Source organism: Chiloscyllium punctatum, chromosome 36 (genome assembly GCF_047496795.1).
Source record: "Chiloscyllium punctatum isolate Juve2018m chromosome 36, sChiPun1.3, whole genome shotgun sequence".
Taxonomy (NCBI): domain Eukaryota; kingdom Metazoa; phylum Chordata; class Chondrichthyes; order Orectolobiformes; family Hemiscylliidae; genus Chiloscyllium; species Chiloscyllium punctatum.
This window is the reverse complement of record NC_092774.1, coordinates 47,185,390-47,257,478: the sequence shown is the minus strand read 5'-3', so window position 1 is coordinate 47,257,478 and position 72,089 is coordinate 47,185,390. Positions and strand designations below refer to the sequence as shown.

Sequence of the window (72,089 nt, the reverse complement as noted above, 5' to 3'; positions counted from 1 at the left end):
ACTATACATTTGATGAGGACTTCGTGAAGTTTCACAGTGATAATTAACTGTCTTTGAACCAATTCATTTATTGTGCAGAGGAGGGTCAGAATACTCTGCTCTTACTTCATATACTCTGATTTTAACAACTGTACTAACCAATGCATTGGATATTAGCCTATTCCTTACAGTCCACGGCAATGTTTCTTCCTTCCCCAGCAAGATTTGCAACAGTTAATTTAACGATATTTAGTATAACTTTTGATTGTCGAATTTTGAAAGGAATCCAAGCTTTCACGTTCAAAGCAGATCCGAAGCGATACGATGAAAAATCGGAATGCAAGTGAAAGAGGACCGCGTCCGAAGAACACATTGAATATGTGAAGCACACCAACAGAACTATTGAGAGGTGCACTCACATTTGGAGACAAACAGGCAACAGCTATTCACATAAATAGGGTAGTGATTAACGGCTCCATTTCGAAATGGCAGGCAGTGACCAGTGGGGTACCGCAGGGATCCGTGCTGGGACCGCAGCTTTTTACAATATATGTAAATGATATAGAAGATGGTATCAGCAATAACATTAGCAAATTTGCTGATGACACAAAGCTAGGTGGTAGGGTGAAATGTGATGAGGATGTTAGGGGATTACAGGGTGACCTGGACAAGTTAGGTGAGTGGGCAGATGCATGGCAGATGCAGTTTAATGTGGATAAATGTCTGGTTATCCACTTTGGTGGCAAGAACAGGAAGGCAGATTACTACCTCAATGGTATCAAATTAGGTAAAGGGGCTGTTCAGAGAGATCTGGGTGTTCTTGTCCACCAGTCAATGAAGGCAAGCATGCAGGTACAGCAGGTCGTGAAGAAGGCTAATAGCATGCTGGCCTTCATAACAAGAGGGATTGAGTATAGAAGCAAAGAGGTGCTTCTGCAGCTGTACAGGGCCCTGGTGAGACCACACCTGGAGTACTGTGTACAGTTCTGGTCTCCAAATTTGAGGAAAGACATTCTGGCTATTGAGGGAGTGCAGCGTAGGTTCACGAGGTCAATTCCTGGAATGGCAGGATTGCCTTACACGGAAAGACTGAAGCGACTGGGCTTGTATACCCTTGAGTTTAGAAGACTGAGAGGGGATCTGATTGAAACGTATAGGCTTATGAAAGGACTGGACACTCTGGCAGGAGGGAACATATTTCCGTTGATGGGGGAGTGCCGAACCAGAGGACACAACTTAAAAATACGGGGTAGACCATTTAGGACAGAGATGAGGAGAAACTACTTCACCCAGAGAGTGGTGGCTGTGTGGAATGCTCTGCCCCAGAGGGCAGTGGAGGCCCAGTCTCTGGATTCTTTTAAGAAAGAATTGGATAGAGCTCTTAAAGATAGTGGAGTCAAGGGGTATGGAGATAAGGCTGGAACAGGATACTAATTAGGAATGATCAGCCATGATCATATTGAATGGCGGTGCAGGCTCGAAGGGCAGAATGGCCTACTCCTGCATCTATTGTCTATTGTCTATTGTCTATAAAAGCAACAAAGTGGATACAGAAAATGATTAAATGCTCATGAAGATTTTGAGCAATTTTGAAAGTAAAGCATCGAGCTTGGGGAGAAACTATTATTCATCTATCTGATTTGGTAAATTTAGATTTATTAACAAGGGAGCCTGACAGCATTGCCACACGGCTAGCATTTAACATGGGTTATCCAGGGAAATGCTTTCGAGTTGAGAAGGTCAACTGGGCGATCTGATGGAAGTTTTCAAGACATTAACAAAAAGAAAAGACAGGGTAGAATAAGGTTAATTGTGTCCATTTGTTGAAGAATTCAGCACTGACGGAATAAGGCCATGAGACTTAATGATACAGGAGCAGAAATTAGGCCATTCGAGTCTACTCCTGCTTTCAAACTTGGCTGCTGAGTTTCGCACATGGATTCTTTTCCTTTCTCACCTTAACCTTGATCCCATTGAAACTAAAGAAACTATTTATCTCAGTCTTTAATACATGAGGTGGCACGGTGGTTCACTGGTTAGAACTGCTACCTTATAGAGTCAGTGAAACAGGCTCAATTCCAGCCTCGGGCAACTGCCTGTGTGGGTTTCCTCCGGATACGCCGGTATCCACCCACAGTCCAGAAATGTGCAGGTTAGGTGAATGGGCCATGTTAAACTGCCGCAGTGTTCAGGGATATGTAATTAAGGAGTATTAGTCAGGGGTAAATCTCTGTCAGGGAAATAGATTTGGGTGGGTTATGCTTCGGAGGTTCGATGTAGACTTGCTAGGCTGAAGGGCCTGTTTCCACACTGTAGGGATTCTATGAAAATACTCAGTTTTCTAGAGCAATGACTTCCATCGATTCGCCACTTTCTGGCTGAAGAAGTTTCTCCTTATCTCCGTTCTAAGAGGCCTTCGCTTTACTCGAAGTCTAAACCCTCGTGAACTAGTCTCTCCTATAAATGGAAACATCTTTCAAAAGCTATTCTGTCCAGGCCACACAGTATTGTGTAAGTTTAAAGTAAATTCCCCCTCCATTCTTCTAAACTCCATGGAGAAAAACCCGCGTCCCTCACATGTTCAGTTTTTCAATCCTGGGACTTTTCTTGTGAACCTTTTCTGAACACACTCCTGAGCAAGTACATCCTTCCTGATGGAAGGGGTGCAAAACTGCACATAATACTCCAAACTGACCAGCGCCTTCTAGAGCATCTTATGTATATCACTGATATTGTACATTCAATGCTGTCAAAACAAATGTCATCATTGCATTTGCCTTCCTAACCTCTGACTCGACCTGCACGTTTACCTTGAGGGAATGCTGGACTACAACTCCAAAGTCTCTTTGAATTTCAGACTTCTAGTCTGAGAATTCGGACCTGTCAATCAGGAAGATGCTAGGAAGCGCTTCTACACACGAAGGGCGGTAGATGTTCAAAACCCTCTTCCACAAAAGGCAGTTGATGTTAGATCAGTTGTTAGCTTTAAATATGAAATAGCTTATGTTCTAAGCGAAAGATTTTAAGGATTATGGGCCGGGTCCCAGGGTTTATGGGGTCATTCCACATATCAAGCATGATCTAAACAAATGGGATGGAGACTCGAGGGGCGAAATGGCCTTCGTTTCATCATATGCTCTTACCTCAGCAACGTCCATAGTTCCAGTGAGTGGACTTGAGGATGTCTTCTCAAACAGCTGGTTTCACTTTTCCTTCACAAATATTGTGCCTCCATTGAGTGAGCAGAAACATTAAAATCGCCCCTCAGATACATAGTCATTCAAATGTACAGCTTAGCATTGTACAAAGCCAACACGAAAATAAATAAGATTCCTGATGAGCGGTCCATTTGATTTTGCATGCTTACATTTTCAGATGTGCCAAACTGACAAATTATATTCATTCATTGGGATTGATTTGTTTTTAGGATAGTAGTAGTAACTTTGATTTTAATGCCGATAAATATGAGAAAGATACATCAAAATATGTTACATTATGCTTTATTTAAAGAACGGAAGCAGTCCTGGTCAAAGAAATGTTTCAATCATTCTGTTTCGAAATATTACTGTCTACCTCTGTTGTAAGTGGCACTTGATCCCTAAGAGATAGGATTGTATCTCTAACATGATGTTATTGCAAATCTGTGGAGCGTGAGGGACTTGAATCCACGCCTCAAAATCAGCGACATCTGCTGAAAGGTAATTGTGTCAAAAAGGCGACTGCGACTCCATCGTAATGAGGGGTATGGAATTGACAATTAATTAACCATCATCTTCAGAATTCAGTGGTTTACTTTAATGCAATTCCCAAACGGTCAGGCTTCAACCAGTTAACTGTTCTGAAGGGTACCCTTCCGGTCATGAGGGCATTTCTCGAGGGGGCATATGGATAAGAAGAGGAACTATTGGAATATAATCTATCCTTTCAAACTATCTTTTCTTTCATGGGATGGACACAATTCAAGACAGCACTCATTGGCTGTCCCCAGTGACAGTGAAAATGAATTGTTTCTAGACGATTTCAGAGGACAGTTCGTAGTCCAACACGTTTCAGAGGAATTAGGGTCACACGTAGAAACAGCCATGTCAGCTTTGCAAGTTTCCATCCCTGGAGGCCCTCAGTGAATGAGCTTGGAGTGGTAAGAGAGGCTGGAAGTCGCTATTATTGAGACCAGCAGTATATTCAAGATTTATCTGTTCCAATTATAAATGCCAATGGCCTGCTTCATTGCAGGACTTCACCAGATATGCTCCCAGTATTAGACTGCAATTCTGGATGACTAATGCATTAACAATACCGCTACACTATCTTCCTATTTTCTACTTTGAAATCGTGAACATCTTGAGGAAAAGTCTCCATGGATATGCTATAACGTTCTTTAACTCTTCCCTGAATTTATTCTGAGTTCCAGCATAAATAAATGGGTTGATGCAGGAACTCAAAAACTGAAGCATAAATGAACTTTCATTGAGAACAAGAGAAAGATTGTTAAAGGCGGAACCTGTTGCATAAATAAGATTCACAATGCGGACGTAGAGGATTGTTATGAAGTACAATGCATTGCACAAAATGAAACTGCCTGAAATGGCAAAGAGCAAAATGATGGACTTTCTCCGCTTCTCCATCTCTCCATCGTTCTGATTCTTTCCCATGTTCTGGGTTTGGAGTCTCCGGCGGGCCCTATTAGCCACTAGAATGTATCTGACGGTCAGAGCATTGAGCAGTATGATCAGAATAAATGGGAGGCAAGTGGTTAAAATTGAACAAATCCAATCATATGCAGCCCATGCAACTGACGTAAAAAATATATCTTTTAGGTTGCAGAACCAGGGTGTATTTTTTATTATGTACCTCGGTTCATATGTAAAATACATGAATATATTTTTTATGCAACTTAATGTGGTCACAATTCCAACGATGCGCATTGCTGTACGCTTGGTGCAATACCTTCTTTTGAGCGTCTGGGAACAAATGGCTATGGATCGATCTATGGTGAAAGCAACTGTTAACCATGCAGAACTATCTATAAATCCGTAATTTAATGCAGAACGTGCACTGCAGACAGGTGTGATGGAGAGAAAATTGAACGGGAAATAAATCCCAGCAACGCGGTTTAATATAACCGCTGTAACTGTGACCAGTAGATCTGACACCGCCATTGAGACCAGGTAATATACGATACATCCAGGGATTCCACACCTTCTTCGAGACAGGATCACAATAACTGCTACGTTAGCTGTAATGGACAGAGAGAGAGAGAGAGAGAGAGAGAGAGAGAGAGAGAGATGGAGAGAGAGAGAGAGAAATGAGAGTTACAGATTTTGCTCCGAAAAGAAGTTATTTTTCTTTCATGGAATCTTTGTAACTGTTGAAAAATTCAAATGTTTATTATTCATAAAGCTATCCAAAACTATTTACTTGATTTATCATAGCTTCCAGATGAGAAAGTACACCAAGTAAATGTCAATGTAATGAAAAACTAATGTATTGACTTCTAACAGTGACTGAGTTCAAGCTGAATTGGTAGCATTACATAATATTGTAGGAAATATTGAAATAACGATAAAGCAACCGACAATAAGCAATTAAATCAACATGATTAATGAGTATGTCACGGCACATATCCAAAGTGACTGTATTCATTAAGTTATTGTGAAATGATTCAGTGTTGGAAATGTGAAAATGCTCAGAAACATTAAGATCAGGATGAATGCGAAATGAGAATAATTTTATCTTCGACTTTGAAAAGTACATATTGGATAGAATTCAGTTGTAAGCTTGAGCCGCAACACTGATGAGTAAATTGGGATCTGTAGGTGTCGAGTGGACGGACTACAACTGCAGACAGTGAGATGCAAATCGTGAGAAGTGCTCTGAAAATGTAGTGCAAAGCGTGGGCTGCACTATCTGGGTTAACAATTAACCTCATGTTCATCAGACGTTGGAACCAAGAATCTGAGCGCCATGTCTATGAAAAAGCCATAGAGAATATGGTGAACATGGTATCTGAGCATTTCTGAGTTGTGAAAAGAAAAGAGGAAAAGAGAGGATATCAGTCATTAAAGAACCATTAGCAAAAGCAAAAAGGGTTGGAGAATGACCATGCTGATGGACTGAGCTCTTTGGAGGCTGATATGGTGATGTTGTCCTTTGAAAAACTTTGTGTTGCCCTTATTTGTATTGAGAGAATTCGAAAAGGCAGACCTTCCGATATATTTTGAACTATCTACTTGAAAAGGCTTTTACTTTTTTTTAAGACGAGTACAATTAAAGAGGAGCGGCCAAGTCTCCCAGTTCAGTGGCTTTTTTTGGTTTGGTTTTCGCAAGCAATCTGTTTGAAGCTACTCGTCAAGAAAGGTGCTGTGGGAGAAGTTTCCCGGGTTCAACAGAGGTTTTCTGTCTGACTGTCTCTGCAATCTCTCTCCTATTAGAACCTATGTTTGAATATTTCGCTTTGCCAAGTGGTGTGTTATGGGTAGGTGCGGGAAATCGGAACAGCTCTTTGTTTAGTTGTGTTCTTGTGTTGGTTGTGCTTTCAAATAGTTGGGTTATTCTAAATTCAGTTTCCTTTTGTTGGTGTGCAAAGAAATTCTGGTTCGTTTAAAACCGAGCGGTTCGAGCAACTGCATCGCTCCTCGAATATCAACCGTACATCTACTTAATACAACTGGGAAGTTAGGGTCTGGGCTAAAATATTGAAATGTTTTGAGAGGGTTTGGTCTGGTCCATAACACTGAGAACAGAAACACTGACACGTATCAGTGATTCATTAAAAAAAATGCAATGGCAGCAAAGTTAATGCAGAAGTCACTCAGATTTTTGTTGTAGGGATGTCGTCATCTCGGGTGAGAATGTTTGGGTTCAAGTTCTGTCTCAGGATATGATGGCCATGGAAACGTGATCAAACATATCCAGACTGACAAAAAGATTTGGTCATTATCTCGGTGACATATATTGCAGCATTAGCATTTTCCTTATTTAAATTCAGTCATATGTTATTCGAGGGTTACAAGTCTCAATTACTAAGTCGTCGCATTTCTTCTGTGTATTTGTCAACAACACAATGAATTTATAATTTCATACTTCGAACAACCTGTCCATATCTGAAATCAATGACAGAATATAACGTGATATGCACCTGCGATAACAATAGGTGAATTTCAGTGCCACCACACAACCAATTTACACAACAATCAGGTTTCATTAATTCACCCACAAGAACATAGTCAATATCAGAATATAACAGAACTGAGCCGTGATAACGTTATGCCAATTCACCAAAACAAATTACACATTAGAACTACATTTACTTGGTTAGGTGCAAGCATGAAACTGGAAGTATATTATAATTAGAAAAATTAAATTGCACGTATCTTGGTTGACAGACTAGTGCTGTACATGAAATTTTTGGGGAAGAATGAAGAAGCCTTATGATTTAGAATTTGAAATAAACATGATAACGTGGAGAAATTACAGATTAGTCATGCCAAGTTTTGTCAAAATGTAGTCATGGCAGAGGACATGAGGCTGAAAGACTGAAGTAGTGTGTGTTTGGTGACAAAAGACTTATCGCAGCAAAACGAAATCCAGTATACTGGTGACGGGGAAATGAGAAGACAGTAAGTAGGAGGCAGGGTACCTGAAAAGCGGAGAAGTGGTTCGAATGAAATTGTTCATGCAGTCACAAACTAGGCACAGTAACTTACTTGGAACTCCGATGAGTGCAATGGCGGGATAGTAAATGGCAAACAGCAGACCTTTTAGTGCTTCATGCATTTCTATCAGATGCTGTGAGCTCGTTCAGAATTTCAGTGTAAAATTGTGATATTTATGCCTCCTTCCAGGCTCGGGGGAGCTCATTAGTTCGTTAAGTTTTATGAAAGTCCTTGTAACAAACAGATCCGTGCAGCTGTTGCTCAGGTGGTGTTTATATTTCCATGGGTGAATTATATTCCTTCATGGTATCTTTTTTTAAGATTAGATTCCCTACTGTGTGGAAACAGGCCCTTCGGCCCAACAAGTCCACACGGACCCTCCTGCAGAGTAACCCGCCCAGACCCATTTCCCTCTTACTAATATACCTAACACTATGGGCAGTTGAGCATGGCCAATTCTGGAGCACCGGAGGAAGTGCACGCAGAAACAGGGAGAATGTGCAAACTCCACACAGACAGTCACCCGAGGCCGGAATCGAACCTGGGACCCTGAGGCATCAGTGCTAACCACTGTGTCGCCCCTAAAGTGAAGTACGCTGAGACCCAAAGCCTTCCCACTGACATTTCTTGATGGAAACAACTGTCTGGATATTGGGATAAAGCCAATGCATTGACTTTCACCACTCCCTGCGATGAGAAATCAATCTTTCATGGAAAACGGAGCTAACGTCTGCCTCCTGATCATTCTTCAGCACATGTGATCACAGAGCAAGTGATGTAGCCCCAAATCTAATTGTGACTCGCAATAGAAACATAGAAAATAGAAGCTCGACTCTTGGAGACTGTCCTGCTTCTAAATTCTCCTGGTCATCGGTAACATTCTTTCTATGTTGAGGCGCTCTACTTCTGTTATGGATTTATAGATTTATATGAGATTTCCCCTCATTCTTCTAAGCTCCAATAAATATAGTTCTAAATGAGTCAGTGCCTCTATATATATCTGTCCAGCCATTCCAGGAATCAGTCTGGTCATCACTGTTCCGCTCCCTCCATAGCCAAAATGCCTCTGGTCTCACCAAGGCCCTGTACAACAGCAGAAAGCGATCCCTGCTCCTGTATTCTACCCTTCCACTTTGAGGGCCAGCATACAATTTGCCTTAACCAGCGCTTGTTGCACTGTAGCATCAAACACCATAATTATTCTGTTTCAAATGTGTGAAATTGTGTTTTGCTGTATCCTTTCCAAATTTCAGTCTATAGGCTTCAAGAAGCAGGCAGAGGGTAATCATTGTTCAGAAATCAACAACCTTTTTTTTTGACGAAGGGCTTTTATCCGAAACGTCGATTTTTCTGCTCCTCGGATGCTGCCTGACCTGCTATGTGTTGTTGTGGTTCTGTTCGCCGAGCTGGGAATTTGTGTTGCAGATGTTTCGTCCCCTGTCTTGGTGACATCCTCAGTGCTTGGGAGCCTCCTGTGAAGCGCTTCTGTGCTGTTTCCTCCAGCATTTATAGTGGTTTGTCTTTGCCACTTCCGGTTGTCAGTTCCAGCTGACCGTTGCAGTGGTCGGTATATTGGGTCCAGGTCGATGTGCTTATTGATTGAATCTGTGGATGAGTGCCATGCCTCTAGGAATTCCCTGGCTGTTCTCTATTTGGCTTGGCCTATAATAGTGGTGTTGTCCCAGTCGAACTCATGTTGCTTGTCATCTGCGTGTGTGGCTACTAAGGATAGCTGGTCGTGTCGTTTCGTGACTAGTTGGTGTTCATGGATGCGGATCGTTAGCTGTCTTGCTGTTTGTCCTATGTAGTGTTTTGTGCAGTCCTTGCATGGGATTTTGTACACTACATTGGTTTTGCTCATGCTGGGTATTGGGTCCTTCGTTCTGGTGAGTTGTTCTCTGGGAATGGCTGTCGGTTGTGTGCTGTTATGAGTCCTAGTGATCGTAGTAGTCTGGCTGTCAGTTTGGAAATGTTCTTGATGTATGGTAGTATGGCTCGTCCTTTGGGTTGTGGCATGTCCTCATTCCGTTGTCTTTTCCTTAGGCATCTGTTGATGAAATTGCGGGGGTATCCCTTTTTGGCGAATACATTGTAGAGGTGTTCTTCTTCCTCTTTTTGCAGTTCTGGTGTACTGCAGTGTGTTGTGGCCCTTTTGAACAGTGTCTTGATGCAACTTCTTTTGTGTGTGTTGGGGTGGTTGCTTTCGTAATTTAGGACTTGGTCTGTGTGTGTGGTTTTCCTGTATACCTTTGTGGTGAATTCTCCGTTCGGTGTTCTCTGTACCACCACGTCTAGGAATGGGAGTTGGTTGTCCTTTGCTTCCTCTCTAGTGAATCGGATTCCTGTGAGTGTGGCGTTGATGATCCGGTGTGTGTTCTCTATTTCTGTGTTTTTAATGATTACAAAGGTGTCATCCACATATCTGACCGAGAGTTTGGGTTGAATTTGCGGTAAGACTGTTTGTTCTAATCTTTGCATTACCGCTTCTGCAGAGTCCAGAGATGGGTGAGCCATTGGGTGTGCCATTGATTTGTTTATATATTTGGTTGTTGAATGTGAAGTGTGTTGTGAGGCACAGGTCCAGTAGTTTGAGTATGCCGTCTTTGTTGATAGGTTCACCGTCCTGTTGTCTGTTCTATGTGTCCAGCAGGTTGGCTATTGTTTCTCTGGCTAGGGTTTTGTCGATAGAGGTGAACAGTGCCGTTACGTTGAATGAGACCATGGTTTCTTCCTTGTTTATGTGTGTATTTGTGATGATGTCCAAGAATTCCTGTGTTGATTGTATAGAGTGTATGGATCCGCTGATCAGGTGTTTCAGTTTCTGCTGTATTTATTTAGCCAGTTTGTGTGATGGTGTCCCCGGTAATGATACTATTGGTCTGAGTGAGATGTCTGGTTTGTGCACTTTAGGTGGTCCATATAATCTAGGGGTGCTGTTGCTTTCAGGTTTCAATCTTTGTAGGTCAAACCTGGTTATCTGTGCGTTTTCTTTGTAGGTTCCTCAGTGTGTTGTTTATCCTACTGGTGAGCTGTGGGGTGGGGTCAAACTCCCTCTTTGCTTGCTATGTTTTTCCAGCACCACTCTTATCTAACCCTCTTTTTTGAGCGATGCAAATGTATTTTAACAACTTTTAATCAGAGCCTATTCATGTAGAAACACAATCGAATCTTCTAGACTGTTTGATGCTTGTGGATAATGTTCCAAATCTCTGTGATCCTCGTTTTGTCCTCTTTCAAATTTAAGTCTCCAATTTCATAAATATTTTATTACAAGTTCATGTGCATATTCAAACGTTAGCGAATTGCTGGAAGTTTTACTATTATTGGGTTTTATTGCTCGAAAATTCATCACAGAATTGTATGAGTCGTCGCCTAAGATTAGTGTCTTGTTCATGAAGACAGCAGCTTAACGTCGCTGAAGGTGTCATCTTGATGCATTGCAATTGCATATGTGTGCTTGCTTTAGAGATGGACGGATTTCCAGATACTAATAACGACATTTAAGCCAGACCAAGCAAGAATGGTAGTTGCCTTCCCTAAAGACATTAATGAGCCAGACGGATTTTTCCAATTTCCAAAAAAAATTGATCCGCGGTTATGCTTAGACGCTTAATTGCAGACTTTTATTAAATTCAAATTCAAATGCCATGTCAGAGTGGAACCGGGAATTAATAGTCCAGCGATAGTACCACGAGGCAAGCGCCTCCACTAGCACGTTAAAGTGGATAGACAGCTCACCATGTTCCACGGCAAATGGAATCAACTTGTGGCACGCTGGCTCAGTGGTTAGCACTGTTACGTCACAGCGTGAGGGACCTGCTTTGATTCCAGCCTTGGACAATTATCTTTACGCAGTGTGCACATTTACCCCGCATCTGCATGGCTTTTGTCCGGGCCCCAATTTCCTCCCGCAGTCCCAAGGTTATGCAGGTTCAGTGGGACTGGCACGTGACATCACAAGCCATCTGGGGAAAGTAACAATGGAAATTTTACTTTGACTAAAATACCTTCATTTTCAGGTTGTCCAAAGTCTGTCAAAGAAATTTTTGGCGCACTGGATATGGCAAAGACTATGAGGCCCGACAGCATTCTGGTGTTGACAATGAATTGATTTGGTTTGATGTTTAGTCGCGTGTACCGAAGTACAATGAAATCTTTGTGAGCAATACAAATAGATTACAGTAAGCAAGGACATAAAGATCGTGTAAAAAAAAAACTTGGACAGAGTGAAGCATACAGATTACACCATTACAGGACATCCATAATATTTGAAGTCTGAGAGACCATTCATCTCTCTCATAACGGCAGGGAAGAAGCTTTTTCGTGAAAATGGAACCAGCGTTCATGATTCTGCATCTTCGGCCTGATGGAAGAGATTGTAGGAGAGCATTTCTGCGGCGGGATGCATCTTTAGAGATTTCGGCAGCCTTTCAACTGCTACAAGAGAGGTAAATGGAGTCCATGGATTGAAGGTTGGCTTGAGTGATTATCTCGGCTCTGCTCACGATCTCCTATAGTTGCTTATCGTGCTGGCCAGACAAGTTGCTTTACCAGGTCGTTATGCACCCAGACGGAATGCTAAGGTAACCAGGTGCTCGGGTCAAGGATATCACCGATTGGCTGAAGAGCATTCTAAAAGGGGAGGGTGAATAGCCAGTTGTCTTGGTGCATTTAAGCACCAACGATAAAAGTAAAAACGAGATGAGGTCCTGAAAGCAGAATTCAGGGAGCTAGGAGAGAAGTTAAAAAGCAGTACCTCAAAATTAGTGATCTCGGGATTACTAACAGTGCCAGTGCTCGTCAGTGTAGAAATTAAAGAATAGGCAGGATGAACACATTACTAAGGGGGAAAGTAGGCAGAGAGCAGATGAGCACAAAATAACTGGTGGGCTGAAGTGCATACACTTTAATGCAGGGAGTATAATGGGTAAGGCAGATGAATCTAGGGCTTGGATTGGTGCCTGGAACATTATTGCAATAACAGAGACTTTCTTGAAGGAAGGACATGATTGACAACTAAATGTTCTGGGATATAGACACTTCAGACTGGACAGGGAGGGAGATAAAGTGGGTGGGGGGGGAGAGGAGGTGCATTGCTTGTCAGGGATGATATCACAGCTGTGCTAAAGGAGGACACCATGGAGGGATTGAGTAGTGAGGCATTATGGGTGGAGCTGAGAAATAAGAAGGGTGCAGTTACATTATTAGGGCTGTATTACAGGCCTCCCATCAGTGAGCGTGAGGTAGTAGGACAAATAGGTAAACAGATTCTGGGAAGATGTAGAAGCAACAGAGCAGTGGTGATGGGAGATTTAATTTTCCTAACATTGATTGGGATACACTTAGTGTCAGAGGTCTGAATTTGTAAGAAGCGTCCAGGAGAGTTTTCTAAAGCAATATGTCAATATTCCGACGAGGGAAGGACCTGGTATTGGGGAATGTGCCAGGCCAGGTGGTAGCAGTTGCGGTGGGGGATTTCTTTGGGAACACTGACCACAATTCTATAAGTTTCAGAATACTCATAGATAAAGATGAGAGTGGTCCTGAGGGAAGGGTACTAAACTGGGCCAAAGCCAATTATATCAACATTAGGCAGGATCTGGGAAATGTGTATTGAACACAACTATGTGAAGGGAAGTCTACATTTGATGTGTGGGAGGCTTTCAAAGATGAGCTAAAGATAGTACAGGATAGGCATGTCGTGTTGAAAGCAAAGGATAGGAAAAGCTTATTTCTCCTGTGGGTGAAAGGAGAAATCGTACGACTAGCCAAGAAGAAAAGGGAAGCGGACATATGATCCAGGCAACTAAGAACATAATGGGCCCTGAAGGAATATCGGGAGAGTAGAACTATTTTTAAATGAGGAATCAAGCGGTCTAAAATGGGTCATGAAATAGCTTTAATGAGCAGAATTAAGGAGAATCCCAAAGTATTTTATTCTTCTATAAGAAGCAAGTGGGTAACTAGAGAAAGGATTGGTCCACTAAAGGATAAGGAAGGAAGGCTATGTGTCGAACCTGAGAAAATGGGTGTGATTCTGAATGAATAGCTTGCATCAGTGTTCACTGGTGAGAGGGACATGATGAATGGTGAGATCAGAAATAGACATTTGATTATTCTGAATCATGTTGATATTAGTAGGAAGATATATATTTGTAGGCTAGAGGTTATTAAGGTGTACAAATCTGCAGGACCGGATGGGATCGATCCCAGGTTGCTGAGGGAGACAATACAGGAAATAACTAGGGGCCTGACAGATACCTTTGTAACATCCTTTAGCACAGATGTGGCGCCAGAGGACTGGAGGGTTGCTCACGTTGTTTCCCTGCGCAAGAAGGGTAGTAGGGATATTCTGGGTAGTTACAGACCAATGAGTCTGCCGTCAGGGGTGGAAAAGTTGCTGGAGAAAGTACTGAGGGATAAAATCTATTTATATTTTGAAAAGAACGTGCTTATCAGTGATACCCAACATAGATTTGTACGGGTGAGATCGTGCCTTACCAACTTAATAAAGTTCTTTGAGGAAGTAACCAAGTTGATAGATGAAGGAAGGGCTGGACACTTTAGTAAGGCATTTGATAAGGTTCCTCATGGTAAACTAATACAGAAATGAAGTCACATCGTGTACAGGGTGTTCCATCTAGATGGATAAAGAACTTGTTGAGCAACAGGAAACAGAGAGAGTAGTAGTTGAAGGGAGTTTCTTGAAATGGAGAAAGGTGACCAGTGGTGTTCCACAGGGATCAGTGCTGGAGCCACTGTTGTTTGTGATAGACATAAATGATCTGGAAGAGGGCACTGTTGGTATGATCAGCACGTTTTCAGATGACACGAAGATTGGTGGAGTAGCATAAAGCATAGGGGACTGTAAAAGAATACAGGAAGATACAGATAGATTGGAGAGTTGGGCAGAAAAGTGGCAGATAGAGTTCAATCCAGACAAAGGTGAGGTGATGCAATTTGGAAAATTTAATTCTAGAGCGAATTATACGGTAAATGGAGGCACCTTGGGAAAAGTTGATGAGCAGAGAAATCTGGGAGCTGAGGTCCATTGTACCCTGAAGGTTGCTGCATGGGTGGATGGAATGGAAAAGGCGGCATATGATAGACCTGTCTTCATCAGACAGGGTATTGAGTATAAGAGCTGGCAGATCATGTTAAAATTGTACAAGACATTTTTCAGCCACATTTAGAATACTTTGTACAGTTCTGGCCGCCACATTACCAAAACAAAATGTGCACGCTTTGGAGAGGGTGCAGAGAAGGTGTACTGGGTGTGGCCTAGTATGGAAGATGCTCGCTATGAAGAGAGGTTAAGTAGGTTAGGATCGTTTTCATCAGAAACAAAGAGATTGAGGGGGGACGTGATTGAGATCTACAAATCATGAAGGGTGTACATGGTACGTAGAGATAAGCTTTTTTCCCAAGGTGAAGGATTCAGTACCGAGAGGTCACGCTTTCAAGGTGAGAGGTGAAAAGTTTTAGGGGGGTACATGCGGCAAGTACTTTACACAGAGGGTGGTAGGTGCCTGGAATGCATTGCCAGCAGAGGTAGTAGAGGCAGGCATCAAGAATTCATTGAAGATGTCTCTGGACAGATGCATGAGTAGGTGGGGAGCAGAGCGATACAGATGCTTAGGAATTGGGCGACAGGTTTAGACAGTGGATTTGGATCAGCTCAGGCTTGGAGGGACGAATGGCCTGTTTCTGGGCTGTAAACTTTCTTTGTTCTTTGCTCATCTGTAACAGTTGGTGAGGGCCCTTATGGACAGAACAAATTCTCTCAGACGCCTGAGGAAGAGGAGGTATTTTTGTATCTTCTTGATCATTCTACTTTCACCTACCAGTGTAAACATTCTGCCTGCTTGAATCTTATGCATTTCCTTCGCACTTTTATATGTTTCTATAAGCACCCCCTCACTCTTCGAAATTTCAATGGATATAATCTCTGTCCACTCAGTCTCTCTTCAAAAGCTAACCTTTCAACTCTGGAATCAACAGGATGAATTTAATCTGTACCCCTCCAGTGCCAAGACATCCTTTCGCAAGTAGAGAGACCAAATTTGCACACAGTACTCCAGGTGTGGCTTACCAACATCCTCTACAGCTGTCACAAAATCTCTTTGCTTTAAGCTCAATCCCTCAAGCAATGAAGGACAAAATTCCATTGATATCCGATTTTGTCTTCCCAGTTTCAATCTATATTCTATATTCAACCATACTGTGATTGCTCCTTGCAAGAGGATCCCTAACTATGACATCATTACTTATTTCTGTCTCATTGCACAGGGCCAGATCTAGGATAGCTTGCTCCCTCATCTGTGCCATTGCATATTGCTCAAGAAAACTATCGTGGATACATTCAATCCTCAAGGCTGCCTTGAACCACCTGGTTCGACCAATCGACATGCAGATTAACCCCCCCCCCCACTCCACCATGCTAATTGCCATATTGTTTTACACGCACTGATTATATTTTTGTTCATTGCCTGCCCTGACGTGATGTTATTATTTGGTGGCCTATAAACTATGCCTATCAGTAACCTTTTCTTCGGAGAATGACTCTACGACTCTCTAATGTCTAATTTCACACCAATTGATTCAAAGTTATTCACCATTGAATTTATATCATCTTTCACCACCTCCCTTACCCTTCCTACCTTCTTTTGTGAATAATCTGATATTTAATTCCCAGTCGTGACCATCCTGCATCTATGTCGCTATAATGGCTACTAATACATACTCATTTGCAATGATTTATGCCTTTAACTTGACTACTTTGTTTCAAATTTGACGAGCATTCAGGTAATGTGCACTTATGCACATAAGGTTTTTAGACCTTTTTGAATTTGAACATCTCCATTAATAATATCTCCTGCATTTTCATTCCTTTTCACTTCTTACATTGAAGACTATGTGGTTACTACCCTGCCCTCGTGCTGACCTGCTGCTTTCTTTTCTATTGAACATTATACTTCCTGTCGTTTTCCCCTTCCTTTCAACCCGTCACTAACACCCCCCACCCCCACCGCAATTCACTAGTTTAAAGCCCTTGTGACCACCTTTTCGCCAGAACACTGTTTCAAAACAGCCCCAAATGATCTGATTTCTGCAGGAGGGACTGAGGAACAGTTGTGCCTGGGGCTATGTCGTGGTAGGGAACACCACCCTGTTGGCATTCTGCTTGAAGCAGAGAAGTGTTCAGTGCATCAGAAAGGCATGTGTCTTTTTATACTATCATGCTCTGCTTGATTTTGTATCCCATTCCATGGTTGAGGACCGGCCACTGTCCATTGGCGTCTGGATTGTTGTTCTGTGCCTCTAACTTGGTCCGGTACTGCCACTTGACATCGCTGATGGCTTTGCGGAGGTCATACCTGGATTTTCCGTACAGGTCTGTGGCATCTGACTTGAACACTGCAAGCGTGGTTGTCAGAAGGGAGTGAGTTTCCCAATTCATCCAAGATTTTTGATTGGGGAACACCCAGATTGATTTCTTTGGCATGTAGTCCTCCATGCACTTGCTGATAAAGTCCGTGAGAAAGGTGGCGCACTCATCTAGATTTTTCACTGATTTAAATATGGTCCAGTCCACTGATTCCCAGCAGTCCTGGAGACACTGTTCCACTGCCTAGGACCAGGATTATACGTTTGTCTGTGAAGGATCAGCTTCCACCTGTCAGCTTGGAAGAGGAAAACAGCATTGTGATCTGATTTTCTGAAGTGTGGATGGGGGATGACGGGATAGACCACATAAGGAAGCCATTCAATGGTTCTGCCTGTACAGGCTCTGACATCGATTGGATAATTACTACGCTATAAGATCATGAGATATAGGAGCAGAACAAGAAAATTCAGCCCATTCTGTCTGCTCCACCATTAGATAATGACTAATATGCTTTTCAATCCGTTCGATTGTAGAACATAGAACAGCACAACACAGCACAGCACAGGCCCTTCGGCCCTCGTTGTGCCAATCTTTTATCCGACTCTATGATCAAACTAACCTATATACCCTTCATTTTGCTAACATCATGCACCTATACAAGAGTTGCTTAAATATCCCTAAAGTATCTGACTCTACTACCACCACTACTGGCAGTGAATTCAATGTACCCACCACTCTCTATGCAAAGAACCAATTTCTGACATCTCCCCTAGACCTTCCTCCATCACCTTCAAATTATGCCCCTTTGTGATACCCTGGAAAAAAGGCCTCTGCCAATTCACTCTAGCTATGCCTCTCATCATCTTGTACACCTCTGTCATGTCGCCTCTCACTCTTCCTCATTCCAGTGAGAAAAGCCTCAGCTCTCTCAACCTTTCTTCATAAGACATGCCCTCCAGTCCAGGGAGCATCCTGGTAAATCTCCTCTCCACACTCTCTAAAGCTTCCACATTCTTTTTATAGTGAGGTGACCAGAACTGAACACAATATTCCACATGTAGTTTAACCAGAACTGTATAGAGCTCCAGTATAACCTCGGGCTTCTTCAACGCAATCCCGCAGCTAATGAAAGCCAACACACCATACGCCTTCTAAACAACACTATGAAGTTGAGTGGCAACTTTGAGGGATCTATGGACATGGACCACAACATCCCTCTGTTCCTCTACACTGTCTAGAATCCGACATTTATCCGTGTTCTGCATTCAAATTAGCTCTTCCAAAATGAATCACTTCACTCTTTTCCAGGTTGTACTCAATCTGCCTTTTATTAACCAGTTCTGAATCCTGTCAATGTCAATTTTCAACCTGGAACAGCCCTCTACACTATCCCCACTCGACCAAGCTTGGTGCAATTGGCAAACTTACTAACACTCTCTTCCACTTCTTCATCCAAGTCATTTATCAAAATCACAAAGAACAGAGGATCCAGTACACATCCCTGCGGAACACCCTGGTCACCGAGCTCCAGGCTGAACACTTTCCATTAACTACCACCCTCTGTGTTCCATGGGCCAGCCAATTTTGTATCCAGACAGCCAAACTTTCCTTACTCTGTGCCTCCTTACCATCTAAATGAGCCTACAATCAGGCACCTTATCAAACACCTTGCTAAAATCCTCGTACATCATATCCACTGCTCGACTTCATCAATAAGCTGGGGTTATTTTCCCTGGAGCACCAAAGGCTGAAGGATGTCCCTATAGAGGATTATAAAATCAAGAGGGGCATGGATTGGGTAAATAGACAAGGCCTTCTCCCCAACATAGGGGAGTCCAAAATTGGAGGGCGTAGGTTTAGCGTGAGAGGGGAAAGATTTAAAATGGACCTGAGGGACAACTGCTTCACACAGAGTGTGGCAAGTGTATGGAATGAGCTGCCAGAAGAAGTGGTAGAAGCTGGTACACTTAAATTTGAAAGGCATCTGGATGGGGAGTTGTATAGGAAGGATTTAGAAGGATATAGGCCAAATGCTGGCAAATAGGAATAGATTAATTTAGGGATAATTGGTTGGGTTGAACCGAAGGACCTGTTTCCGTGCTGTACATCTCTATGACACAACATCAATGAAGCTCTGTGTATACCTCACATTTGTTCGTGGTGGTGGGGATGGGAGAGACAGGGGACAGGGAGCACACTTCAAAAGGAAGTAACTTAAGTTTGTGATATTCAACACATTCAACACTCAATATGTTGAACATATAGTCGATTTATTTAAATTTGAGCAAAATTATTATACCCTATAACTCATTTGGAGTGGCTAATATCAGCAGAGACAAATCAAAGTCTATCATTCAGTCTTGAATGTGATTAGCACAAATAAAAATCACTGTTGCAAGTTGTGAATTTGCTTATGTCGGAGTAGATGGGATGCCCAAGTGAACCTCTTCCCACACTGCGAACAGGTGAACGGTCTCTCCCCAGTGTGGATTTGCCGGTGTTTCAGGAGGATGCATGGCTGGGTGAATCCCATCCCACACTCAAGACGCGTGAATGGTCTCTCCCCAGTGTGAACCCGCTGATGTGCTAGCATGTGGGACGACTGAGTGAATCCCTTCCCACACTTGGAACAGGTGAACAACCTCTCTCCAGTGTGAGCGCTGTGGTGTTTCAGTAAGCTGACTAACTGGGCGAAAGTCTTCCCACACTCAGAGCAGGAGAACGGCCTCATTCCGGTATGAGTTCTTTGATGTGTGAGCATGTTGGATGAATGAGTGAATTCCTTCCCACACTGGGTGCAGGTGAATGGCTGGTCACCAGAGTGCACGCGCTGGCGTCTCAGCAGGTTGGATGACCGGGTGAACTTCATCCCACACTGCAGACAAGTGAAAGGCCTCTCTCCAGTGTGAACCCGCCGGTGTACAGTGAGGTCCGATGACGTCTTGAACCCTGTTCCGCAGCACGAGCAGCTGAACGGCCTCTTGTCAGTGTGAACACGTTGGTGGGAGATCAGTTCCCAGGAGTTTTTGTTGCACTTCCAACAACTTGAGCATTCGAAAGGTTTCTCGTCCGTGTGAACACGTCGGTGTGTCAGCAGGCCAGAGGAAGAAGTGAGTCCCTTCCCACAACTGGAGCAAGTGAACAGTCCTTCCCCAGTGTGAACCCACTGGTGTTTAAACAGATTGGATGTATTGATGAACTCCTTGCCACAGTCAGAGCGGGTGAACGGCCTCTCCCCAGTGTGAGTTTCCAGTTCAGATGGGAACCTGAATCTCTTCCCACAGTCCCCACATTCCCACGGTTTCTCACAATTGTCAGTGCATTGGTGTCTTGACAGACCGGCTGGATCGGCTGAAACTTCGTCCACACACAAAACACGTGTGCAGTTTCTCTTCACTGAGAACTTCCATGGCCACAATCCCATGGTACTTTGGATTACGACAATTATGTTAGAACCCGATGCGGTGTTTCCTTGGAGTTCCCTGTACGGAGATCTTTTTCAGAACCTATGAAACGGACTTAAAAAACAGAGAAGGGGAGTCAGAGAGAATCCACAAAAACACAATCATAGGGGAGGCCAGTATTTGGAAAAAGGAACGATAAATGCTTACAGATTCCTTCAAGGGGGAGGGTGGGGGCGAGGACCAGGAGGTTGCTGGCAATGTGAATGAATCCTTTAATAACTTATCTCATGAATGGGCGGAGTGAACGCTGAGCAGGAGCGGACCGAGGACTGCTGAGTAAGTGAAGTTATATATTAAAGTGTTGCTTTACCCGAAACACTACTTAGGCAGTGTCTCCCACCCATCCTCCTCTCCTAACCAAAACAAAAAGGTTCGGTGTGCCGATTCGGTAAGGTTACTCTTTCGGTAAAGTCTCTTTGAGAATTCAGAACAGTCAGAACAGATATTAGGGCAGTTGCATGCTCCTCCCATACAACGTGCGAGGGTAAGGGTCACCACTAGTGTCGCCACTGATGTCATCTGTGGGAAGCACACCCAACTCCAGCTCTTCAGAAACGGCGTTAGGGAATTGGAGCTGGAGCTGGGTGAACTTCGGATCATTCAGAAGACGTGGGGTAATGGAGTGGAGTTACAGGGAGGTAGTCTCACCTCAGGGACAGTATGGGGACAGAAAGGGAACAGACAGACACTACAGGGATTCCCTATTGCCGTTCCCCTCAATAATAAATACACCATTTTGGATACTGTTGGGGAGGACCGTCTTACCAGGGGAAAGCCGTAATGGCCAGGTCTCTGGCACTGAGCCTAGCTTTGTTGCTCAGAAGGGAAAGGGGGGGAAGAATAGAAAACCGCTAGAGGCAGGAGACTCAATTAGAGGAACCAATAGGAGTTTCTGTGGTGGCGCACGGGAATTCCAGAAGGTACATTACCTCCCAGGTGCCCGGGTCTGGGATGTCTTTGAATGAGTGTACGAGATTCTGACATGGGAGTGTCAGCAGCCAGAAGTCGTGGCACACATTGGTGCCAATGACATAGTTAGGAAAAGGGATCTAAAAAGGGATTTCAGGGAGTTAGGTAGGAAGCTAAAACACAGGACAAGCAGAGAAGTAATTTCAGGATGACTACTCGTGCCACGTGCGAGTGAGGTGAGGAACCAGGAACGAGTGTTGTTTATCACATGGCAACAGGGCTGGTGAAGGAGAGAGGGCTTAGATACTTAGATCATTGGAGTAGCTTCTGGGGAAGGTGGGACCAGTGCATGAAGGACGGGTTGCACTTGAATTGGAGGGGCACCAATGTCACAGACAGGAGATGTGCTCGAGCACTTCGGGAGGGTTTAAACTAGTTTGGCAGGGGGATGGGAACTAGAGCTACAGATCAGAGAAGAGGGTAGTTATTGAAAGGACAGAAATAGAATGCAGAGATCCTGACAGGAGGGATGCACATTTGATAGGGCAAAGGAATGGGTTAAAGTGTATCTGTTTCAATGCAAGGAGTGTCAGGAATAAGAGGGATGAACTTAGAGCATGGACCAATACGTGGAACTACGATGTTGTGGCCATAATGGAGACTTGGATTTCACAGGGGCAGCAATAGTTGCTGGATGTTATAGGGTTTAGATCTTTTAGAAAGAACAGGGAGGGGGTAAAATATGAGGGGTAGTAGTATCGTTAATTAGAGAGTGCATCACAGCTGTAGAAAAGGAGGTTGTTGAGGAGGGTTTGGCTACTGAGTCAGCATGGCTGGAAGTCAGTAACTGGAAAGGAACAGCCACTTTACTCTGTGTTATCGACAGACCCACCAATAGCAGCAGAGAGATGGAAGAACAGATCAGTCAGCAGATCTTGGGAAGGAGCAATTTGGACCAGTGTTGTCGTTAGGGGTGACTTCAAATTCCCCAATATCAATTGGAACCTCCTTAGATCAGACGGTCTCGAACGAGATGGTTTTGTCAGGTGTCTCCAGGAAGAATTCCTGATTCAATATGTAGGTAGTCCGAATTGGGGAGAGGCCATATTGGATTTGGTGCTCAGCAACGACCCAGGCCAGGTGTCAGATCTCTCCATGACAGTGACTATAACTGCCTCACCTTTCCCATAGCCATGGAGAGGGATAAGAACAGACAGTGTGGGAAGGGATTTAATTGGGGGAAGGGAAATTATACTGCTATTAAACAGGAGCTGCAGAGAATAGATTGGCAACAATGGTTCTACGGGAAATGCAATTGTTGTACAGAAATGTGGAGGCTGTTTTTAAGGAGCACTTATGTGTGTTGGATAACTTTGTCCCACTGAGTCAGGCAAGGAATGGTCAGGTTAAGGAGCCTTGGATGACAAGAGAAGAGGAGTTTCTCATCAAGAGGAGGAAGGAAGCTTACTTAAGGTTGAGGAAACAAGATCCTGGCACAACTTTACAGGATTACAGGATAGCTAGGAGAGAATTCAAACTTGGACTGAGGAGAGCTAGAAGTGGGCACCAAAAGACCTTGGTGGCAAGGATTAGGGAAACCCTAACATGAGGAATAAGAGAATGATCAGAGAGAGGGTAAGGCTGGTGAGGGATAGTGGGGGAAATTGAGTCTGGAGCCTGAAGAGGCCGGAAATGAGATTTTTTTTGCTTCAGCATTCACTGGAGAGAAGGACCTTGTTGATAGTGAGATCAGGTTGATAGGCTTGAACAGATTGATATTAAGAAAGTGGATGTGCTGGAAATTATGGAAAGCATCAAGGTAGAGAAGGTCCCTGGGGTGGACCAGATTTATTACAACAGGAAGCGAGGAATTAGATAGCTGCACATCTGGTTTTGATCTTTGCATCATCACTCTCATGGGAGTAGTACCAGAAGGCGAATGTTGGTCCTCTGTCAAGGAAGGGAAGAGGGAAATCCCTGGGAAATACAGAACAGCCAGTCTTACATCTGTAAGCAAGGTACTGGAAAGTACTCTGAGAGATAGGATTTACGATTACTTTAGAAAACATAGTTTGAATAAAGACAGCATGACTTTCTGAGGCGCATGTCTTGCCTCACAAGCCTTATTGAGTTCTTTGAGGGTGTGGCGAGACAAGTTGATGAAAATTGAGCAGGGCATGTGGTGTATATGGATTTCAGTAAGGCATTGAATAAGGTTCCCCACGGTAGGCTCATTCAGAAAGTTAGCAGGTATGGGATACAGGGAAATGTGGTTGTCTGGATACAGAATTGGCTGGCTGAAAGAAGACAGTGAGTGGTATTGGATGAAAAGTATTCTGCCTGGAGGTTGGTGACCAGTGATGCCCGCGGGATATTTGTTCTTGGGTCTCTGATCTTTGCAGTTTTTATAAATGACTTGGATGAAGTGGAAGGGTGGGTTAGGAAGTTTGCCGGTGATACTAAGGTCGGTGATGTCGTAGATAGTGTCGAGGGCTTTGTCAGGTTGTAGAGCTGGGGTGAGAAGTGGCAGAAGGAGTTCAACCTGGATAAACGCGAAGTGATTCATTTTGGAAATTCCAATTTGAATGCTGAATACAGGATTAAAGAATGGATGCTTGGCAGTGCGGAGGAACAGCGGGATCTTGGTGTTCATGTATATCAATCCCTCAAAGTTGCAACCCAAGTTGATTGGCTTGTTAAGAAGGCATATGGTGTTTTGATTTTCATTAACAGGGGGATTGAGTTTAAGAGCCATGAGATTTTGCTGCAGCTCTATAAAACACTGGTAAGATCACACTTGGAATATTGTGTCCAGTTCTGATTGCCTCATTATAGGAAAGATGTCGATGCATTAGAGAGGGTGCAGAGGAGATTTACCAGGATGCTGCCTCGATTGGAGGGCTTGTCTTATGAAGAGGGATTGTGTGCGCTAAGGGCTTTTCACACTGGAGGGAAGAAGGAACAGAGGTGACTTGACAGAGATGTACAAGATAATGTGAGGTTTAGACAGAGTAGATGGCCAGAGATTTATTCCCAGGGCAGAAATGGCTATCATAGGGGGACTTAATTGTATGGTGATTGGAGGAAGGTATTGGGGAGGTGTTAGAGGTAGGTTCTTTACACAGAGAGTGGTGGGTAATGCACTGCCAGCGGTAGGAGTAGAGTCAGGGACATTAGGGACATTTAAGCGACTGCTGGACAAGCACATGGATGGCACTAAAGTGTGTAGTTTAGGTTGGTCTTAGATTATGATAAATGCTCAGCACAAACTCGTAGGCCGATGGGCCTGTAGTGTGCTGTACTATTCTATGTTCGATTGTCATATAAACCGAACTGATTTACTAATATCCTTCAGGAAAGGGGACCTGCCACTTAATCTAGGCTTTCACTACACTCTAAGCTCCATGCAAGTCAGGGGGAAGAGAGACGGGAGTGTGATTTTACAAAACGACAACACAACTGGAAACTTGACAAAATCTCCTTGTCAAGTGTTGCTTTTTAGCATTTCTGTGAACCAGTTGGAATACTATATGATGTTAAAGGTGCTATATAGATATAAAGTTGTTGCTACGAATTTAGACGCTTACCACTTCATCATCACTAGGGAACGAACCTGAAACTCCTTACCTTATAGCATTGTGGGATCAACAACACTGCACAGACAGCAGTGGTTCAAGGAGGTCAAACATTATCCTCCCCACAGGCAACTGGGGATTGGCAAGACAAACAGAAGAATCTCAGGTGGTCCAGCAGCATAAAAGCCAAAAGAGCTGCTGATGCTGGAAATCTGAAACATAATCAGAAATTATCGTGAAGTCACAGCATTGCCTGGGAAGATAGCGAAGGCTGGAAATCTTAGTCTTCGAAAACAAAAATTTGGACACCTACTTTAAATTATGATAACATTCAAGGAAGTTTGACAAGTGCAGGAAATTGCATTAGCACACTTTTGGTGGTAATTACGATGGGCCGAAGGGTATTTTCTGTGCTGTCTGAGATTATGATCGTGTCTCAGTCAGGTTCCCATCTCCTGACCTATCAGTCTGTTAGCACGTCTGAACAGAAAGCAGCATCTGCAGTATCTCGATTTACTTTGGGGATTGGCAATATCTGCAGGTGTCTGTCTAAGGAGAATGCTTCAGATGTACACAATTATTTATGCTGAATAGAAAATGGTGCAGAAGTTGATATTCAATATTCACTGGAAGGGAAATGCATGATGGATAGGAGAGACAATTCCTGATTGTCAAAAGTCCTACGGAAAGGTAAGATAAAGTTGATAGGTCAGGAGTTGGGCAGTGGTGGAAACCTGACTGAGACACGATCATAATCTCAGACAACTCAGAAAGTGAGGACTGCAGATGCTGGAGATCAGAGTTCAGAGTGTGGTGCTGGAAAAGCACAGCAGGTCAGGCAGCATCTGAGGAGCAGGGGAATCGACTTTTTGGGCATAAGCCCTATATCAGGAAGGACTTATGGCAGAAATATCGATTCTCCTGCTCCTTGGATGTTGCCTGACCTGTTGTGCTTTTCCAGCACAACACTCTTCACTGACGAAAGCACGTGTCCGATATGCCTTAACTGTCCAATTCACGCGGTCTGTCAACTCCAGGGATCTGTGACTAATTGCCCCAAGATCCCTCTGTTCCTCTCAGCTACCCAGTGTGCTGCCATTCATTGAATGTGCCGCCATCTTGTATCTTCTATCAAAGTGCATCACCTCGCCGTTAGAATCATAGAATTCGTACAGTATCGACGCATGCCATTCAGCCCATCAAGCCCACACCAACCCTCCACAGAGCACCCCACCTAGACCTCAATCCCATCCCTTTAACACTGCATTTCCCAAGGCAAATCCGCCTAGCCAGCACAATCCCAGACACTACGTGCAATTTGGCATGGCCAATCTACCTCTCTTGCAGATGTTTGGATTGTGGGAAGAAACCGGAGCACCCGGAAGAAACCCGCGCAGACTGTAGAAACTCCATGCAGACAGTCGCCCGAGGCTGGAATCGAACCCGGATCCCTAACGCTGTGAGGCAGCAGTGCTAACCACTGAGGGACCGTGAGCTAACTTATCAAGATTAAAGACCGTCTGACACTGGGTCCTGTCTGATCAACCCATCTATATCTTCCTGTAACCTACAAACACCTTCTTCACTGTGAATCACTCTCTCAATCTTGGTGTTTGCAAATTTGCTTAACATTTCCCCCGCATTTTCATTTATGTATATAACAAAGAGGAGGTTCACCAGGATGTTGCCTGGTATGGAGGGTGCTAGCTCTGAAGAGAGGATGAGTAGATTAGGACTATTTCCACGAGATAGACGGAGGTTGAAGGGGGATCTAAATGAGGTCTCCAAAATCATGAGATAGAGTGGATAGCAAGAAGCCTTTTCCCAGAGTGGGGGACTCAATTATTGGGGGTCACGAGTTCAAGGCAAGAGGGGAAAAGTTTAAGAGAGGTATGTGTGGAAAGGTCTATACGCAGAGGGTGATGTGAGCCTGGAACGCGTTGCCAGTGGTAGAGGCGGGCACGATAGCATCACTGAAGAAGTATCTCGATAAACACATGAATGGGCAGGGAACAAAAGGATACAGACCCTTAGAAAATAGCCGATAGGTTTGGATAGAGGATCTGGATCGGCACAGGTATGGAGGGCCGAAGGGCCTGATCCTGTGCTGTAATTTTCGTTGTTCGAACAATTCAGATCCCAGTACTGATTCTTGTGGTACACTAGTGTACACCAACCTTCAGTCACAAACGTAAAGCCTTCTACCACTACACTTTGTGTCCTATTACTAAGCAAGTTTCTGATCCAACTCACAAGTTTCACTCAGTTCCATGTGTTTTAACCTTCTGAATCAAATCTTCAATCTGGGGGACCTTGTAAAATCCATATAAACGATATCGACTGAGTGCCCCTTACCAACGCACTTGATCATATTTTCAGTAAGTTCTACCAAATTTGTCAGGCATAACCTCCTTCTGACAAAGCCATTCTCTCTCTAATTAACCCATGCCTTTCCAAGTAGGCATCAATTCGTCAACAGTTCCCGTCACGCCAATTCACCGGTCTATAATTTCCTATTACATCTCTACCATCCTTCTGAAAAAGTGGAGTCATGTTCGGTGTCCTCTGGTCCTCTGACACTTCCCCTGTGGCCTGAGAGTAGTTAAAACTTGAGTCAGAGCCACTGCAATTTCCTGCCTTGCCTCCCACAGCAACCTGGGGCGCAATTCATCTGTGCCAGAGATTTTGTCTTGTTTTAAGACCGACACAGCTTTCACTGCCCATTTCCTCTGTCAAAATGCACAAGCTCCTCACTGTCCCTTTTTCCTGAATTTCAAACTGATATTCTCCTTTTCCAGAGTGAAGACCAAGGAGAAGAACAGAACCACCTCGGTTATCTGAACATCAATTATCCAAATTTCCGATTATCCGAACAAGACCTCAAGGTCTTGTTTATCTGAAAAATCAGTTATCCAAACAAAATACTCTCCGCCTGTGTTATTCGGATAATCGAGGTTGTTCTGTATTCATTCAACATCCTTCCAAGATTCTGTGTGTTCACTCACACGTTGCCCCATTGGCTCCGAATGGGCCCTACTCTGTCCCCGGCTAACCTATTCCTTCAGTATATTTATAAAGTACCTTAGGATTCTACCCTCAACTTGTCTGCAAGTCCTTTCTCATGCCTCCTTTTTGCTGTTCAAATCTCTTTCTTAAAATCCCTCTTGTACTTCCTGTATTTCTCTAGGGCCGCAGTTGAACTGATCTCTTTGGCTTTGCGAAAAGCCCTACTGCCCTTCTTTATCCAGCCCTGAATTATCCTAGACATGCAGGGTTTTCTGAACATTTTGCTCCTACATTTCAGTTGACAAGGTATACACTGGATCTGCCCTCTTCCCAGCTCCCATTTGAATGTCCGCCAGTGTTCCATTGCCGCATTACCTAAAAGGGGCTGTTCCCAATGTCCCGTGGCTAGAGTCCTGCTTACTTCGAATAAAATCTGCCTTCCCACCCAGTCCAAAGCTACTCTTTGCAGGCTGTCTTTTCTCTTGCCCAGAAAGAAATTTGAACCATGCTGTGTTGTTGGCACTATCACCTCACTGTTCCCCCACTGCAACATTGAACATTCGCCCAGCTTCTATCCCCAGAACCAGCTCCAGCACTACGCCATCCTTTATTGGGCTATCTACGCATTGACAAAAAAGAAATTCAGGAATTCCACCCCCTCTAAATCCTTAACACAGTAATTATCCCAAGTTACACTGGGAACGTTGAAACTCCCCAGTACCTTTACCCAATTAATATTCTTACACACATCAGTGAATGGTCTCCATATTTGCTCCCCGATTTCTCTTTGACTCTTTGGTGGCCTATAATGCATTCCCAGTAAAGTAGCCGCTGGCTTAACGTTCCCAAGTTCTGCCCATAAATCCTGGTTGGAAGACCCTTCCAAGGCATCTTCTCTACTTATTGCAGTACTTTGACTCGTTAATTAAAAGTGATACACCCCCACCCTTTTTACACTTTCCTCTGTCTCACTCAAAGATCCTCTACCCTGGAATTGCAGGAGCCGGTGTTGGAGTGGGGTGGACAAAGTTAAACATCACACATCACCAGGTTACATTACAACAGGTTTATTTGGAAGCATTAGTTTTCGGAGCGCTGCTCCTTCGTCAGGTGGTTGTGGATGAAAGAGCAGTGCACTGAAAGCTAGTGCTTCCAAATAAACCTGCTGGACTATAACCTGGTTGTGTGTGATGTTTAAACTTTATACGCTGGATGCTGAGTTACTAGTCCAGCCCTTCCCTCAACCATGTGCCCGTGATGGCAACACTATCATAATTCCATGTGTCAGTCCACATTAACTCATCAGTCTTGCCCGTTACACGCCGAGTATTAAAGTCAAGACCATCTAGTCTTGCCCTACTCTCTTGACTCTCAACGCAGCTCAACTCACTGTGACACACTTCATTGTATTCTGTGTCCACCACCCACCCCAAACTAGTTTCCACACCCCGCCACAGCATTAACAAATCTACCTGCAAGGATGTTGGGCCCAATGTGATTCGGGTCCAGACTGTGCTACTTGTACAAGTACCACCTTCCCCAAAAACATTCCCAGTGATCTTGGCATGTGAAACCCTCCTTCTTGCACTAACTCTTGAGCCGTGCATTCAACTGTTCTATTTTCCTATTTCTAAACTTGCTAGCTCCGGAAGTAATCCAGAAACAACAACCATTGAGCCTCTCCATCCAGATCTACTGGTTAGCTCCCTGAACTCTCGGTGCAGTAACTCATTCCTCAATTTGCCCACGTCATTGGTATCACTGACTTGTACCTCTGACTCATCACCCTTCCATTTCAGGATGCCCTGCAGCCGTTCAGTCATTATTGACCCTGGCACAAGGCAAGCAACACCAACCTGGAGGCCCGTCTTCGGTTGCAAAAACAGCTGCCTGCTCCCCTGACTAAAGAATCCCCTCTCTCTATTGCTCTTCCTAACCTCTCCACCTGATACAGTCAAGGCTCTTGTGGTGCCAGAGGCTTGACTGCATTTCTCTGAGGGACCAGCTTCCAAAAATCGGAAAACCGGCGAGTGAGTAGGACCCCATTGGCCTCCCGCACTACCTGCCTGTTCTTTATCGACTGTCTGCTGGTCTGCCATTCCTTTCCTTCCTCCAGTCACTTGAGCTGCATTGTGACCACCTACCTGCAAGCGTGCCATCCACCTACCTCCCACCTCACCTCGCGGAGGCCCCTTAGTGTCCCCACCCACCGCTCAAAATCCGAGACCCGGAGCTCCAACTTCTGCAGCTGGGAGCACCTCCTGCACATGTAATCATCTGGGACATCGGCAACATCCAGGACTCCCGCCCTCTACCCGCCCACCCCACTTCCCCATACGTGGGGAGAATTATCAGTAAAATACCAATCCTCGTTCAACCATGCCACTACGAGTGACATGGAACTTTGACAATGACAGAGAGGACAGAGATGGAACAGTAGTAAACGCACATCGATCCAGAACCACAATAAGAAATGATTTGGAGCTGCCGGTATTGGACTGGGGTGGACAACTTTAAAAATCACGCAACACCAGGTTGTAGTCAAGCAGATTTTATTTGGAGGCACTAGCTTTCGGAGCACTGCTCCATCATCCACAATCACCTGATGAGGGAGTAGCGCTCCGAAAGCTAGTGCCTCCAAATAAACCTGTTGGACTACAACCTGGTTTGGTGCGATGTTTGACACAGTCATGAACCCATAGTTAAAACAAAACTGACAAAAGAAAACAACAGAAGAGCTCAAAATTATAGATAACCAAATACATCTTTAACACTTCTATGGTTTTCAACTGTAAAATCTCCTGCTAAAGCCTGCGACTGAAAATAGATCAGAAACACGCTGCTATGATCCCACATCTTTTTAAGATCAGAGTGGTGCTGGAAAAGCACAGCAGGTCAGGCATCATCCGCGGAGCAGGAACATCGATGTTTCGAGCAAAAGCCCTTCATCTGCCAGTCAATTGCCCAACATTTCAACTCCCCCCTCCCACCCTGCCGAGGACATGCAGGTCCTGGGCCTCCTCCTCCGCTGCTCCCTCACCACCCGACGCCTGGAGGAAGAACGCCTCATCTTCCGCCTCGGAACACTTCAACCCCAGGGCATCAATGTGGACTTCACCAGTTTCCTCATTTCCCCTCCCCCCCCACCTTTATCAGTTCCAACCTTTCAGCTCAGCACTGTCCTCATGACCTGTTCTATCTGCCAATCTTCCTTCCCACCAATCTGCTCCACTCTCCTCTCTGACCTATCACCTTCATCCCCACTCCCATTCGCCTACGTTTTGCTATCTCCTCCCCAGCTGCCCCCCCCCAAACTTATCTCTCCACCCCGGAGGCTCCCTGCCTCTATTTCTGATGAAGGCCATTTGCCTGAAATGTCGATTTTCCTGCTCCTTGGATGCTGCCTGACCTGCTGCGCTTTTCCAGCACCACTCTGATCTAGACTCTGGTTTCCAACATCTGCAGTCGTCACTTTTGCGTAGTTGATTTTAACCTTACTGCGAATCCTCTTGCAAGGACGCCTACCTGGAAGAAGGTCTCCTCCTCTCTCCACAAGAATCTCAGTGAGTCTCTCTCTCACTGCAACCCCCAGGTTGTCATCTCTGCCCTGAAGCTCTTCAACCATGTACTGAAATAGACTCGCTACCTCTGCAACCCCCATGATCCCGCATGTTCCTACTGAACAAGTGAGACCCAGAATGAGGCCGTTTTTATGAATTTCAGGAACGCCTTTAACATGGACCCACACAGGAGACGGATAAAAATGCACATGAGATTCAGGAAAACTTGGCAAGTTGGTTCCAAAATTGGCTTAGTGGTAGGAGACTGAGGTTGGTATAGAAGGCTGTTTAAGCAACCGGAGGCTCATGTTCAGTAGCATGCCACAGGGATCAGTGCTGGGTCTCTTATTGTGTGTTATATATATTAATCATAGAGATGAGTGTGTGAAGGATGACAAGCAATTTTGGGAATGACACAAAGAGTGACCAGGTGGTTAATAACGAAGCAAGTCTTAGGTTGTAAGATGATGGAAATGGATTGGTCAGATGTGCAGATCAGTGGCAGATGGTATTTAACCCTGAGAAGTATGAGATGATGCACTTTGGAAGAATTAACAAGAGAAGACATACTGGAGGCATGAAAAGTCTGGTGCAGCCCCACTTGGAGTATTGCGTACAGTTCTGGTCACCGCATTACAGGAAGGATGTGAAAGCTTTGGAAAGTGTTCAGAGGAGATTTACTCGAATGTTGCCTGGTATAGAGGGAAGGTCTTTTGAGAAAAGGCTGAGGGACGTAAGGCTGTTTTCATTAGAGAGAAGGTGGTTGAGAGGTGACTTACTTGAGACATACAAAAGATAATCAGAGGGTTAGATAGGGTGGACAGTGAGAGACCTTTTCCTCAGATGGTGATGGCTAGCATGAGGGGACATAGCTTTAAACTGAGGAGTGTTAGATATAAGATAGGTGTCAGAGATAGTTTCTTTACTCGTAGGGGTGTGGAATGCCGGCCTGCAACAGTAGTAGACTCGCCAACTTTAAGGGCATTTAAATGGTCATTGGATAAACAAATGGATGAGAATGGAATAGTGTGGGTTAGATGGGCTTCAGATTGGTTCCACAGATTGGCGCAACATCGAGGGCCGAAAGGCCTGTAGAGCGCTGGAATGTTCTATGTTCTAATAGAAAGTTCAGGTGTATCTGAGGGTCTGCAAATTCTTGAAAGCAACAAGATAGCTTGATAGGGTAGTTAAGAAGGCAGACAAGACAATTGCCTTCATCAGTGAAGGCACAGAGCCAAGAAATCACGTGGAGTTTTATGTGGACTTTGGCTAGGCCACACCTGGAGTACTTAGTGCAGTACTGGTCACCAAACTGCAGGAAGGTTGCAATTACACTGGAGGGGGTGCAGAGGAGATTAAACAGGATGTTGCCTAAAGTGCAGTATTTTCAAGCAGAGAGACGCTAGATAGACCCAAAATTGTTTTCTTTAGAGCACACAAGGTTGAGAAATGAACTGACTGAGGTGTATAAGATTGTGCGGCATGTAAGGGTAGATAGGAAGCTGCTGTTCCCCTGAGTTGTAGGATTAACCAGAACAAGGGGGCATAATTTTAAATTCAAGGGCAGGAGGTTGAGAGGGGATTTGAGGAAAAAAATGTTTTCACCCAGCTTCAAAATTTTGTGGCCAAGTGCTGGAAAGTGGGATTATAATAGTTCGGTCAGCGCAGAGTGGGCCAAAGGTTCGCTTCTGTGCTGTAGAAGTCTAATGAAATTTAGCTTCACAGATTAAATCTTTTCAATAGACTGTGGTAGTCATTCACTGAAATATAGGAATGTGAGGCTGCAGGTTTTCTTTAGCAATAAGACAGCGATTGGTGTTTGAAAGCAAGTTATCTAAACATAAACATCAATTTGAATGACCTTCAAACACAATGCAAGACATAATCTGTCCACTAAGACTATTACTTTACAGTGATTCTAAACTAAACTCGAAAATATATTCTAAACTCAAACTAAACACGCCTTGTCTGGAGGTTACACTATCTAAACTTTTACACAAAAGTATCTGCATTTTCCTTGAATCTTCCCATTCTCCTTTCTGGAACAGAAATTATATTTGCCCAGCCAGGTCTCCTCTAAAAGCTGCCCAAAACAAAAAGCTTTAATTTCCCCCCTCCTACGACCCCAAGGACATAATGTCCTGAGCCTGCTCCATCGCCGAACCCTAGCCACCCGACGCCTGGAGGAAAAACACTTCATTTCCACCTCGGGACCCTTCGACCACACGAGAGAAATGTGGATTTCACCAGGTTCCCACGTCCCTCACCCTATCCCAGTCCCAACCTTCCAACTCAGCACCACTCTTTCCCACCCTCCTGCTCCACCCAACTCTCCAACCCATCACTTTCAGCCCCCACTTTCATCTACCTGTCGCATTCCGAGCTACCTTCACCCCCAGCCCCACTCCACTTATCTCTCAGCCCCCTTGGCCCACAAGCCTCATTCCTGATGAAGAGCTTATGCTTAAAATGTCGATTCTCCTGCTCCTCAGATGCTGCCTGACCTGCTGTGCTTTTACAGCGCCACACTCTTTGACTCTGATCGGCATCATCTGCAGTCCTCACTTTCTCCTAAGCAAAAAGCAAACTGATCCCATCAATCTTCACACTCCCTGTCTTTAAAACAGCAGTACCAGCGAACTTCCATTGACAGTCCAGCTGGTTTACAGTTAACTGACATCTGACTCTTGTTTCTCCTTCAACCTTTCACAAACATAACCAGCATCTACATGCCACGAGTTTGAAATCCTCACCCTAAAAATGATAATTACACAAATCTCACACAGTGAGCCGAAACCAAACCACAGTGGAGTCAGAGAAACATCTCCCAGTTGAGGAACTACCTGGTGAACGCAATCAATACAGATTTGGCTCAATACAAACCAGTGATCAACACACAGTATTAACTATGTGACGGTCCCGGAGGGGTGCAGAGGAGAATTACTCAGATGTGTTCAAGGGCTGTGGAATTTTAGTTGCAGGTAAGGTTTTGATTAATGGAGTATGGTAATCAGTGGCTGAGCCAATGCTCATCCTGAACGATGTGCTTAAGACCTTGGTGGCTACCTGTCTTCAAACCACTACATGGCTTGGTGTGTCCGAAGCCAACAGAGTCCAAGAGAGTTGTATGTCTGCTCGCTCATGAGAGAAAGATAACTGCGGCGAGTTTCACCTGAGGGTCACATCTCAGCCAAAGGGCAGGACTACAAGACCATTAGGTCATTTGGCCCATCCGGTCTGCTCAATGGCTCAATGATGGCTAATAGGTTTCTCAAGCCCATTTTCCCAGTCACCTTTCATTCCCTTGGCAATCAAGAACTTATCGGTCTCTGTTTTAAATATACTCAGTGACCTGACCTCCACAGCCTTCTGTGGCAATGAATTCCACAGGTTCACCATTCTCTGGCTGAAGACGTTTCTCCTTGTCGCTGTTCTCAGGGTCCTCCCTTTACTCTAAGGCTGTGCCCTTGGGTCCTTGTCTCTCTTGCCAGTGGAAACATTTTCCCAACATCCACTCTGTCCAGGCCGTTCATTATTCTCCAAGTTTCAACTAGGTCCCTCCCATATCCTTCTAAACTCCATCGGGTATAGTCCCAGACTCCTCAAAACGTTCCTCATATATGTTAAGCCTTTCATTCTTGGGATCATTCCTGTGATCCTCCTGAGGACCCACTCTTGGGTCAGTACATCCTTTCTGTGGTATGGGGCCCAAAAGTGCTCACAATACTCTCAATGTGGTCTGACCAGAGCCTTATAAAGCTTCAGAAGGACATCGCTGCTTTTCTATTCTCGTCCTCTCGAGACGAATGACAACATCGGTATTTGTCTTCCTAACCACCGACTCAACCTGCAAGTTTACCTTGAGAAACCTGGACTAGGACTCCCAAGTCCATTTTGCAGTTCAGATTTCTGAATTATCTCCCCACTTAGAAAATTGGTCCATGCCTCTATTCTTCCTAACAATGTGCTTGACCTCACACTTTCCCACATTGTATTTCAGCTGCCATTTCTTTGCCCACTCTCTTAACTTGTCTAAATCTTTCTGGCAGCCTCCTCGCCTTCTCAATGCTACCGGTCCTTCCACCTATCTTTGTATCATCAACAAATGTAGCCAGAATGCCCTCGGTTCCCTCAACCAGATCACCAATGTATAAAGTGAAAAGTTGTGGTCCCAACACTGACCCTGAAATAGCACTGCTCACCGGATGCTAGCCTGAAGACTCTTATCCTCACTCTCTGACTGTCTGGATGAAGGCAATCTTCTATCCATGCTAGTACCTCGTCTCTAACACCATGGGCCCCTATCTTACTCAGAGCCTTACCAAAAGACCTTCTGGAAGTCCAGATAGCTAACATTCATTGGCTCTCCTTGGTCTAACCTGCTTGTTACCTCCTCAAAGAATTCTAACAGCTTTATCAGGCATGAGCTCCCCTTGATGAAACCATGCTGACTATGCCCTATTTTATGGTGCACTTGCGACTATTTAGAAATCTCATCCTTCACAATGGACTCCAAAATTTTACCAACGACTGAGTGCGGGCTAATCTGCCTAAGATTTGCAGTGTTTGGCCTCACCACCTTTTTTAAATGGAGGTTGGGGGGAGGGAAGGGGGTTCTCCCTGACGCCAGTAATTCCTGAAAGGTTACCACTAAAGCCTCCACTATCTTTTCAGCTATCTCCTTCAGAACTCTGGGGTGTAGTCCATCTAGTCTGGGTGATTTATCCACTTTCAGACCTTGCAGTTTTTGTTGCACCTTCTTCTTGGTGATGGGCTCCATACACAGCTCTGTAAACAACACCCCCACTTCCCCCGTCCCCCCTCTCCCGCTCCCCCCTCATGGTTTGGTGGTGCAGGAGGCCCAGGACCTGCATGTCCTTGGCGGAGTGGGAGGGAGGGGTTGAAGTGTTCAGCCATACGAGGGTGGGGTTGGCGGGTGCGGGTGTCCCAGAGATGTTCTCTGAAATGATCCGCAAGAAGACGTCCTGTCTCCCCAATGCGCAGGAGACCACATCGGATGCAACGGATATAGTTGATGACATTGGTAGTGGTGCAGGTCCGTTTCTGTGGGATGTGTAAGGATCCATTGGGGCCTTGGACGGAGGTGAGAGTTAGTGGTGTCAGCACAGGTTTTGCACTTCCTGCTGTGGCAGGAAAAGGTGCCACGAGTGGTGGGGGTGGGGGGGTTTGTTGGGCTGTTGGGAGTCATGGAGAGCATGGCCTCTCTGGAACACAGATAGGGGTGAGGAGGGAAATATATCTCCGGTGGTGGGGTTTGTTTGGAGGTGGCGGATGACGGTGTGATGTATGCCGCTTTCAGAGGGGTGGAAGGTGAAGACCGGGGGGGTTCTGTCCTTGTTGCATTGGGCGGGGTGGGGTTCAAGGGTGGTGGTGCAGGAAGAGGAGGAGATCTGCTGGAGGGCATCATCAACTACGTAGGAAGGGAAATTGCGATCTTGGAAGAAGGAGGTCATCTGGGATTTTCTAAGGTGGAATTGGTCCTCACTTTCTCTCCTGATTAACTGGCAGAACAAACCCTATGGACAGAATGGCCTAATTTCTGCTCCTATGTCTTATAGTCATTTTCCAGCAGTCCAATGTCCACTTTTGCCTCTGTTTTGCTAAAGAAACTCTTGCAATCTTTTCTAATAATATTGGCTAGCTTACCCTCACATTTAATCTTCTCCCTCCTTATTTCTTTCTCTGTTGCTGTTGATCCTTCCCACTGCCCTTTTTCTACATTGTATGCTTTCACATTTGCTTTTGTGCTCTGGCAACTTCTCCCCAGTAGAACTGAAATTAAAATGAAAAAGGGCGAAGGGTTAATAAAGCTGAATCACATTCCAGGATCAGCTGCAACTGTTTGACTTCAATGAAGACACAACGATCCTGTACAACCTTCACATACCTGGCCTCAGTTCAATTTAACAGCCCATTCATTTCACATTCACCTTGAAGTAGCTCCTGCAACATGTCTCACACAAAACCTTGACAGAAAGACTTTGGTTCTAACTATCACATCACAGGAAAACTGTAATCATATTAGAAAGAAGTCAGAGGGAAATTGCAAAGATTGGGGACTTGCAGCAATCAGGAAAGACTGGCTAAGTACAATGTTTTATTTGGAACAGAGGAGGCTGAGGGGACATTTAACTGAAGTGTGCAAAATAATCAAGATTATGTCTACATACACTGGATGGGAAGAATCTTTTCTATTAATTCTCACAGGCTATAGGTACAAAAGAGACAACAAGGAGGGGAGCTCAGGAGTAATCAGCTTTTGGGATGGCTCAGTGGTCGCCTCACAGCGCCAGAGACCCGGGTTCAATTCCAGTCTCGGCTACTGTCTGTGTGGTGTTTGCACGTTCTCCCCGTGTCTGTGTGGGTTACCTCTGGGTGCTTTGGTTTGCTCCCACAGTCTAAAGACGCGTAGGTCGGGAGTATGGGCCGTGCTAAATTGCCGATAATGTTCTGGGATGTGCAGGTTAGGTGCATTAGCTAGGGATAAATGTAGAGTAATAGTGTGAGGCAATGGGTCTGGGTGGGTTGTGTTCCTTGTTCTCATCAGTTGGTACAGCCTGTCAGTTTAAAAGGGGCAGTCTGAAAAGCATTGGTGAGTTAATGCAAGTAACTATTAGATTATTAGATTCCCTATAGTGTGAAAACAGGCCCTTCAGCCCAACAAGTCCGCATCGACCCTCCGAAAAGTAACCCACTCAGACCCATTTCCCTCTGACTAATACACTGAACACTATGGGCAATTTAACATGGCAAATTCACCTTAACCGGCACATCTTTAGACCGTGGGAGGAAACTGGAGTACCTGAAGGAAACCCACCCAGACATGGGGAGAATGTGCAAACTCCACACAGGGAGTCGCCAGAGGCTAGGATCGAACCTAGGACCCTGGTGCTGTGAGGCAGCAGTGCTAACCACTGAGCCACCGTGCCGTCCTATCTGTGTATAGTTACTCTTTGGAGGGTTAGTGTGGACTTATTGGGCAGAAGCGCTTTTTCCACACTGTCGGGATTTTATATCTATATCATTCGATATCTATTCCTCTACTCTAGTGAACTAAGAAATTCAGCAAACCACTGTCTTCAAGACTGACAGGCAGAAACTCTCCTCACAGTTAAAGTATCTATCAATAGTATCCTCCCTTAGAGGCTACCGACAAAGAACTGGATTGTGGGATCAGACTGGATTGCTCTTTTGCCTAGCACTGCATAATGGGCAAAAAAACCTTTTGTTCCATCCAAATGATTTTCCCCCCAGTAGGGGAACCTTTCACAGCCTCAGGATGTCCCGAGGAGCTTCACAGTTAATTTATTCTTCGTGAAGCAGAGACAGACTTGCAACATACAGCATCACCACAGCAAATATGCACAGCAAGATCCCACAAGCCTGTTGACTAGATAGTCTGCTTTGCTCAGTAATTTTGGTTGAGAGATAAATATCATACCTGGATAATTCCTGCTCAGTTTAATATCGCGTCTGACTTCCCCAGCAGCCATTGTTACCTCACCCTCCTTTTTGTCTGCTTCATTTTCCTCGGAATGAATTTTGCTGTGTCGGGGTAAATATAGAGTAATGCGTTTGGGTGGGACATTCTTCAGAATTTCCTTTGGCGGCATGGTGACTCAGTGGTTAGCACTGCAGCCTCACAGCACAATGAACCCGGTTTCAATTCCCACCTCAGGAGACCGTCTGTATGGTGTGCGCACATTCTCCCTGTGTCTGCTTGGGTTTCCTCTGGGTGCTCTGGTTTCCTCCCACAATCCAAAGATGTGCAGGTGAGCTGAGTTGGCCATGCTTAATTGCCCATAGTATGAGGTGCATTAGTCAGGGGTAGGGGAATGGGTCTGGGTGGGTTGCTCTTCGGAGGGTCGGTGTGGACTTGTTGAGCTGAAGCACCTGTTTCCACACAGTAGGGAATCTAATATCCCGAATTATTCGCAGAAACCCCTCCCATTGCTGTGCCACTGCCTTTCTTGTCAGATTCCTCTCTCATGTGTCTGTAGGCTCTTTTATTCAACTGTAATAACTATTAGATCTGATTCCACAGTCTCTTAAGTTGTAGAGTAAATTCTGTCATATTACAGTCACTGCCTTTTAAGGGTTCCTTCATCAAGCCTGCCTCATTGCACAACACTGAATCCACTATTGCCTGTTCCCTCGTGGGCTCCACCACAAGCTGTTCCAAAAAGCCATCTCACGGACATTCCACAAATGCATTTTATAGACAATAGACAATAGGTGCAGGAGTAGGTCATTCTGCCCTTCCAGCCTGCACCACCATTCATTATGATCATGGCTGATCATCCTCAATCAGTATTATCTTGTGATCCGCTACAAATCTGAGCTTCCCAGTCCATCTGCATCATCAAACCCACCATGATCACTGTAATCTTGCCTTTCTCACACACCTTTTCTATCTCTTGGTGTATCTTGTGCCCCAAATCCTGACTACTGTTTGGAGGCCTGTACATAATTGCAGTTATGGATTTTTTGACCTTTGTGGTTCCTCAACTCTATTCACACACATTCTACATCTTCTGACCCTATTTTGATTATTGCTGCTCATTTAATTTAGTTTCTTACGAACAAGACAACCCCCCCCCTCTCGATTAGAGTGGTGCTGGAAAAGCACAGCAGGTCAGGCAGCATCAAAGGAGCAGGAAAATCGATGTTTTGGGCAAAAGTCCTTCATCAGGAATGGAGGCAGGGAGCCTCCAGGGTGGAGAGATCCACCCCCACCCTACACTCTCTGCCCACTTGCCTGTCTTCCATGAGAGAAAGCACCTTCACGTCGGTAGTCCTGCAGTGTTCTTCAGAAAGGAGTTCTGGTAATTTCGCCCTGCAACAGAAAAGGAGGCGATATAAGACCACGTTAGAATGGCATGTGACTTGGAAGTGTACTTGCAGGTGCTATTGCTCCTTGTGCTCTGCTTCTCCTCATCAGTTGGTACAACTTGTCAGTTTGAAAAGGGCAGTCAGAAAAGTGTTGGTGAGTTAATGCAATTAATCTTGTTGATGGCGCAGTGCAGTAACTATGCATCTGAGGTAAAGAAAGTGAATGTTCAAGGTGACACCAGTCAAGTTTGCTATTTGCACTGGAGGGATGTTGAGCATCTGGAAAATTGTTGGGTTTGCTGTCGTTCCAGGTAAATGGAGAATATTCAGTTACACTCCTGATTTATGCTTTGAAGATGCTGGACAGGCGTTGGAGAAAATAAGATTGTTCTCCTTGTTGCAAAAGATGATTGAAGAGAGATTTGACTGATGCATTCATGAGAGAATTCAAAAAGACATGTAAAGGTTGTTTTGATTACCAGATCATAAGATACTTTCAAGTGACATATTGAAGATTTTGTGGAAGATCTACCAACAGGCGATTTAAAGACAATCGTTCATGCAGTAAGTGCTAATGAGCTGGAAGTAAATACATGCATATATAAGAGGACAGTACCCAGTTTCTGATTAATCAAGTGATTTTCGTCAGATTTTGATGTAATATTTGGTTTGAGGTTTTCATCTGTGAATCCTAATAAAACATCCTGGAAAAGGATGTTCCAAATTCCATCACTGTCAATTCAAGACAGAAATTCACAGTGTTCCCTCCTCCTGACCGAGTATAACCACTGCCTGCTGCACAATGGCCCTCACTGTGATCAGCATGACCTTAACTTGAGGATGACATTGACTCAGGATTTTGACTTTCAGCTCTGGCTCTTCATGAGGAAATGGAAGATCAGAATTTGCTTCATTTTCTTTCCTTTTGTTCTACTGCTCTGCCTTAATGATATGACATTGTAAGCTTTTCCCAGCCAATCATACTACATGGAAACAGACCCTTCAGTTCAACTTGTCCAAACCGACCATGTTCCCAAACTAAACTAGCCCCACCTGTCCGCATTTGGCCCTTATCCCTCCAAACCTCTTATTCATGTACTTATCCAATTGTCTTTTAAATGTTGCAACTCTACCTGCATTCACTAATGCATCTTACAGTTCATTCCGCACACAAGTCACTCAGGACAAGGGGCAACCTTTTTACATTTTAAATCTTTTCACTGTCACCTTAAAAATATGCCCCCTAGTTTTGAACTCACCCACTTTCAGGGGAAAACCTTTGCTCCTCACCTTATCTTTGCCTCTCATGATTTTTTAAACCCTTATAATCTTTATATCCCTCTACCTCTTACAGTCCAGTGAAAAAAGACCCAGCTCATTTTTATAACTAAAACCCTCCATTCCCAACGACATTCCCCAGTAGACCTTTACTGAACCCTCTCCAGTTTAATAATATCCTCCCTTCAACAAGGCGACCAGAACTGCAGGTACTACTTCAGAAGAGGTCTCACCAATGTCCTACATGCCATCAACACAAAACTCCAGCTCCTACACTCAAAGATCTGAGCAGTGAAGGCAAAAGTACTGAATGCTTTGTTCATCACCTCCTGTACTTGTGAAATAAATTTCAAACAATTGTGCAACTGAACACAAAAGTCTCCCTGTTCTACAGTGCTACCCTAACATTAATTATGTTAGTCCTGCACTGGTTGTTTCACCAAAAATTAACACCTCACATTTATCCAAATCAAACTCCATCTCCCACTCTGCTTGATGATGGACAAGTTGTCCCCATTCTGAACAATGAACTGCAAGCTCCGCCCAGTCACTTGACCACAACAAAGATGGCGGACCCAATGCCCTCAACAAATATGGCGGACGGACCCGCGGGGCCCGCAGACTGGGAACAGCCGTAGTCATATTGGATGCAAAGGCGGCGTCTGGAACTTGTTACGCGGGGTTTACGACCGACACAGGAGGTCTACCCCCGCCACTACGCTCACCCACCGCCCAGTCTGTCGCGCCTCTGATCCCGTCGATTCTCACCGTTTGTGATTCGGAACAGCCACGAGCAACGCACAACGTTGGTGAGAAAGGTAGAGACAGCGCATGCGCTGTCACGCTCGACGCGGGGGGGGGGGGGGTTACGTCACAACGCATGATTGACGGGAGGTCTGCACCAATAGAGATAGAGGACGGCTTTGAACGACAGATCTTCCGGTCAATGGAAGTGAAAGGGTGATGCACTGAAGCATGAACAGGGTTCGCATTGGACATCGTGAAAGTGAATTGTCCTCTCTCAGCACAGCAGAGAATTAAAAGGAAACCAAAAGAGAAAATGATGGAAAATTTCAGCAGGTCTGGCAGCATCTGTGGGTCAGTTAGACTAGAAACGTCAGTTCTTTTTTCTCCTTACAGATGCTGCCAGACCTGCTGAGATTTTCCAGCAATTTCTCTTTTGGTTTCAGATTCCTTCATCTGCAGTAATTTGCTTTTATTTGTTGAGAATTGAAAGGAGATCAGTCAGGTTTGGAGGGCGTCAATAATATACTTTTTCAGCATTGATGATTTACAAAAGAACCCTGTCCGGAGGTCAATCAGTATTTTGGTGGGGGGGTTGCGCAATAGTATATTTCAGTGTTGAAAAATTATCAAAAAAACCCCTGTAAGGAGGTAAATCAGGATTGGGGTGGGGTGGGGTGGGGTGGGGTGGGGTGGGGGGGGGGGGGGGTAAATAATCCATGTTTTCAATATTGATGAATTGCCAAAAATGCCCTGAAGGGAGGTGAATCAGGATACAACGGGGTCAATAATTTGTTTTCAGTATTGATGAATGACAAAATAACCTGAAAGGAAGTCAATCAGTGATGGATGGGGTCAATAATATATATTTTTCAATATTTATGATTTACAAAAATCCTTATAGGAGGTCAATCGGATTGAAGGGGGTAAATAATCCATGTTTTCAGTATTGATTAAATACAAAAAACTCTAAAAAGAGTTAAATCAAGATTGAAGGGGGTAAGTAATTTATATTTTCAGTACTGATGAATTGCAAAAAAAGCCCTGAAGGGAGGTGAATCAGGATAGAAAGGGGTCAGTTAAATGTTTTCAGTATTGATGAATCACAAAATAACCTGAAGGGAAGTCAATCATGATTAGAGCAATCAATAATATAAGTTTTCAGTATCGATTAAGTGCAAAAAAAACCCCTGAAATGAGTTCAATCAGGATTGGAGGGGGTCAATGATATTTTATTTCAGTATTCATGATTTACAAAAAAACCCTGACAGGAGGTCAATCAAGATTAAAAGGGGCGGGGGGATCAATTATGTATGTTTTTAGTATTGATAAATTCAAAAAAAACCCGAAAGGAGGTAAATCAAGATTGAAGCGAGGTGATTTTTCTTTAGTAATGATGAATTACAAAAAACTCTGAAAGGAGGTGAATCAGGATTGAAGGGGGTAAATAATACATGTTTTTGGTATTGATGATTTTCAAATAAAGCCCTGAAGGGAGGTGAATCAGGATATAAAGGGCCAATAATATGTTTTCACTATTGATGAATCACAAAATAACCTGAAAGGAACTCAATCAGGAATGAAAGGGTCAATAATATAAATTTTCAGTACATATTAATTGCAAAAAAAAACCCTGAAAAGAGTTCAATCAGGATTGAAGGGGGTCAATAAATTTTTTTTTCAGTATTAATGATTTACAAAAAACCCCGACAGGAGGTCAATCAAGATTAAGTGGGGGTGGGGGGGGTCAATAATGTATGTTTTCAGTATTGATAAATTACAAAAAAACCTGAAAGGAGGTAAATCAAGATTGAAGGGAGTCGATAATTTTTTTTTAGTAATGATGAATTGCAAAAATCCTGAAAGGAGGTGAATCAGGATAGAAATTGGTCAATAATATATGTTTTCAGTATTAATGGATCACAAAAAAGAATTGAAGGTGGTTAATAATATGTTTTTAGCATTGATGAATTACAAAAAAAAACACTGAAAGGATGTCAATCAGGATTGAAGAGTGTCAATAATATATAGTTTTCATTATTGATGAATTGCAAAATAAAAACCCTGAAAGGAGGTCAATTAAGATTGAAGGGGGTCAATGACATATGTTTTCAGTATTAATAAACCGCAAAACAAAAACCTGAAAGGAGGTCAATTATGATTGACAGGGGTCAATAGGATATGTTTTCAGTATTGACGAGTTATAAAAAAAAACCTGAAAGGAGGTCAATCAGGATTGGAGGGGGTCAATAGTATATGTTTTATGTATCAATGAATTACAAAAAAAGGGAGTCAATAATATATGTTGTTAGAATTGATGAATTGCAAAATAACAATGAGAGAAGGTCAACCAGGATTGAAGGGGGTCAAAATATATGTTTTCAGTATGGATGGATTACAATATAACCCTGAAAGGGACTCAATCAAGATTGAATGTTTTCAATGATATATGTTTTCAGTATTGAGGAATTTTAAAATAACCTTGAAAGGATAGAAGGGTGTTAATAATATGTTTTCAGTATTGATGAATTACCAAAAAACCGAGAAAAGAGTGCAATCCGGATTGAAGGGGTCAGTAATGTATGCTTTCAGCATTAATGAATTTCAAAAAAAATCCTGAAAAGGAGGTGAATCATAAATGGACATAAAATCAAATGGTTCAGCTCCCCAAGTGTATTCTCAGAGGAATTGCAAATATGCTTCAGGTACTTAGCTGTTGCACAAACACTTTTATTTATTCAGTGGCCACAAATGGGAATCCACTCTGGTGTGTTGCCTGCTGGTGCCAGGGTCTGGGATGTCTTGGAGCGGCTACAGAAATTCTCAAGGGAAAGGGTGGGCTGTCAAAATTCATTGTGCATGTTGGCACAAAGGACATGGTGAGAAATAGGGATGAGGTCCTGCAGAGTGATCATGGAGAGCTAGTATGAAAGTTTAAAGACTAGGAACTCGTTATGGTAATTTCAGAATTACTTCCAGTCCCACGTGCTAGTGAGGTTAAGTACAGGAAGATCTGGCAGATGAATGCGTGGCAAAAGAATTGGTACAGGTGGGCAGGGATTCAGAGTTTTAGGTCATTAGGACCTTTTATGGGGCAGAAGTGACCTATTCAAGAGGGGATGGGTTACATCTGAACTGGAGGGGGACCAATATCTTGGCGGTGAAGTTTGCTAGTGCTTCGAGGGAGGGTTTAAATTACATTGATCCTCAGTAGCAGGGAGGTAAGTGTGAGGCTGGTAAAGTATACATTAATCAGAAATATTAAAATGAATAGATAGGTCAGGCTGGAACGCAACAGAGACCAAGGAATGCCTGTTGGATTAAATTGCATCTATTTCAACGCCAGAGGGATGACAGGTATGGCCGGTGAAATCAGGGTGTGGATAGCTACATGGGACTGGAATATTATAGCCATTACAGCAACATGGCTAAGGGAGGGACAAGACTGGCAGCTTAATGTGCCAGGGTACAGGTGCTTTAGCGGGATAGAAGTGATGGAAAGAGGAGAGGGGAGTAGCACTTTTGATTAAGGTGTGTATCACTGCAGTAATCAAAGATGAAGCAACTGGAGCATCATCCAGTCAAACTTTATGGGTGCAGCTAAGAAATAAGAAGGATAATGTGACCTTTTTGGGGTTTACTATAGGCCCCCAAATAGTTAATGGTAATCAGAGAAACAGAAATATAGGGACACTGGGGAGACTTGCAGGAGAAATACATTTGGCGTATAGGAGACTTTTTAATTTTTCTAACATAGACTGCAACTGGCATCACGTGGCAGGGTCCAGGATGTTGGAATGTGTCCATGTGCCCAGGTGTGCCCCAGTGTGAACACGCACATACCCTAAAACCTACATCCGTGCCCACATACACACGCACACAAACCCTCATACCTATATCCATGTCACCAACCAACACACACCCACCCACACCCCCTCCCACATACAGCCCTAGTCCAATGCACATCCACATGTAAACTTATAGCTCCCTCACAATGCCCAGGAGTGAAATGTCTTTTGAATGTTTCATGCACCAAGTCCTGCTCTAGGTGGGGTAAAACTCTTACCGATTCTTGGGAAATAGGGTAGGACAGATGACAGAATTGACAGTGGGGGAGCACTCTGGGACCGGGGAGCACTCTGGGACCAGTGACCATAGATCTATTAAGTTTAAAATAGTTAAGCAGAGGGACAAAACTGATCCACAGGTTCAAGTTCTACACTGGGCCAAGGCAAGTATTGTTGGAATTAGACAGGAACTTGCTGGGGTTGATTGGAGTAGTTTGTTTGCAGGCAAAGGAACCTCTGTAAATTGTGAAGCCTTTAAAAGTGGGATAGCTTGAGTTCAAGGTCTATATGTTCCTTTGATGGTAAAAGATAAGGTTGATAGGAATACGGAACCCTGGATGACAAGAGATTCTAAGGCATTGAATAGAAAAAAATGAAGGAGACATGGCTCAGGTACAGGTAACTGATCAGGAGAATCCCTGGAGGTATATAGGGGATAGCGAGAATAGGAACCCTCAAGGACCAAAGTGGACATGTACTCGTAGAACTGTAGGGAATCAGTGAAATCTCCAATGAATATTGCTCCTCTGTGTTTACAGTGAAGAAAGTCATAAAGACTGAGGAACTTGGAGAAATTAGTGGTCGTATATTGGGGACAGTCCATATCATAGTAGAGGAGGTGTTAGATGTATTGGAATGTGTGAAGTTGAATAAATCTCCTGGTCCCGATCAGATATATCCAAGAACACTGCAAGAGGTTAGACAAGAAATTGCGGCAGCCCTGGCTGATATTTTTTGCATTATCATTAGCTATGGGTGGTGTCCTGGAAGACCAGAGAATAGCGAATGTTGTGACAATATTCAAGAAGGGCTGCAACGAAAAGCATGGGAACTATAGAGGGGTAAACCTAACATCTGTGATTGGTAAGTTGTTTGGAAACATTCTGACAGGTAAGATTTACATTCGTTCAGAAAGACAGCTGTTGATTAAGAATACTCAACATGGCTGTGTGCATGGGAGACATGCCTAACCAATTTGTTAGAGTTCTTTGACAAAGTGACCAGGAAGATTGCTGCTGCAATCAGAGCAGTAGACATAGTCTATATGGATTTCAACAAGGTCTTTGATACATTTCCACATGAAAGAGTGCCCTGGATGGTCAGATCGCATGGAATCCAGGGGGAGCTGGCAAATTGGATACACAATTGTCTTGATGTTAGGAAGCAGAGGGTAATCGCAGAAGAATGCTTGTTGGACTCGAGGCCTGTGTCTAGAGGAGTGCCTCAGGGGTCAGTGCTGTGCAAATGACTGTTTGTTCTCTCTAACAATGAATTGGATGAGAATGTCCAAGGCATAATTCGTAAGTTTGCTGATGACACGAAAATAGGCGGTATCCTGGACAGTGAGTTAGGTTATCGGAAATTGCAGCAGGACATTGATCAGCTGGGGAAGTGGGCCAAGCAATGGCAAATGGAATTAAATAGAGGTAAGTGTGGGGTATGTACTTTGAAAAATCAAATCAAGGTTTCATGGTGAATGGAAGGCCCTTAATGAGTGCAGTGGAACAGAGGGACCTTGGAGTTTTGATGCATGGTTCTCTGAAAGTGGAGTGGCAGGTAGAAAAGGCAGTTCAGAATGCTTTTGGCATACCGGCCTTCAATCAATCACGGTCCTGAGTATAGAAGTTGCAACGTTATGTTGCAGTTTTACAAAACATTGGTGAGGCTGCACTTGAAGTATTGTGTTCAATTTTGGTCACATTGTTATAGGAAGAATGATATTAAACTGGAAAGATTGCAGAAGATATTTACAACGATGTTGTCAGGACTCCAGGGTCTGAGTGACAGAGAGAAGTTGGGTAAGCTGGAATATTTTTCTTTAGTGCATAAGAGACTGATAGGGTGGGGGTGAAGATTTTATAAAAGTGTACAAGGTCATGAGAGGCATGGGCAGGGACAATGCACTCCATCTTTTTCCCAGGGTTGGATAATTGAGTACAAGAGAATAGCAGTTTATGGTTAGGGAAGAAAGAATAAAAGGGAAACTGAGGCGCAAGTGTTTTGCTCAGAAGGTGGTACTCATATGGAATGAGCTCCCAGCATAATTGGTTGAGGTGGGTATTTTACTAGTATTTAAAAGGCATTTGGATAAATATATTGACAGGAAATGTTCCATAGGGTATGGGTGAAGCATAGATAAATAGGGTTAACCTGGATGGACATTTTCATTGGCATGGGCCAGTTTGCACCAAAGGGCCTGTCTCCATGTTGAAAGGCTCTATGACTATGACTCTGACTGGCCGCTCATCATGTAGCCACATGGCTCAGCCCGCAATGAAGTAATTCAAACGAAAACTTACCATGATGTAAATAGTTGTCTAACTGCATACATATTTTGCACTGGCACGGCTGACTCATACTACGATTGGGGTGAGGCCACATTCGCAAATATAAAATCACAACGTCCCCATGATAATTAACACGTCTATTTAATCATGGCTTCAAACCAGAGGAAGAGACTGAAGGAAGAGGCAGAAGCTGCATAAGACATTTTAATGTCAGGTTTTTACAAGCAGAAACGGATGAGCATCTCGATAGTACTGCCCAAAGGCTAGGAGAGACAGAAACCTTACATTAATTGAATATATTTGGATTGTTCTTGAAAGGCACAGATTACAAAGTTATGGTCTATGACATGCATTGAGGCTTGATGACTATTTGCTCCCTGTCAAGTTATGAAGTGCGAAATCATTTGCTTCCCTTTGTGATAAGTGCTTTGAGATGCTCTGAGCAAATGTTCTGCCATCATAAGATCAATTCTTGGAAGATTTGCAACGGCAAAAGTTGTTGGAATTAGGTGAAGTCGAGGTGGAAGTTTATTTCCGAGGAGTGCTGGAGACATGATATACCATTTGATCATATTCATTTTCTGTTTACGTGGATCCAGTAACAGTAATAGAGTTAAATATCTCGCACGATGTATTTTCTGTTGTCGATACCAAATCCCTCCTGTTCAAGAAGTATTTTTCGGACAAATGATCATAAATAATAGAAGGCTGGAAATTTTGTAATTTAGAATCAAAATTTAAGGGAATAGAAATACCCTAATAAGTTGTTTTTGTTATTTCAGTAGCACTGCCGTTCAGGGTAAAGGACGTGTCTGCAGTGGAGTTCCAGTGTTCTGACATGCGATAAACAACAGTTCAGAATCAGCCATCAAATATCACTCAACTCTGCAGAAATATACTTTATTGTCTTCTTTGTATTACTGCTTTAATTATCAGATTCAAAGGATATTTTAACATTTTTAAGAATTGCTCTCTGAATTTAGTCTGGGTCGCTGCATAAATGCATGTGTTGGTGCAGCAGCTCAGGAGCTGAAGCATGTTTCCGCTTTCTTGGAGAATAAACTTTGGATCATTGAAACCTGTGAACTGATAGTTGTCTGTGATTCGGACATATAGAAAATTTACAAGATAAGTCATCCACAATAAAAGAAAGCTGCTCGATATTGTAAACAAGAGGACAATGGACTTTTTCCGATTTTCCATCTCTGGATCACTCTGTTTCTCTCCATTACTTTGGCTACGGAGTCGTCTGCGGATGCGAAATGTTGCAAGAATATTTCTGACTGTTAGTGCATTGAACGCTAGCATCAGGAGGAATGGGATAAAGGGATTTAACAGACGATCGATCCAGTCAAACATTGCCCAAATGAGTTCAGAAAAAAATGTTGATTTAATGCTACAGAACCATGGGACACCCTTAATCACATACAAAGGTTCGTATACAAAGTACCACGGGATGTTTTTAAAACAGCTCAGAATACAGACTGTTCCTATAACAACACCAGCCATATATTCTGTGCAGTATTTTCTTTTAAACTTCTGACAACAAATGGCTACAAATCGATCAAAAGAGAAAGCAACTGTTAACCATACTGAGCTATCTCTGGCTACATAGGTTGCATAAATTTTGAGGCTACAAACTGGCGTCATAGATAAGAAACGAACTGGGAAATAAATTACACTGATACGGTTTAATATCACTCCAGTGACAATAACCAGAAGATCAGTCATAGCCATCCATACCAGGTAGCGGGTGATGCATCTTGAGAGACCACATCTTCCAACTGACAAGATCACAACAGTCACTAAGTTAGCTGCAGATGAATGAAAATGGGTTAATAAAAACTCTTTATTTTATTCTTGGTTAACTGAAATTAATTGGCTCCATACTTGGTTTTTGTGATCAAAGCTTATTTACATTTTCTCGATCAGCTCGGTTCTCATTGTGCAGATTTGAAGCTGACTTCATGCTAGTATCCAGAATGAATATCATTGGATATATGGTTCCAGGCATATTTCCATGTATGGTTCCAGGAACATACCCTTATAGTTCATGGAGGAAGCTAAATTCAGAAAACAGTTAACATCTTGACAATGCAAATGTGTGAGATTGACATTTTATAAAGAGTGCAGCAGACATGAGTGAAGGGAAGTTGATGAGAAAAAAAAAGTTGCCAGGACTAATCAGCAAAACAATGTCCAAGCTGCTGAAAATACATTGACAGCATACGATCAACTAAAAATTCAGGAAGAATTAGCAATCGTGGAAAGAGTCCAGAACGAGATGGCATCGGTTTAGGGTGAGAAAGGAAAGATATAAAAGAGACTTAAGGGGCAACTTTTTCACACTGATGGTGATATTGTATGGAATGAGCTGCCAGCAGAAATGGTGGAGGCTGGTACAATTGCAACATTGAAGAGGCAGCTGGATGGGTATATGGATCAGAACGGTTTGGAGGGATATTTGCTGGGTGCTGACATGTGGGACAAGATTGGGTTAGGATATCTGGTCAGCATGGACAGGTTGGACTGAAGGGTCTGTTTCCATGCTATACATCTCGACGACTCTAAATCAAGTCTAAAACGCTTTTACAAGTTTACATTTGCTGGTATTAACACTTGATCAGCATAATTATTAAACAAGTTTCAAACTGAATAGATCATTAAAGTATTGCATCAAACAGGTGATATTAATATTAAATTAGGTTAATTCAAGAACTTACATCTAATGTCTGTTTCTATTTTTCCAATTGTCTACTCATTTATATATTTGTCTAGTTACTAATCAATTGATCGATCTCCTTATTTAACTCGGGAAAGCATGAATACAACTTCTGCACATATTGATTACCCTCTCCCCGTGAACATCCAGCAGTTGGCTGTTCCAATTCCATTGTTTGGTGTGAAATCAATTGTTTTCATGAAACATAACAAAGATTCACAATCTTCAGATATGGTCAGTATACGCAATTGTGTTCTAGGTGTTATGAAGTACTGCTGTTAATAGTATTTTCGACAATGTAGCATATGCTCATCACTGCAGAAGCTCGTCAGTCTTGTGTGTTCATGCAAAACAGGAAACTACCAGAAAATACCCTCCTATTCTTCTGAAGATGTGAGTGTTCTCTGTCTTTAAGAGGGTAAAAGCTAGAAGTGACAGCACCAGGTGTTCCCAATAAGACACAATATAACACATGCTCCAGACACTGGGGTAGCTAGTTGCTTTGAAATGACAAAACTGATTCGAATTAGGCAAATCATTTTATATTATAGCCCGAATAATACCAAATTCCAATCAAGTTTGAACTGAGTATATTGACAATCTTAAAAGCCAATGACATAATCCTATGCTTTGGGGTATAAATCCGAGGAGAATTGAACAGTTGAGAGGAGAACTGGCACCAGACCAACAGTTGTCGACTGCTAGTCAGAACTCTCTGAGGGGTACCTGTCTACAGAATGAGTTTGCACAGAGAAAACTCTCAACACTGACCTGCAGACCCAAACTACCAACAAAGATATGGAGAAGATTCGATTGCTGGTTGGTTTTAAAATTTTGAAATTTCATGCAAGTCTTAATTGGGGGTTTTATTGGACTGGTATTATAGAAGGGATAGGTTCGAGGAATGAGGTGTAAATAGTTGTGAGTTAATTACTGTCTGTTATACTTTAAGGAATAAGGTTATTAATTTTACTTTAAATAGGTCTGGCCTCTCAAATGTTCACAGTTTACTGCACGGGATACATCTTTTTTCTGTGTTGTTGGTTTAAATTAAGCAGGAGGGTTTACCCCGTGTCGTAACACTATCCTCAAATTATATCATTCAGGTCCTTCTACATTCTATGATAAGAAGTCAGAATCCCAGTATTCTCGGAAAATGGCAATAAATTAACAACATTCTGTGAGCAGATCATAAGTGCCAACACATACCTTGAATTTCCAAACACAGACACGGCCTCCAATTTAAAAAATGTTTTATTTTTAACAATGCCATCTTTATACGATATGATCGACAGAGGGATCATGGGGTGCAAGTCCATAGGTCCCTGCACTTCACAACATAAGTGAATAAAGTGGTAAAGAAGGCATACTACATGCTTACCTTCATTGTTTGGGGCAATGAGTACAAATGTTGGTACGTCGTAGTGCACATCTATAAGAGTGTAGGTCAGCCAAATTTGGGGATTGTGTGAAGTTCTGGCACATCAGAAGGATGCCGAGGTTTTGAAGAGGGAATAAGAGATGTTTACTAATATGTTACCTGGTTTGGAGTGTATGAGCTGTAAGAAGGTGATGAGCAAACTTAGACGGTTTTGTCTATGATATTGTCGGCGAATGTCAACCTAATAGAAGTATCTAAACCTGTTAGGGCTTGGATAGGGGTCGGAGTCTTTCTCCGAGGTGGCATAGGTCGAACATAAGAGAAGGAACGTTTAAATGAGACTTAAGAGCTTTCTTTAACACAGAGGGTTGTAGATCCCCGGAATTGCAGCCAGTGGAAGTAATGAAAAGAGATAGGATAACAACGTTTAAGAAGCATTTCGACCAGCACAGGCAAGAATTAGAGTTGCACAGACCAGGATCAGGCAGAAGGGAGTAGGCTAGAATGGCATCATCGATGGCACAAATATCGTGGGCCGAAGGCTGTGGTCCCATGCAGTTTTATATTCTATGTACTATATACTATATATTCCCTTCCTAATAGACAATCTCGAAAACTCTTCCAGTTGTTGATATCTTTGTGATTTTGACCAACTAAATTGACATCAGTAGCAATGAGAAAGCAAATGTTGAACACTATGCCCTCGATTAACAATAATAACAAAGAGACATCTCAGTTCTAAATATTAATGACTGACCAACGACTGTAGGAATTATTCTGAGGTACTTGAACATTTAACCTGATATAGTCTCAACCTAACAAAACTAATAATGTCAATAGCAACTATTTCAGAACGATCGGTGACCTAAGTCCTTATAACAAGCCATTGAGGACATTACCATTAAACATAAATTCTGTTGCAGCATTAATAATATATGACCATTTGAGAAAGAGTAGACGTTCAGCACTTTGGTACCTGCATTGCCATGATGAACAAGGATGATAATTTATCTTAAAGGAGTATCAGGAATAAAAGTGATGATCTTAGAGCATGGATCAGTACCTGGTGCTATGATGTTGTGGCCATAACAGAGCCATGGTTTTCTCAGGGGCAGGAATGGTTGCTGGATGTTCCAGGGTTTAGAGCATTTAAAAAGAATACGGAGGGGGTAAAAAGAGGAGGGGGTGTAGCACTACTAATCAGAGAGGGTATCACAGCTGCAGAAGCTTCCATTGTCGAGGAAGATCTGCCTACCGAGTCAGTATGGGTGGAAATTAGGAACAGCAAGGGAGCAGTCACCTCATTAAGGGTTTACTACAGGCCCCCCAATAGCAGCAGCAGGGAGATTGAAGAAAGCATAGGTCGGCAGATTTTGGAAAAGTGTAGACGTAGTAGGGTTATTGTAATGGGTGCCTTTAACTTTCCCAATATTGATTGGAACCTCCTTCGAGCAGAAGATTTGAATGGAGCTGTTTTGGTAAGGTGTGTTCAGGAGGGTTTCCTAACTCAGTACGTTGACAGACCGACGAGGGGAGAGGCTATTCTAGACTTGGTGCACGGAAACGAGACAGGGCAGGTATCAGATCTTGTGGTGAGAGACATTTTTGTGATAGTGACCACAACTGTCTCACATTCTACATAGATATGTAGAAGGAGAAGATTAGGCAAAATGGGAGGACATTTAATTGGGGAAGCGGAAACTATGATGCGATTAGATATGAGTTAGGAAGCATGGACTGGGAGCAATTGTTCCATGGTAAAGGCACTATAGACATGTGGAGACTGTTTAAGGAACAGATGTTGCGAGTGATGAATAAATATGTCCCTCTGAGATAGGCAAGAAGGGGTAAGATAAAGGAACCTTGGCTGATGAGAGCAGTGGAGCTTCTCGTCAACAGGAAGAAGGTAGCTTACATAAGGTGGAGGAAGCTAGGTTCAAGCTCAGCTCTAAAGGATTACAGACAGGCAAGGAAGGAACTCAAAAATAGTCCGAGGAGAGCCAGGAGGGGGCACGAGAAAGGCTTGGCAGAACGAATTAGGGAGAACACAAAGGTATTTCACACTTATGTGAGGAATAAGAGAATGGTCAAAGAAAGAGTAGGGCCGATTAGGGAGACAAAGGGGAACTTTTGTTTGGAGTCTGAGGAGGTAGGGGAAGCCCTAAATGAGTTTTTTGCTTCTGTCTTTACGAAATAAACGAACTTTGTAGTGAATGTAACCTTTGAAGAGCAGGTGTGCATGCTGGAATGGATAAAGATACAGGAAGCTGATGTGTTGAAAATTTTGTCAAACATAAAGATTGACAAGTCTCCAGGTCCGGACCAGATTTGTCCTCAGCTGCTTTGGGAAATGAGAAATGCAATTGCTTCGCCGCTTCTGAAGATCTTTGCATCTTCGCTCTCCACTGGAGTCGTACCTGAGGACTGGAGCGAGGCAAATGTAACTCCTCTCTTCAAAAAAAAGGAAATAGGGAAATCCCCGGCAATTACAGACCAGTAAGCTCACGTCTGTTGTCTGCAAGGTGTAACAAAGGATTCTGAGGGATAGGATTTATGACCATCTGGAACAGCATGGCTTGATTAAATGCAGTTAACACGGCTTTGTGAGGGGCAGGTCATGCCTCACAAACCTTATCGAGTTATTTGAGGATGTGACTAGAAACGTTGATGAGGGTCGAGCTGTGGATGTGGTGTATATGGACTTCAGCAAAAAAATTGAGAAGGTTCCCAATGGTAGGCTCATTCAGAAGGTCAGGAGGAATGGGATACAGGGGAACTTATCTGTCTGGATACAGAATTGGCTGCTAATAGAAGTCAGCGAGTGGTAGTAGAAGGAAAATATTCTGCCTGGAAGTCAGTGGTGAGTGGTGTTCCACAGGGCTCTGTCCTTGGGCCTCTACTGTTTGTAATGTTATTAATGACTTGGATGAGGAGATTGAAGGATGTGTTAGCAAGTTTGCAGACGACACAAAGGTTGGAGGTGTTGTTGACAGTATAGAGGGCTGTTGTAGGCTGCAGCGGGACATTGACAGGATGCAGAGATGGGCTGAGAGGTGGCAGATGGAGTTCAACCTGGATAAATGCGAGGTGATGCATTTTGGAAGGTCGAATTTGAAAGCTGAGTACGGGATTAAGGATAGGATTCTTGGCAGTGTGGAGGAACAGAGGGATCTTGGTGTGCAGGTACATAGATCACTTAAAATGGCCACGTAAGTGGGCAGGGTTGTTAAGAAAGTGTATGGTGTTTTGGCTCTCATTAACAGGGGTATTGAGTTTAAGAGTCATGAGATCTTGTTGCAGCTCTATAAAACTTTGTTTAGACCGCACTTGGAATACTGCATCCATTTCTGGTCGCCTTATTATAGAAAGATGTGGATGCTTTCGTGAGGGTTCAGAGGAGGTTTACTTGGATGTTGCCTGGACTGGAGGGCTTATCGTATGAAGAGAGGTAGACTGAGCTCGGACTTTTTTCATTAGAGAAAAGGAGGAGGAGAGGGGACCTAATTGAGATATAGAAGATAATGAGAGGCATAGATAGAGTCGATAGCCAGAGATTATTTCCCAGGGCAGAAATGGCTAACACGAGGGGTCATAGTTTTAAGCTGGTTAGAGGAAAGTATAGAGGGGGGTCAGAGGCGGGTTTTTACACAGAGAGTTATGAGAGCATGGAATGTGTTGCCAGCAGTAGTTGTGAAAGCAAGGTCATTGGGGACAGTCAAGAGACTGCTGGATATGCATATGGTCACAGAAACTTGAGGGTGCATACATGTGGATCAATAGTTCGCACAACATCGTGGGCTGAAGGGCCTGTTCTGTGCTGTACTGTTCTATGTTCTATATTCTATTAAGGCACTTTCTCGCGTTTTGCATATGCTTTGATGCCATTTGTAACACCACTGGAATCGTGCTTTCTGAACCTACTTTGTTCCTTATATTAATGATCAAAATTTTCTATAATGTCAACTCTCATCATTAAGTATAATGTGAATGCAAACCTGAATTCCTCAATCCCGCCCCTGACAGGATTGCCACATTATTCCTGGAACCAATGTGCTGAACCTATGCTGCACTTTCTGCTGCAAGTAATTTATTATTTAAGCAAGAGGAAAAGACCTGCACATAAAACGTGCACATAACCACTTTCTAAATAATAAAAGAAAGACTTACTGGCTCTGAAACTGAAATAATATTTCGACAAAGGATAACATGTTATTTGCCTCCTGAATTGCTTGCTGTGCCTGTCTGCAGTACATTGATAACTTTGGTGGAGAACGAGGAGAGAAGTGAACGCTATTGATATAGCATAGAATATGACAACAACAAAGAAAAGGTCAAAAAGGATGGATGAAATAGATTTTTGATCATAGTGACTCACCTGGTACACCAAAGGCTGCAAGAACAGGATAGTAGATGGCGTATACTGGACCAGTTACTTGTCCATGCATTTTCTTCAGAGATCCTTCGAGGGTGGAGGTGACTCTGTTTAGAATGTGTCAAACAATTAATGGTCCCTCTCTTATACTGTGTGCAATTCCCCATTGATTCAATTAGGCCAGAATATCATCAAAAATAATAAAAATATTTTCAACAGGCAAATGAGTTGCATCACTCAGCGCTAATTTCATAATTATTTATTCTGTCAGAATGGTTGCCAAACATTTTAATAGAAAAATGAACACGACACTGTTTCATGAACATTGTATTTAGTACTTCTGAAGTTTGAAATGTGAACTCAGAAGGGGTTTAGATTAGATTAGATTAGTTACAGTGTGGAAACAGGCCCTTTGGCCTAACAGGTCCACACCGACCCGCCGAAGAGCAACTCTCCCAGACCCATTCCCCTACATTTACCCCTTCACCTAACACTAAAGGCAATTTAGCATGGCCAATTCACTTAAACTGCATATTTTTGGTCCACGTTGCTGTGGTCAGTAGGGATGGGGAGAAGAGCTGAAGCAATGTACAACTATAGGGAGCCTTTATATCCGTGGGAGTTTAGTTCAGAACTTATATTTGTTGAACCAACAATCCCATTGCTATCCAATAGTAAAACTGACATCGGTAATTGAAATAGACACTGCTGGACAATGATGCATGCAGTGAATTTGTGTCGTGCCTCCTCAGATATACAGTGAGAGAAATGAGGGGTCTTGGACAGAAATAAACTGCTCAGGTTGTTAGAGATTCAAGAAGTCTGATTAGGTTTTCTGTCATGATTTAGACAGTGAACAGTCCTCCTGTGGCTTCATCTGAAACGAACCACACAAATTATTCGAAGTGATTCTAAGAGGATCAATATTGTCTCCGCCACAGCGCTTACTCGCTCCACAGATCAGTGAGAAACAAGAGATCTATGTAGGATTGGGCCTAAAACAAGTAAAAAGCAGTTTGAAGCAGTAGCCTGTGGAAGGAAGGGAAGCAGCAAAAGAGGAGATTGTACTGTCTCCATCATATTGACAATATAACTCCACAATCACCTTGCATTAGTTTTTGGAGGTGAGTGTGGAGGAGTCTGCGAGAGGTGAACACTGATACCACGTAAACTACTCAGTACTTTATAACTTATACTGTATTTAAAAGGTCTCTCAGCAGTGTTACCTGTTGGTGTACAGTTGAGTTCAGATGATCACACATACACAGGCTCAAGGTGAGAGCAACTGAATGCTATCTCAATAGTGCAAACATGTTAGTGGGACATCTGAGTCTCACTGCAGACTGTGCATTAAAAAGGCCTGTCAAACTGAACTCGATGGTGTTTCAGTAGGCCAAATGACTGAATGAATCCCTCCCCACACACAGAGTCAGTGAATAGTCTCTTCATTGTGTGACTGCATTGATGGTTTTCCAGCTCAGATAGGTAACCAAATCCCTTCCCATAGTACCCACTGGACTGAGTGTGCTTTTTGCTACCATGTTTCGCTACTACGTCAGTGGTAGGGAAACTATTGCAGAAATGTCTAAAGGAGCAATTTAATAACTGCTTGGAACGGCATGGGCTAATTAGGGATACTCAGCTTTCCTTTGTCAGAGGGAAGTCATGTCAGATAAATTTGTTCGATAATTTTTGGAAATGTGATGAAGTGTGTGGATGACAAAAATTCAGTTGATGTAGTTTATATGGATTTTATCAAAGCAAGGTCCCACATGGGATATAGATTGAGAATGTTAAGGCACATGGAACTGAAAGAAACTTGGCGAGATGGATCAGAAACTGACTTAGTATTGGACACAAAGTGGTAGGAGGCTGTTTGACTGGAGGCTGGTATCCAGTGATGCACCATAAGGATCAGCAGTGGGAGTCACATTTTCTGTCATTTACACAAATGATATCGATGAAAATATTGGGGTGACTACTAAGCAAATTTGCAGATCACACTAAGATTGACAAAATGGGTAATAGCAAAGATGGTTGTACGTTACACGAAGACATAGATACATTGGCCAGATAGGCAGACCAGTACCAGATGATATTTAATCCTGGTAAGTGCAAGATGATGCACTTCGGAGAAACAACAAGATGAGAGCAGATTTAATGAATGGCAGGACATTGGGTAGCTTAGACGAACAGAGGGACGTGGGGGTAATTATTCACAGATACATGACGTTGGTAGAGCACGAACATTGGGCAGCTGAGATAGGATGTGGGACATTCACTTTCATCAGTCATGCCATAGTGTGTAAGACAAAGGATTGTCCAGAGCTTTAGTAAGATCACAGCTGGTGTATTGAGCGAAATTCTAGTCACCTCACCACAGGAAGGACGTGACAGCACTGGAGAGGGCACAGAAGAGGTTCATCCGGATGTTGCCTGGAATGGGGATACTGAGCGATAAGAAGAGAGCAGATAACTGAGAGGGAATATGGTTGAGGTCGAAAACATTGTGGTGTTTTGATAAGGTGAATAGAGAGCAGCTTTTCCTCTTTATTGAGCAATGAATTACAAGACAATAATAGACAATAGACAGGATAAAAGAGGTGCAGGAGTAGGCCCTTCAGCCCTTCGAACCAGCACCACCATTCATTATGATCATGGCTGACCATCCACAATCAGTATCCTGTTCCTGCCTTGTCCCAATAACCCTTGATTCCACTATCTTTAAGAGCTCTATCTATCACTTTCTTGAAAGTATACAGAGACTTGGCCTCCACTGCCTTCTGGGGCAGAGAATTCTATATATCGACCATTCTCTGGGTGAAGAAGTTTCTCCTCAACTCTGTTCTAAATGGCCTACCCCTTATTTTTAAACTGTGTCCTCTGGTTCTGGACTCATCCATCAGCGGCAACATGCCTCTTGCCTCAAGAGTGTCCAATTCTTTAATAATCATATATGTCTCAATCAGGTCCCCTCTCATCCTTCTAAACGCAAGTGTACACAAGCCTAGTCACTTCAGTCTTTCAACATCTGGTCATCCCGCCATTCCAGGAACTGACATCATGAATCTACGCTGCACTCCCTCGATAGCCAGAATGTCCTACCTCAAACTTGGAGAACAAAACTGTACAGAATAATTCAGGTGCAGTCTCACCAGGTCCCTGTACAGCTGCAGAAGGACCTCTATGCTCTTGTAATCAATCCCTCTTGCTATGAAGGCCAGCATGCCATTAGCTTTCTTCACTGCCTGCTGTATCTGCATGCTTGCTTTCATTGACTGCTGTACAAGAACACGTAGATATTGTTTTACTTCCCCTTCACCTAACTTGACTCCAATTAGGTAGTAATCTGCCTTCCTGTTCTTGCCACCAAAGTGGATAGTCACACATTTACCCACATTAAACTGCATCTGCCGTGCATCTGTCCACTTACCTAGCCTGTCCAAGTCACCCTGTATTCTCATAATATCCTCCTCATATTTTACCCAGCCACCCAGCTTTGTGTCATCAGCAAATTTGCTAATATTACTTTTAATACATTCATCTATATCATTAATGTATATTGCAAACAGCTGCAGTCCCAGCACCAAACCCCACTGGTTTGCCATTCTAAAAGGTACCTATTTATCACTACTCTTTGCTTCCTGTCAGCCAGTCACTTTTCAATCCAAGTCAGTATTTTGCCCCCAACACCATGTGTCCTAATTCTGCTCACTTATCTCCAATGTGGGACGCTATCAAAGGTTTTCTGAAAGTCCAGGTATATTACATCCATTGGATCTCCCTCGTCCATCTCCATACCTACATCCTCAAAAAATCCTAGAAGGTTAGTCAAGCACGATTACCCCTTCGTAAATCCATGCTGACTCCGACCTATATTGTTACTGCTATCTAAATGAGTCGTAATTTCATCTTTTATAATTGGCTCTAGCATCTTTCCCACTACTGATGTAAGGCTAACCGTTCTATAATTCCCTGTTTTCTCTCTCCCTCCTTTCTTGAAAAGTGGGACAACATTGGTGACCCTTCAATCCGTAGTAACTGATCCTGAATCTATAGAACATTGGAAAATAATTACCAATGCATCCACGATTTCTAGAGCAACGTATTTAAGTATCCTGGAATGCAAATCGTCAGGTCCCGTGGACTTATCAGCCTTCAGACCTAACAGTCTGTCCAACACCATTTCCTGCTAGATATAAATTCCCTTCAGTTCATCCATTACCCGAGGCCCTTCAGCCATGACATCTGGGAGATTACTTATGTCTTCCCCAATGAAGACAGATCTAAAGTACGTATTCAACTCGTCTGCCAATACCTTGTTCCCCAGAATAAATTCACCCGTTTCTGTCTTCAAGGGCACAATTTTAGTCTAAACGAAGAGGGCTTGGTTTTTCAATATCAGGCAGGTTATTCAGGGGATTTGGCAAAATAAGATTTTTCACTCAGGTCCTGGTAATCTAAAATGCACTGCCTGGAAAGGTAGCGTAGGTTGGAAACCTTATAGACTTTAAGAAATATTTGGATGAGTACTTCAAATATCACAACATTCAAGGATATGGGACAAGTGCAGGGAATTGGGATTCGCCCACTTTTGGTTGCATAGTTATATCTCTGCAGATTCAATGGCCCAAAAAGCATTTTCTAGACTCAATGATTCTATAAAGTGAGCGAATATGTAAATTATGATACACAGTGTGTCTCTTTCAGCTTTCAGTTTGGTGTTTGTTTTCAGTTGTCCAACTGCAAATCCTTCCATTCTAGTAGTTCTGTTCAAAATATTTGAACAGGGAATAAGAAAATTTTTAAAAAAAGGAATGCAAAAATGCACAGAGGTCATGAAACTGAGCTGAATGAATCTGGTAGGTTGTGGGGCTGACAAGAGAAATAAGTGGATTGTCTTGAAACCAAAACTTGTTCAGAAATGTCCATCTTGGAGAAGAACCCTGCCAGCCAGTCTCGACTGACATAAGATACTGACCTCAACAGAAGGAGACAGATTTTAAAAAATGCAGGTGAGAGATGGAGAGAAGGAGGTACATACAGGTTGGTCGGGGATAGAAACGATTGCCTTCATACAACTGCAACTCGAATTGAGTTCTCCAGCGGTGTACTGCTGGGGTTAATGTATCTCAGAGCACCTGACAGTCACATTTTACAACAGAAAGAAGGGACAACCCTTCCACATTCAGATGCAGAAGACATATCCATGCTGTCAGATCAAGTGACTGTGAGACTTTCGTTTGATGTTTTTATTGAGCTTCCCCTTTTTCAATATTACCCATTCCAGAACCCTGCAAGCATACAAAATCACAACTTCAGTCAGGACCGGAAATTCAGAAAAAAACAATTCTTTCAGTTATGTTCCAGAGTCTATCATATTTAACTTCGTAATTGCTTTGTTAAAGTCTTACTAAATGAAATAAAGTGTGCAGTGCCACATACTCAGTGCTGCATTTTTTCCATTTTATTTCAAAATCAAAACTGATTCAAAAGTGATGGTTAATGAAGTGTTGTTGTATTTCATGGCATGATTTGTAAGCCTCAAGTATGGAATACTGAATCTGAACTTATTTATAGTCATTATTATCTAAACTGACTTGTAGACTGTGAATCTGAAGAAACAAAAATCTGCAACATCCATCAGGTGCAGAACTGCTCCTTGGGGAAATACACAACCTTCGGACTTCTTCATCAGTAGTCATGACTTGGATGTCAGGAAATAGTCTTGGACAGATTGGTTGCCAATAAGTGCAGAGTGAGGTGCTGGAAAAGCACAACAGCTCAGGCAGCATCAAAGGAGCAGGAGACATCGACATTTCGGTTATAAGCCCTTCATCAGGAATGCCCAAAACGTCGATTGTCCTGCTGCTCTGTTACTGCCTGACCTGCTCTGCTTTTCCAGCACCACATTCTCAACTCTGATCTCCAGCATCTGCAGTCCTCACTTTCTCCTGCCGGTAAGTGCACTCATATTTTGGCATGTTCTGATCTCGAGGTCCACACAGCTCCCACTCTGATTGGTTAATAGCTTTCTGAACTGTTCCAGGATTGTCTATCACATGTTCCCTGGCCAGCATCTCTGTCTCGGGCATGCTACAGTACTGCAGCGAAGCTCCACGCAAGCTGAAGTAGCAGTGCCTCATTTTCTGCTTGTGGACGCTGCAACCTTCTGGACTTAGTATCGAGGGAAATAACTGCGGAGCATGAATACCTTCTCCCATTTCCTTATCCCAAATCGCACATACCAGGCTTTGTCATCGACATACATCAGTTCTCCTGTTCTTGGGATGCTGCCTCGCCTGCTGTGCTTTTCCTGAACCACATTCTCGAATCTGATCTCCAACAGCTGCAGTCTGCACTTTCTCCTTGTCATCTCAATGCTACCACAAACAACTCATTGTCAGTCGTTAAAGGTCCCCTCAGAAGCTATTAATTATTCCAGGCTAACCCTTGCTCCCTCTCTTGTCGGCCCAACTGTCTTTCTATCTATCTGAATCACATCTCCATCTGTCATTTACTTGTTCTCCTCCCACATCCCTTCTCGAGCTTATCTCACGTACAGTGTTCCTTGATACAATTCGTTCTGAAGAAGGATCACTGGACCCAAAAGTCTTCTCTCCTCAGATGATGCCAGAACTGCGAAGTTTTCGAGCAATTTATGATTTTGTTGGATGGTCTGCCTGTCTTTTACCTCAGGTGGCAGCGGCTTTAACGTCAGGATGAACGGGAAACGCTTCATCCCGTTCTGGTGTCTCCTGGCAAGTGAGGGAGTGGTCCCAGGCTGGCGCCCCAGGCCCAGAGTTACAGTCTAGCCTGATGCTTCTGATCGACGGCTGGGCCCCGGCGCCTGAGGGAGGACAAAGGTGGTCTCGGCCCAGCATGGTGGTCTTCTTCGTCTCCAGTGTTCAGGTAATCCAGTCCCACCCTAGAGTAGTGACCTCAGCCTGGAGTGGTGGTCTTCTTCTGTCCCAGTGTTCCTGCAGCCCGGAATGGTGCTCTTCTTCCTTCTCCCTGCCGTACCTTTAGAATCTTCCATCGTTTCCCGATCTCAGGAGATATTAACTGTGATGATCTTTGTCTTAATTTTACTACGCATTTATTATCTATGGGTTCTGTCGTTGTAGTGTTGGAACGACATAAAAATTTTCATTGCAGCTTTCATGTAAACACGTGACAATAAATTCATATTCTGATCTACTCCTTTGCGCACAGGCGTTAAAAGAATGGCCCCGTGTGGAAAGCACGTTAATTTTCTTTGAATTGAATTGAATTGGGCTCATCCAACTCAGCGACCGTTTAAACAAAGAACAAAGAGCAAAGAAAGTTCATAGCCCAGGAACAGGCCCTTCGGCCCTTCAAGCCTGAGCCAATCCAAATGTACTGTCTAAACCTGTCGGTCAATTCCTAAGCATTCGTAACCCTCTGCTCCACACCGACTCATGCATCTGTCCAGACGCATCTTAAATGAATCTACCGTGCCTGCCTCTACCACCTCTGCTGGCAATGCGTTCCAAACGCCCACACCCTCTGTGTGAAGTACACAATTAGGAAGACCTTGAAGATCTTCTGTTAAGTACACAACATAATTACCTCGAACAGTGCTGCGCAGGAACGGGTCCTACGGCTAACAATGTTGCCCCAAACATGACATCAATTTAAACTAATCCCTCCACGTTCTCTTAGCCCACATCCATCTATTCCTTGCATATCAATGTGCTTATCTAAAGGTCCCTTCAACGCTCCTATTGTATCTGCCTCCACCCCTGGCAGTGCATTCCAGACTCATACCACTGTGTGCCAAAACAAAACTTGCCCTTTACATCGCCTTTTCACTTTTCACTTCTCAACTTAAATGCATGCCCCCTCGTTTTAGACATTTAAATCTTAGAAAACGATTCTGACTATCAATCGTGTCAATGCAGCTCATAATTTTATAGATTTCTATCAAGTCTCCCCTCAGCCTCCACTGCTCCAGGTTAGACAGCACTCTCTCCTTATTGCTCGCACACTCTAATCTAAGCAGCATCTTGGTAAACATCTTCTGCACCCTCTCCAAAACCTCCTCAGACCTACTGTAATGTGGTGACCAGAAGTGAACACTGAACATAATATACTAAATGTGGCCTAACCAAAGTCTTATAAAACTGAAACAAGACATCCTGACTTTTTGTACTCAATTCCCCAACTAATAAAAGCAAGCATGCCATAAGTCTTCTTTACCACTTTCAGGGAGCTTTAGGCTGGAATCCCAAGAGCCCTATGTACATCAATGCCATTAACTGTATGATTATTATTATCATTTGATATCCCAAGTGCAGCACCAACACATAGCCAGATTAAATTCCAAATGCCATTACTCCACCCATATCTGCAGTTCCATATCCTGTTGTATCCTTTGCAAACCTTCTAGCTTATCCAGAATCTCAACGATCTTTCTATAATCTGCAAACTTACTAACACACTCACTTACATTTTTATCAAAGTCAATTACATACATCACAAACAGCAGAGGTCTCATTACAGATCCTTACAGAACACCACTGGTCACAGACGTTCAGCCAGAAAAAAGCATCCTTCCACCACTACCCTTTGCCTTCTATGGGCAAGCCAATTTTGTATCCATGCGCCAAGTCACCGTGAATTGTGCTGTCACAAATTACGCTGCAGGTAGAAATTAAAGGAAGAAGAAAAGGAACCAAGAGTAATGAGTAAGTGTCGCAGATTAGCAAGCTAGAGCAAACGTAATCATATCCTTAGAGCACACAATGATCTACCTACGTCGACTCGCATAAACATGCTGACATTTTTCAAAACTTTGTCATATTCATCTGATAAAACCTGACAGTCTGAGAAATGGCATCTGCGTGCTTCGAACAGTTTCTGTCATGTTGTGGCCATGCTTGTGCAGCCTCAAAAAGTTCAGTCTCCTGGGGATTAGCTTAACTGATCATTCTCTAAACATGGCAAAAAGTTTTCAACATTCAAGCAGGATAGAAAGTCAGTTTGCGTCATGTGTGATAAAAAAAAGCTCCCGTGCAGGAATTTGTCTAACACTTCTTGGATAGCGTATACATTAACACTTGAAATCATCCAAGAGTCACATGATTCCTCCGGAGTTATCCAAGCAGATTTCTGGTAACAGGAATGAACTGAAACATTTCACATTTCAGTCAACTGGCCATACACGACTTCCTGTAGACTCACAGTTAGAGTGGTCATTCTCAGTTCAATGGAGCCAGAATACAGAAAATGAAGCAAATTGCTGTTGGCGTCAGTCACTTCAGGTGAATCTTGTTCTGGTTTCGTTCCCTCATGTCAACTGTGAACATTATTCAAAAGTAGTCAATCTGTTGGATCAATCCTGAAAATTTAAATCAAATGAAAAAGGGAGAAGTTCTCACATGGGCTGATGACAGTAAATTAAGGAAATTAGCTTATGGGACAGGAAGCTTAAATAAAATCTATCTGTGACATAAGGACTAGTATGAATGAATCATGTGTGGGAAGGAATGAAATCGGTCTTGAGTTCGGAATACCTGTTATGGCTAAACATGACAAACCATTAAATGTTGCAACAGTACAAGATATTGGAGTGATCCAAACCACCATTTGGCTGAGAGTTCAGGACTTGCTACCTGATGTGATTAAAAAAGGGGGAAGACGTGTCGGGACAGAACTTAGTGAATACCAATAGACTGATTGTGTGTCCCTATCTTATTGTACAACTGGACAAGCTAAGTGCGGTTTTCACTCTAGCACTAACTGAAATTTCAAGGACGACTTGAGATAGCATAGTCAGAGTTGGGTATGAAGGTGAAGGAGAATACTGTATCACACCATCTTTTAAAGGGTATCATTATCATAAGTCATTATCATTATCATTCTTATCACTGATTCAAAATTTTGTGTTCACCCCCAAATGCCCATGCACATAGGAACAATGAATTGGTTAACACCAGAAGGAGTAAATATGTGACTTTTGACATGACTGACTCAGCTGGATAAACGGTTATGCCATATTAGCAAAAATATGAGGTCCATGTTGCCTTGTGAATGGAACATCTGGAAGAAATAAAAGTGGTTTCGAGAAACACACAGGACACATAGTCACAGAGATTTACTGCAAGGAAACAGACCCTTTCATCCAACGCGTCCATGCCAACCATATCTTAAATTAATGCAGTCCCATTTGCCAGTATTTGCACCATATCCGTCTAAAACCTTCCTATTCATATACCCATATAGGTGTCTTTTAAATATTGTAATTCCACCAGCCTCGACCACTTCTTCTGGCATCTCATTCCATACATGCACCCCCTCAGTATGATAACGTTGCCCCTTAGGTCCCATTTCAATCTTGTCCCTCTCACCATAGACTCATGCCTCTTGTTCTGAACTCCCTCACCCAAGGGAAAAGAACTTGACTATTTACCCTATCTATGCTTTTGACGATTTTATAAACCTCAACAAGGTTACCACTCAACCTCCCATGCTCCAGTGAAAACAGCCCCACTCTATTCAGCAATTACATTGAGCTCAAACCCTCCAACACTGGCAACATCTTGGAAAATCTTTCCTGAAATCTTTCAAGTTTCACAACATCCTTCCGACAGGAAGCAGACAAGAATTATGCATAACATTACAAAAGTGGCCTCATCAACATCGTGTACAGGTGCAACATGACAGCCAACTCTCATACTCACTGCTCTGATTAATAAAGGAAAACACATCAAATGCCTTCTTCTCTATCCAATCTACCTGCGAATCAACGTTCAAGGAATTATGAACCTGCACTCCAAGGTCTCTTTGTTCAGGAACACTCCTCAGGACCTTACCATTATGTGTATAAGCCCTGCCCTGATTTGCCTTCCTAAAATGCAACACCTCACATGTACCTAAATTAAATTCCACCTACCAATCCTCAGCCGATCTGATCAAGATCCCCTTGTATTTCTTTGTTCTCCACTACCCCTCCTATTTTGGTGTCGTCTGCAAACTTATTAACTATACTCCTATCTTCTCAGGTTCAGCAAAATATTGAGAAATTCATGACAAATATTAAAACAAATTAATGGACATTCTCACTGGGATGACATCTGGAATTGGGAAATTGGCGTGCCTATGGCTGCATGGATTGCATCCATTTCACATTTTGTTGGTCCAATTGTTTTGTGTATTTGGATTATCTTGCTTTTATTTCTATCATGTTTTGGCGTTGGCGTCAGGAACAAATGTAGCAGTTGAGACAGGAATTAATTTTGTTAAGACATGATAATATTAACGCTGCAATGGGTGATGCATAATGCATGTCCATTACTCTGTTTTGTTTTGTGCACGTTTATTTCTCTATACATATTTATTACTCTTATGATTTATTTGCTGATCATTATTTTGTACTTCATTTATTTATTCTGATTTACATACATTTGTCCTGCAATGTGAAGTAGTCTGTGGCACGGTGGCTCAGTGGTTAACACTGCTGCCTTGTAGTGCTAGGGACCTGCGTTCAATTCCAGCCTCGGGCGACCATCTGTATGGGGATTCCATGTTCTCCTCGAGTCTGCGAGGGTTTACTCCAGGTGATCTGGTTGCCTCCCAGAATGTAAATATTTGCGGGTTAGGTGAGTTGGCCATACTAAATTGCCTGTAGTGTTTAGGTTAGGTGCATTAGTCAGTGGGCTCAGGTGCGTTGCTCTTCAGTGTGGATTTGTTGAGCCAAATGGCCTGTCTCCGTGCTTAGGGGTTTTTATGGCACATTTTAAATTGGGCATGGTGTCACAACGCAACTTGGTCATGAACTAATGTGGTGAGAAATGGCCAAATACTCATGCTTGTTCATCATATTAAAAATAACAAACAAAGGAGATAGACTGTGATATTATAAACATCAGAACTTTAATGACTTCATGGACTGAATGAATCAATAAAAGACAATCTACTACACAATGGTACGACACGGGGTAAACCGTCCTGCTTAATTTGAAAGCAGTGACACAGAAAAGATTTATCCCGTGCAGTAATCTGTTAAAAATACTAGTAGCCAAGAACTACTTCAAGTAAAAATTAACAACTTTATTTCTTAAAGTATAACAGAGAATAATTAGCTAACAACTATGTGCAAGTCTTTAGTCTAAACGTTCTGTTACCTTTCCTTCCATAATACTAGTTTGATAAAACTCCCAATAAGATTTACAAAACAACACTTCTTATCTCAAAACCAGTCAGCATTCGGTTCTCCAATTTGGATCTTCCTGTGTCTTCTTTTCTTCTTCTTAGGAACTTTTGTGTCACAGGTTACTGATCATAAATATTACTTTTAAGGGAGCATTTTTTTTCTGGCAGTCTTTTACCCGCAGGGCTTGGCTGTTCTCCTCCCAACTGTTCAATGTTTCCAGGTCTTAATCCCTCAAAGCATTGGATTGTGTCATTGTCTTTTAAGAATGTCACTATACTAATTTGAAACTGGATCGGAGTTTTGTATTTTTCGGGGTATAATTTAAACTGATTGGCTGAATTCGACTTTGTTGCTGTTTCTAGGCAACGAGCTAATCGAGCTGTTCGATCAAGTGTTACATTGTTACCTTATTGAGAACACTTGGTGCTGTGTCCGGTAGTTCTGCTGTTTTTAACTCTCTTAAAGTACACCCACATCTGTATAACACTTACCCCTTTAAGAAAAAAAAAATGAACGATCATAATGAAAAGATGGCTTCATTTTTTGCCTACTATTTAAAACACAATACCCTAACATAGAAAGAACATTAAGATAACTTCACCATAACTTCTTCACATATACTGGTATATCTCACATTAAATAAAGACTAATCTCATTTAACTCTGTCAGTTAAATCGGTGAAGACGCATCTGTGATTACATTCTTCCGACCCGCAACACGTATGATTTTTAAATTAAAAGCCTGTAACAAAAGACGCCAATGAAATAGTATCATTTTCTTATCATTAAAATGTTCTAAGAATGTAAGAGTATTGAGGCCAGTGTGCACAACTGTCTCTGACACAATGTTCGTGGCATACACATTAAAATTTTGTAACGCCAGTACCAAACTCAATCGTACCTTTTCAACAGTGGAATATTTCCTCTGATGGATGTTGATCTTCTTCAAAAAGTAACCAATTGGCAGTTCAATCCCATCCTCATCTTCCTGGAGGAGTACAGCTCCAACTCCTATGTAACTAGCATCGATAGCGACTTTCAACGTTTTGAAAAGTTTGCTGTCGCTAAAAATTGGTTTGGTGGTTAATATCGATTTCAAAAGTTCGAATGCTTCCTGGCATTGTTCTGTCCACCAAAACTTTGTATTCTTCTTCAGCAAATCAGTTAACGGTGCCACTACACTGCTGAAGCTTAGAACAAACTTTGGATGGTGTCTGAAGAATCAGAGCAGCTCTTTCTTCGAGGTTGGTCAGGGAAATTCCTGGATGGCCTTCATCTTTGCGTTCTGTGTGGTCAACCTTCCATGACCGATGTTACATCCCAAGAATATCGCCTTTGCTTTCTGGAATTCCGTTTCGTTTAAGTTTATCGCCAGTTTTGCCTCTTGTAGACATTCGAAGAGCTCTGCCAGCTGTACCATGTGATATTTCCAGGACTTACTGAAGACGACTACACAATCCAAATAGACTGCACAGTTTCTTAACTCAGCCACAACTCTGTTCATGAGTCTTTTGAATGCGGCGGGAGGGTTTTCTATTCCAAACGGCATCACTTTAAACTGTTATAGCCAATTTGCAGTTGCAGAGGCAGAAATTTCTTTCGCTGTCTCTGATAAAGTTATCTGCCAGAAACTACACATTAAGTCCAACTTGGTGTCGTAACTGACTTGTCCGGCCTGCTCGATACAGTTCTCCAATCTTGGAATTGGATATCAGTCCGATTTTGTAATGGCATTGACTTTCCCCTAATCCAAGCAGAATCGTTGACCCCCATCTAGTTTTGGAACTAAGACAATCAGCAAACTCCACTCGCTCTGGCATTGTTCCATGATGTCCTCGTCGAGCATAGCCTCCACCTCCATCTGGACCTGTCTGGCTTTGAAAGGTTTAAACCGATAGGGATGTTGTTTTATTGGAGCAGTATTTCCTACGTCTACTTCATGCACAATTGCATTAGTCCTCCCCATCTGATTCTTACATATGTCCTTGTACTGCAGTAACTAATCTTTCAACTGCTTTCTATATTCCTGAGATGGATAGTTCACTAACATATCCCACTCCTCAAGGTCTTCATTATTTTTTAATCCAGCTTGAGGCATCTCAAAACTCTTGTCATCTGGATTTGATTCATCACTCTCTGACTCAGTAATTATCATCTGTTTCTCCAGTTCATTCTATCCAGTATAATACGTTTTCATCGTGTTCATATGACATAACCAATACCTTTTTTTTCTATCTGGCTTCTTTACTAAACAATTCACCTGACTCAACTTTTTCTCAATTTGATAGGGACCACTAAACCTGGCTTTAAAGGGATCTCCTATCACTGGTGACAGTACTAACACATTATCCCCGCGAGAAAAATAAAAGTCTGAGTCTCAGAGCTTTTATCTGCCACCTACTTCATTCATACCATGCTCTCCTTTGGTGCTGTTTAAATAACTCACCTGTTCGGTTTAATCTCTCTCTCACCTCCGATATATAATGCAGGTGTGAGATCCCGAACTTTGGTTCTGTCAATTTTTGTTTTATTAAGTTCAAAGGGTCTCCCACTTTATGACCGAATGTTAACTCAAAGGGACTTAACTGAGTAGATTCGTTTGGGGCATCTCTAATGGCTAATAATACGAATGGAACACTTTTATTCCAATCATTTGGGTAACCCAGACAGT

General features: G+C 43.1%; 1 protein-coding gene across 3 annotated transcripts; it reads right to left on the bottom strand.

Annotated features, from left to right (window-relative positions):
• Positions 1–19,271: 19,271 nt before the first annotated feature.
• LOC140460464 (uncharacterized) lies at positions 19,272–42,519 on the bottom strand. Of its 3 annotated transcripts, none has more exons than XM_072555008.1 (4): positions 42,436–42,519; positions 40,316–40,393; positions 25,023–25,182; positions 19,272–20,540 (listed from the first exon to the last, which is right to left on the bottom strand). In XM_072555008.1, exon 4 carries the CDS (start codon positions 20,444–20,446, stop codon positions 19,409–19,411), a length of 1,038 nt encoding a protein of 345 aa, XP_072411109.1. In that variant the 5' UTR covers positions 20,447–20,540; positions 25,023–25,182; positions 40,316–40,393; positions 42,436–42,519; the 3' UTR covers positions 19,272–19,408. The 3 variants fall into 2 exon arrangements, with proteins under 3 accessions (XP_072411109.1, XP_072411111.1, XP_072411110.1); XM_072555009.1 differs by lacking the exon at positions 42,436–42,519 and adding an exon at positions 41,006–41,140.
• Between the last annotated feature and the right edge of the window lie 29,570 nt (positions 42,520–72,089).

Bases quoted from the DNA above. Each gene is read 5' to 3' on its own strand.
- LOC140460464 (XM_072555008.1), bottom strand. From the start codon at position 20,446: ATGGGATTGTGGCCATGGAAGTTCTCAGTGAAGAGAAACTGCACACGT.